At 44.8% G+C, this 70,450-nt stretch overlaps 5 protein-coding genes and 1 long non-coding RNA gene across 8 annotated transcripts; 5 read left to right on the top strand and 1 right to left on the bottom strand.

Annotated features, from left to right (window-relative positions):
- Nucleotides 1–11,406: 11,406 nt before the first annotated feature.
- LOC119322113 lies at nt 11,407–12,599 on the top strand. Its single transcript, XM_037595611.1, has 2 exons — nt 11,407–11,872; nt 12,366–12,599. The coding sequence occupies exons 1-2, from the start codon at nt 11,507–11,509 to the stop codon at nt 12,399–12,401; spliced, it is 402 nt and encodes a 133-aa protein (XP_037451508.1). The 5' UTR covers nt 11,407–11,506; the 3' UTR covers nt 12,402–12,599.
- Nucleotides 12,600–20,607: 8,008 nt separating this feature from the next.
- LOC119321935 lies at nt 20,608–23,839 on the bottom strand. Of its 2 annotated transcripts, XR_005155293.1 has the most exons (3): nt 22,340–23,839; nt 21,648–21,741; nt 20,608–21,363 (listed from the first exon to the last, which is right to left on the bottom strand). It is a non-coding gene; the product is annotated as an uncharacterized LOC119321935 (long non-coding RNA). The 2 variants fall into 2 exon arrangements; XR_005155292.1 differs by having other exon boundaries at nt 20,608–21,741.
- A 15,535-nt stretch (nt 23,840–39,374) lies between these two features.
- On the top strand, nt 39,375–48,374 carry LOC119325693. Of its 2 annotated transcripts, none has more exons than XM_037599410.1 (6): nt 39,375–39,612; nt 40,172–40,313; nt 40,562–40,743; nt 40,866–47,064; nt 47,420–47,554; nt 47,636–47,770. In XM_037599410.1, the coding sequence occupies exons 1-5, from the start codon at nt 39,391–39,393 to the stop codon at nt 47,551–47,553; spliced, it is 6,879 nt and encodes a 2,292-aa protein (XP_037455307.1). In that variant the 5' UTR covers nt 39,375–39,390; the 3' UTR covers nt 47,554; nt 47,636–47,770. The 2 variants fall into 2 exon arrangements, with proteins under 2 accessions (XP_037455307.1, XP_037455306.1); XM_037599409.1 differs by having other exon boundaries at nt 39,376–39,612; nt 47,420–47,502; nt 47,636–48,374.
- A 156-nt stretch (nt 48,375–48,530) lies between these two features.
- Nucleotides 48,531–51,858, top strand: LOC119325694 (two-component response regulator ORR3-like). The gene is made up of 4 exons (XM_037599412.1): nt 48,531–48,662; nt 49,632–49,874; nt 51,027–51,171; nt 51,276–51,858. Exons 2-4 carry the CDS (start codon nt 49,734–49,736, stop codon nt 51,575–51,577), a joined length of 588 nt encoding a protein of 195 aa, XP_037455309.1. The 5' UTR covers nt 48,531–48,662; nt 49,632–49,733; the 3' UTR covers nt 51,578–51,858.
- A 1,729-nt stretch (nt 51,859–53,587) lies between these two features.
- Nucleotides 53,588–59,282, top strand: LOC119325692 (probable cytosolic oligopeptidase A). Its single transcript, XM_037599408.1, has 17 exons — nt 53,588–53,994; nt 54,076–54,243; nt 54,717–54,840; nt 55,040–55,116; nt 55,490–55,633; nt 55,724–55,954; nt 56,040–56,130; nt 56,451–56,572; nt 56,803–56,910; nt 56,984–57,229; nt 57,385–57,530; nt 57,614–57,731; nt 58,215–58,374; nt 58,462–58,493; nt 58,594–58,659; nt 58,870–58,941; nt 59,039–59,282. The coding sequence occupies exons 1-17, from the start codon at nt 53,617–53,619 to the stop codon at nt 59,117–59,119; spliced, it is 2,364 nt and encodes a 787-aa protein (XP_037455305.1). The 5' UTR covers nt 53,588–53,616; the 3' UTR covers nt 59,120–59,282.
- Nucleotides 59,283–63,757: 4,475 nt separating this feature from the next.
- On the top strand, nt 63,758–64,669 carry LOC119325027. The gene has a single exon (XM_037598782.1). The coding sequence runs from the start codon at nt 63,824–63,826 to the stop codon at nt 64,397–64,399; it is 576 nt and encodes a 191-aa protein (XP_037454679.1). The 5' UTR covers nt 63,758–63,823; the 3' UTR covers nt 64,400–64,669.
- The last annotated feature ends 5,781 nt before the right edge of the window (nt 64,670–70,450 follow it).

The raw sequence follows: 70,450 nt of genomic DNA, 5'->3' as shown, positions 1-70,450 counted from the left end.
CCAAAACTTGTGGTGCGGCTGCCCTCCCACCCCTCCACTATTTATAGGTGGGGGGAAGAGGGGGCCGGCCCCCCTAGATCCCATCTAGGGTTGGGGGCGGCGGCCAAGGGGGGAGGAGTGCCTCCCAAGTCAAGTGGAGGCCCTCCCCCTTCCCATGCGCATGGGCCTTGGGGGGGCTGGTGCCCCTGGCCCATTAAGGCTAGGGCGCCCCTTACAGCCCATGATACTGTATTGGACGTGGTGGAACAATTTCCGGACCTCCGGACCCTTCCAGAATCCTCCGGAACCTTCTGGAAGCTTCCCGGTACAATACCGAAAAAACCCAAACTTTTTTCGGAACCCGAACAACAACTTTCCATATATAAATCTTTACCTCCGGACCATTCCAGAACTCCTCGTGACGTCCGGGATCTCATCCGGGACTCCGAACAACATTCGGTAACCACATACAAACTTCCTTTATAACCCTAGCGTCATCGAACCTTAAGTGTGTAGACCCTACGGGTTCGGGAACCATGCAGACATGACCGAGACGTTCTCCGGTCAATAACCAACAACGGGATCTGGATACCCATGTTGGCTCCCACATGTTCCACGATGATCTCATCGGATGAACCACGATGTCTAGGACTCAATCGATCCCGTATACAATTCCCTTTGTCTAGCGGTATTATACTTGCCCGAGATTCGATCGTCGGTATACCGATACCTTGTTCAATCTCGTTACCGGCAAGTCTCTTTACTCGTTCCATAACACATCATCCCGTGATCAACCCCTTGGTCACATTGTGCACATTATGATGATGTCCTACCTAGTGGGCCCAGAGATACCTCTCCGTTTACACAGAGTGACAAATCCCAGTCTCGATTCGTGCCAACCCAATAGACACTTTCGGAGATACCTGTAGTGCACCTTTATAGCCACCCAGTTACGTTGTGACGTTTGGTACACCCAAAGCATTCCTACGGTATCCGGGAGTTGCACAATCTCATGGTCTAAGGAAAAGATACTTGACATTAGAAAAGCTTTAGCATACGAACTACACGATCTTTGTGCTAGGCTTAGGATTGGGTCTTGTCCATCACATCATTCTCCTAATGATGTGATCCCGTTATCAATTGATCAATGAGCTAGTCAACTAGAGGCTTACTAGGGACGTGGTGTTGTCTATGTACCCACACATGTATCTGAGTTTCCTATCAATACAATTATAGCATGGATAATAAACGATTATCATGAACAAGGAAATATAATAATAACTTATTTATTATTGCCTCTAGGGCATATTTCCAACAGTCTCCCACTTGCACTAGAGTCAATAATCTAGTTCACATCGCCATGTGATTAACACTCACAGGTCACATCACCATGTGACCAACATCTAAAGAGTTTTACTAGTGTCACTAAACTAGTTCACATCATCATGTGATTAAGACTCAATGAGTTCTGGGGTTTGATCATGTTCTGCTTGTGAGAGAGGTTTTAGTCAACGGGTCTGCAACATTCAGATCCGTGTGTACTTCGCAAATCTCTAGGTCATATTGTAAATGCTGCTTCCACGCTCCACTTGGATCTATTCCAAATGGTTGCTCCACTATGCGTATCCGTTTTGCTACCCAGAGTCATTCGGATAGGTGTTAAAGCTTTCATCGACGTAACACTTTACATCGAACTCTTTATCACCTCCATAATCGAGAAACATATCCTTATTCCTCTAAGGATAATTTTGACCGCTATTTGGTGATCCACTCCTTGATCACCTTTGTACCCTCTTACCAGACATGTGGCAACGCACACATCAGGTGCGGTACTCAGCATAGCATACTGCAGAGCCTATGTCTAAAGCATAGGGGACGACCTTCGTCCTTTCTCTCTTTTCTGCCGTGGTCGAGCTTTAAGTCTTAACTTCATACCTTACATCTCAGGCAAGAACTCCTTCTTTGACTGATCCATCTTGAACACCTTCAAGATCATGTCAAGGTATATGCTCATTTGAAAGTACCATTAAGCGTTTTTGATCTATCCTCATAGATCTTGATGCTCAATGTTCAAGTAGCTTAATCCAGGTTTTCTATTGAAAAACACCTTTCAAATAACCCTATATGCTTTCTAGAAATTCTACATCATTTCTGATCAACAATATGTCAACAACATATACTCATCAGAAATTCTATAGCACTCCCACTCACTTCTTTGGAAATACAAGTTTCTCATAAACTTTGTATAAACCCAAAATCTTTGATCATCTTATCAAAGTGCATATTCCAACTCCGAGATGCTTACTCCAGTCCTTAGAAGGATCGCTGGAGCCAGCATACCTTTTAGCATCCTTAGGATCGACAAAACTTTTCTGATTGTATCACATACAACCTTTCCTTACGAAAACTGGTAAGGAAACTCGTCTTGACATCCATCTGCCAGATTTCATAAATGCAGCTAATGCTAACATGATTCCGACGGACTTAAGCATCGCTACAGATGAGAAAATCTCATCGTAGTCAACTCCTTGAACTTGTGAAAAACTCTTCGCCACAAGTCGAGCTTCATAGACGGTGACATTACCGTCCACGTCCGTCTTCTTCTTAAAGATCCATTTATTTCAATGGTTTGCCGATCATCGGGCAAGTCCACCAAAGTCCATGCTTTGTTATGATACATGGATCCTATCTCGGATTTCATGGCTTCTAACCATTTGTTGGAATTTGGGCCCACCATCACTTCTCCATAGCTCGTAGGTTCATTGTTGTCTAGCAACATGACCTTCAAGACAGGATTACTGTGCCACTCTGAAGTGGTATGCATCCTTGTCACCCTACGAGGTACGGCGGTGACTTGATCCAAAACTTCATGATCACTATCATAAGCTTCTACTTCAATTGGTGTAGGTGCCACAGGAACAACTTCCTGTGCCCTGATACACACTGGTTGAAGTGATGGTTCAATAACCTCATCAAGTCTCCACCATCCTCCCACTCAACTTCTCGAGACAAACTTTTGCTCTAGAAAGGACCCGATTCAAGAAACAATCCCTATTGCTTTCGGATCTAAATTAGGAGGTATACCCAACTGTTTTGGGTGTCCTATGAAGATGCATTTTTATCCGTTTTGGGTTCGAGCTTATCACGATGAAACTTTTTCACACAAGTGTCGCAGCCCCAAACTTTCAAGAAACGACAGCTTAGGTTTCTCTAAACCATAGTTCTCACGGTGTCATCTCAACGGAATTACGTGGTGCCCTATTAAAGTGAGTGCGGTTGTCTCTAATGCCTAACCCATGAATGATAGTGGTAATTCGATAAGAGACATCATGCTACGCACCATATCCAATAGGGTGCAACTATGATGTTCGGACACACCATCACACTATGGTGTTCCAGGCGGTATTAATTGTGAAACAATTTCCACAATGTCTTAATTGCGTGCCAAAGCTCGTAACTCAGATATTCATCTCTATGATCATATCATAGACATTCTATCCTCTTGTCACGAAGATCTTAAACTTCACTCTGAAATTACCTGAACCATTCGATAATTCAGACTTGTGTTTCATCAAGTAAACATACTCAACATCTACTCGAATCATCTGTGAAGTAAGAACATAACGATATTCACTGCATGCCTCAGCACTCATTGGACTGCACACATCAAAATGTGTTACTTCCAACAAGTTGCTATCTAGTTCCATCTTACTGAAACCGAGGCTTTTCAGTCATCTTATCCATGTGGTATGATTTGCATATCTCAAGTGATTCAAAATCAAGTGAGTCTAAACGATCCATCTGCATGGAGTCTAATCATGCGTATACACCAATAGACATGGTTCACATGTCTCAAACTTTTCAAAAACGAGTGAGTCCAAAGATCCATCAACATGGAGCTTCTTCATGCGTTTTATACCAGTATGACTTACATGGCAGTGCCACAAGTAAGTGGTATTATCATTACTATCTTATATCTTTTGGCATGAAAATGTGTATCACTACGATCGAGATTCAATAAACCATTCCTTTAGGTGCAAGACCATTGAAGGTATTATTCAAATAAATAGAGTAACCATTATTCTCCTTAAATGAATAACCGTATTGCGATAGACATAATCCAATCATGTCTATGCTCAACGCAAACACCAAATGACAATTATTCAGGTTTAATACTAATCTTGATGGTAGAGGGAGCGTGCGATGTTTGATCACATCAAACTTGGAAATACATATCGTCAGCTCACCTTTAGCTAGTCTCCGTTTATTCCGTAGCCTTTTATTTCGAGTTACTAACACTTAGCAACCGAACCGGTATCTTAATACCCTGGTGCTACTAGGAGTACTAGTAAAGTACACATTAACATAATGTATATCCAATATACTTCTATCGACCTTGCCAGCCTTCTCATCTACCAAGTATCTAGGGTAATTCTGCTCTAGTGACTATTCCCCTTATCACAGAAGCACTTAGTCTCGGGTTTGGGTTCAACCTTGGGTTTCTTCACTAGAGCAGCAGCTGATTTGCCGTTTCATGAAGTATCCCTTCTTGCCCTTGCCCTTCTTGAAACTAGTGGTTTCACCAACCATCAACAATTGATGCTCCTTCTTGATTTCTACTTTCGCGGTGTCAAACATCGCGAATACCTCAAGGATCATCATATCTATCCCTGATATGTTATAGTTCATCACGAAGCTCTAGCAGCTTGGTGGCAATGACTTTGGAGAAACATCACTATCTCATCTGGAAGATCAACTCCCACTTGATTCAAGTGATTGTTGCACTCAGACAATCTGAGCACAAGCTCAACGATTGAGCTTTTCTCCCTTAGTTTGCAGGCTAAGAAAATCGTCGGAGGTCTTATACCTCTTGACGTGGGCACGAGCCTGAAATCCCAATTTCAACCCTCGAAACATCTCATATGTTCCGCGACGTTTCAAAAACGTCTTTGGGGCCTCTACTCTAAACCATTTAACTGAACTATCACGTAGTTATCAAAACGTGTATGTCCGATGTTCGCAACATCCACAAACGACGTTTGGGGTTCAGCGCACTAAGTGGTGCATTAAGGACATAAGCTTTCTACTGTCCGCATAATCGCTACTGTCAACTTTCAACTATATTTTCTCTAGGAACATATCTAAACAGTGGAACTAAAGCGCGAGCTTACGACATAATTTGCAAAGATCTTTTGACTATGTTCAGGATAATGAAGTTCATCTTATGAACTCCCACTCAGATAGACATCCCTCTAGTCATCTAAGTGATTACATGATCCGAGTCAACTAGGCCGTGTCCGATCATCACGTGAGACGGACTAGTCATCATCGGTGAACATCTTTATGTTGATCGTATCTACTATACGACTCATGCTCGACCTTTCGGTCTCTGTGTTCCGAGGCCATGTCTGTACATGCTAGGCTCGTCAAGTTAACCCTAAGTGTTTTTGCATGTGTAAAACTGTCTTACACCCGTTGTATGTGAACGTAAGGATCTATCACACCCGATCATCACGTGGTGCTTCGAAACGACGAACTTTAGCAACGGTGCACAGTTAGGGGAGAACACTTCTTGAAATTGTTGTAAGGGATCATCTTATTTACTACCGTCGTTCTAAGTAAACAAGATGCATAAACATGATAAACATCACATGCAATCAAATAGTGACATGATATGGCCAATATCATTTTGCTCCTTTTGATCTCCATCTTCGGGGCTCCATGATCATCATCGTCACCGGCATGACACCATGATCTCCATCATCATGATCTCCATCATCGTGTCTTCATGAAGTTGTCTCGCCAACTATTACTTCTACTACTATGGCTACCGGTTAGCAATAAAGTAAAGTAATTACATGGCATTTTTCAATGACACGCAGGTCATACAATAAATAAAGACAACTCCTATGGCTCCTGCCGGTTGTCATACTCATTGACATGCAAGTCATGAATCCTATTACAAGAACATGATCAATCTCATACATCACATATCATTCATCACATTCTTCTTGGCCATATCACATCACAAAGCATACCCTGCAAAAACAAGTTAGACGTCCTCTAATTGTTGTTTGCATGTTTTACGTGGCTGCTATGGGTTTCTAGAAAGAACGTTTCTTACCTACGCAAAACCACAACGTGATATGCCAATTGCTATTTACTCTTCATAAGGACCCTTTTCATCGAATCCGTTCCGACTAAAGTGGGAGAGACTGGCACCCGCTAGCCACCTTATGCACCAAGTGCATGTCAGTCGGTGGAACCTGTCTCACGTAAGTGTACGTGTAAGGTCGGTCCGGGCCGCTTCATCCCACAATACCGTCGAAACAAGATTGGACTAGTAACGGTAAGCATATTGAACAAAATCAACGCCCACAACTACTTTGTGTTCTACTTGTGCAATAGAGAACTACGCATAGACCTAGCTCATGATGCCACTGTTGGGGAACGTAGCAGAAATTCAAAATTTTCCTACGTGTCACCAAGATCTATCTATGTAGAAACCAACAACGAGAGGAAGGAGAGTGCATCTACATACCCTTGTAGATCGCTAAGCGGAAGCATTCAAGAGAACGGGGTTGAAGGAGTCGTACTCGTCGTGATCCAAATCACCGGAGATCCTAGTGCCGAACGGACAGCACCTCCGCGTTCAACACACGTACAGCCCGGTGACATCTCCCATGCCTTGATCCAGCAAGGAGAGAGGGAGAGGTTGAGGAAGACTCCGTCTAGCAGCAGCACAACGGCGTGGTGGTGGTGGAGGAGCGTGGCAATCCTGCAGGGCTTCGCCAAGCACCGCGGGAGAGGAGAAGTACTTGGGAGAGGGGAAGGGCTGCGCCAAAACTTGTGGTGCGGCTGCCCTCCCACCCCTCCACTATTTATAGGTGGTGGGAAGAGGGGGCCGCCCCCCCTAGATCCCATCTAGGGTTGGGGGCGGCGGCCAAGGGGGGAGGAGTGCCTCCCAAGTCAAGTAGAGGCCCTCCCCCTTAGGGTTTCCCCCTTCCCATGCGCATGGGCCTTGGGGGGGCTGGTGCCCCTGGCCCATTAAGGCTAGGGCGCCCCCTTACAGCCCATGCTACTATATTGGACGTGGTGGAACAATTTCCGGACCTCCGGACCCTTCCGGAATCCTCCGGAACCTTCTGGAAGCTTCCCGGTACAATACCGAAAAAACCCAAACTTTTTCCGGAACCCGAACAACAACTTTCCATATATAAATCTTTACCTCCAGACCATTCCGGAACTCCTCGTGACGTCCGGGATCTCATCCGGGACTCCGAACAACATTCGGTAACCACATACAAACTTCCTTTATAACCCTAGCGTCATCGAACCTTAAGTGTGTAGACCCTACGGGTTCGGGAACCATGCAGACATGACCGAGACGTTCTCCGGTCAATAACCAACAGCGGGATCTGGATACCCATGTTGGCTCCCACATGTTCCACGATGATCTCATCGGATGAACCACGATGTCAAGGACTCAATCGACCCCGTATACAATTCCCTTTGTCTAGCGGTATTATACTTGCCCGAGATTCGATCGTCGGTATACCGATACCTTGTTCAATCTCGTTACCGGCAAGTCTCTTTACTCGTTCTGTAACACATCATCCCGTGATCAACCCCTTGGTCACATTGTGCACATTATGATGATGTCCTACCGAGTGGGCCCAGAGATACCTCTCCGTTTACACGGAGTGACAAATCCCAGTCTCGATTCGTGCCAACCCAACAGACACTTTCGGAGATACCTGTAGTGCACCTTTATAGCCACCCAGTTACGTTGTGACGTTTGGTACACCCAAAGCATTCCTACGGTATCCGGGAGTTGCACAATCTCATGGTCTAAGGAAAAGATACTTGACATTAGAAAAGCTTTAGCATACGAACTACACGATCTTTGTGCTAGGCTTAGGATTGGGTCTTATCCATGACATCATTCTCCTAATGATGTGATCCCGTTATCAATGACATCCAATGTCCATGGTCAGGAAACCGTAACCATCTATTGATCAACGAGCTAGTCAACTAGAGGCTTACTAGGGACGTGGTGTTGTCTATATACCCACACATGTATCTGAGTTTCCTATCAATACAATTATAGCATGGATAATAAACGATTATCATGAACAAGGAAATATAATAATAACTTATTTATTATTGCCTCTAGGGCATATTTCCAACACTGTTTTGTACAGAATATATTGTAATAAACCTATTTTGGTTGTTATTTGAAGATTTTCATATTCTTTTCTTCTTTCTGTTTGATATATACTGCTTAAAAAGCGATGTGGATCCACTGCCAGGAAAAATCTGACAATTGGGACCCATCTAAAAACTTGACCACAAAAAACCCTCGAAAATAAAAATGAAATGGACCGCAAAAGGCCATGCCTAGAAAATAAAAAGGCCAAATTGTTGGGCCAGGCCCATGTAGCTAGAGAAAATATACAGTAAAAAGGCCGAATTGTTGGGCTCGGCCCATGTAGAAAATCGAATTGGACCGGGCTGAATCTTGTGCCACATCAGCTTGCCACGCTGGATGCCTACGTGGCCTGGGGGAGGTTGCTAGTGACCAAAATGCCACAGTAGGAATATTTTGGTCGTAAACATTTGCGACCATTCCAGAAGAAAGGTCGCTATAGTCAGTTTACGACGCCCAGCTTTTGACCTTATGTTTTTGGTCACAAAAAGGTCATAAATGGAAATTTGTGACCATTTAGTGACCAATAGTGGTGGTCATAAGTTGACATATTTCTTGTGGTGTAGACAGGTACAAGGCAAGGTTGGTTGCAAAAGGCTTTAAGCAAAGGTTTGGTATTGATTATGATGACACCTTTAGCCCTGTGGTTAAAGCAACTACCATTCACCTTGTTTTATCTATTGCTATTTCCAGAGGCTGGAGCTTACGACGGCTAGATGTTCAGAACGCGTTTCTTCATGGTGTTCTTGAGGAAGAAGTGTTCATGCGACAACCACCAGGTTATGAAAATCACAGCACACTAAATTATGTATGTAAGTTGGATAAAGCATTATATGGACTTAAGGAGGCTCCAAGAGCATGGTATTCTAGGTTGAGCATGCAGTTACAACATCTTGGGTTCATACCATCTAAAGCAGATACATCTCTGTTCTTTTATAGCAAAGGCAATATCACTGTGCTTGTGCTTGTTTATGTTGATGATATAATTGTTGCTAGTTCAAGTCAAGCGGCCACAACCTGTTTGCTTAAGGATTTGAAACTTGAGTTTGCTCTCAAGGATCTAGGTGACCTTCACTATTTTCTTGGCATAGAAGTAAAGCAAGTCAGAGATGGCATACTTCTCTCACAGGAAAAATATACAGCTGATGTTCTTAAGAGAGTGGGATTGGAGAATTGCAAGCCAGTTAGCACACCGATTTCCACCTCAGAGAAACTTACAATTGATAGTGGAGAAGTTCTTGGTCCAGAAGATGCAACAAATTATAGAAGTGTTGTTGGTGCTTTGCAATATCTAACACTTACACGACCAGATATTTCTTACTCAGTGAATAAGGTATGTCAATATTTGCATGCGCCTAGAACTACTCATTGGACAGCAGTTAAGAGAATCTTAAGGTATCTTCAGTATTCTTAAGGGCTTGGACTTCAGATTGTCAAGTCCTCTTCCTTGCTTGTTACTGCATATTCTGATGCAGACTGGGCAGGGTGTGCTGATGACAGAAGATCTACTGGTGGTTTTGCTGTATTTCTGGGATCTAACCTTGTATCATGGAGTGCAAGGAAGCAAGCTACTGTTTCACGATCAAGTACAGAGGCTGAATATAAGTCATTAGCAAATGCCACAGCTGAAGTAATGTGGATACAAACATTACTTTATGAGCTTGGTATTAAAGCTCCGAAGGCTGCACGGTTATGGTGTGACAATATTGGTGCAACTTACCTTTCAGCAAATCCTGTCTTCCATGCACGAACCAAACACATTGAGGTGGACTTTCATTTTGTCAGAGAGAGAGTAGCTCGAAAGCTACTTGAGATACGGTTCATTCCTACAGGGGATCAACTTGCAGATGGGTTTACTAAACCATTGACTGAGAGAAGATTGGATGAGTTCAAGTACAATCTCAACCTTAGCAAGGCTTGAGGTTTAGATTGAGGGGGAGTGTTAGAATTGTTGTATAGGGATAGGAGGTGTTTAAACTTGTATCTATCTCTTCTTCTTCTTATCTCGTACATCTCATGTAACGACCTCTCCCGGTCGATCTCCTCCTCCTCTCTCGATCTCCTCTCTTATCCGATTCTCTCTGTAACTTGTCTACCAAGGCTTTGCCTCAATATATATACACGTGGCCCGAGACAAAGGGTTCTACGCTTCCCAAATCTTACATGCCTCTGCGGTAGGGCACGCGTTGGCGTTGGCCATCAATGTAGAGCTTGTTAAATTTCCCCAAGGATCGATCACATTAAAGTAGACAAACACACACGCTTAATAAATACTTATAGCCAAGGGTGTCTCGTGTACCCTCTAATTCGTCTCTTTATTTCCTTTCAATTTTCTCGATGGTACAATGTGGCACAACGTATTATACATGGCACAAGCAGCCGACCCAAGCCGAACTCCTAGACATACACGGGCATGACTTTAAATTCAAGCCGGACTCTGCACTGCTACTTTTGTTCTAACCTAATCACGGCCAAATCGATCGCTACATATATGACTCCTACACAAACTTTCGTGCACGACCAAGCCATGTACTACGTGCATGCTTGCCTAATAAATCTAGCCTAATTAGACTCAGAACTCAACCAACTAGCTAAACTAGCATGGACACCTACTTATAAGCTACTAAAGAATCAAGATTATACTCCCTTAAGCAATACAAGTATAGTGTCAAAAGCGCTCTTATATCATGAAACAGATGGAAGGGCTCGATGGGTCTCTCGTGGTTTGCCGAGGCGGTTCGTTATGACCAACACATACTAAGAAGTCTAGGCCCGTAAGGGTTTCATTTTTCTGGTTTTTTTAGACTTTTTTTTACCTCTGCTGTAAAACTGACACGTGTGCTGTTGGGTTTTAATTGTGTGCGTATTATTTTTTTAGGGGGAAAGGTCCGCACGTTTGCATTGGTTTTGGAGTCCACCGCTTTGACGGTCTCTTGCCGCTTTGACTGCTTCTAACGTGGGGACGTGTTGATTCTGGTTTTGACCATGTGTCTTCTTGTTTGCCACGTACCAGTTTTGTAGCATGTTCTGGTTTGTTTGTTTGCCACGTTAGTGGGTTTCTGGGCTCTTCCAATGGCCTGCATGTGTGTTTTTTCTCTTTCTTTTTCCTCTCCCTTCTCCGTCTGGACTCCCCTGAAGCCTCGATCTTCACCGCATATATATATACAGGCTGCAGCTCCTCCACCGCCGTACGGGCCTATAAAGAGGCTCTCTTCATCCCCTGAAGGTCCCTACCTCGCCTCCTCCCAGCCCTCCCCACTCATCTCCGCCATCCCTATACCCATCTCCTCTCCGCGTGACCCAGATGAGGAACCATCGATGATGGCGTACGGGAAGCACGCATGGAGGGCGCTGCCGAGGCGACGGCGCCGGGGACGGAAGCTACCTCTACCGACAACAGCACGAATCATCAAGGGCCGTGGCGCTGCCATCCCAGTTGTCGGCGTCCTCTTCTGCGCCCTGGCCACAGAGGAGGACTGCCACAACTGTTGTGGATCCTCATCGTTCGTGTTGTGCAAGGACGGGGGTCGTCCTCGTTGTGCGAGGGCAGCACATCGGGAGCTGCAACAACTAGGTTGCCGCACTCCTTGTCGACGCCCTTCTGAGCCTGTTGAACGCCGCGGTCAACGACTACGTGGGAAGAGCTGCGACATGCTGCTTCACCTTCAATGGCTTTTCGCGCCGGTACTTACCCTGCTTTGGTTGCATCAGCATCCCTCCCTTCCTGTTCCTGGTCTTAGAATAATCAGACTAACGCAGCAGGGTAGATACATATTGCGAACTGCTTCTACTACCTCGATAGTCTGATTTTTGGTCCCCTTTTTTTCTAGATAGAATATTGATTTTTTGGGTCCCCTTTTACCACTCAAGTACTGAATGTCTGATACTAATATGTGGTAATGTGATTTTTTTGGGGTCCCCTTTTACAACTCAAGTTCTGAATGTCTGATACTCATATGTGGTAATGTGAATATCTTCACCATCATCATCATGTACCAAAATGAACAACTATAACGCCCTCAAGTTTTGCATTCATTTTATTGACAAGATCCAATGGCTGTGAACAGAAAATTCTACAAAGAAATAATTATGTTAACTTTGATCGCTAGCAGTTGTCATTCATGAGTGTTATTTGTATTGCTTTTTTACTGTTCTTGCTATTAATTCTTTCATACAGGTCAAAAGACTGCAGGCATGCAGAATACATCTCTGAAGGACCTAGCCATGACTATTACTGTGCATGTGTGAACTCCTATGATATGGGAATTTGGAAGCCAGGAAACATGGGCACTATTTCAGCTAGATTTTGTTGTAGTAGATTGCCAGGTTAGGCTGAACAAAGGGCAATATAGTGTTTTGCCTTCTATCAAAAGTTGGTGATCTGAAATACTGAACAGAAAACTATTATGTAGGGGGACGTGTGGTGCAGAACCGAGTAGACAAAGAACATGCTCAAAGAGGGCTCTATCTATCGAATCTCAAATTTTGATGTTTAAGTGCCAAAAAGATATACAAAGCAATGGATTTTCCTACAAAGATTTGCTTCACCCAGAGAACATTGCCTATGAAAAGGCCTCAACCAGACAATTTTCCCAGATTTGTCTACAGTATGCATCCTTTTACAGTGTTGGAGAATAGAGCAAAATATACCTCTGTCAAGTAAATGTGTTGACAAGTACTTAAAATGTAGTGTACACATGCAAAAATAAAGGTCGATGCGTACATATTTTTGGAATCCATAGATATCGTTGGTTTGATAACATTGGTTAGTGAGATTCTACCCCTGGCAGGTACAAACAAGGGAGACAGATTTATATCGGTGATGGAAAGTACAATTATTTGGAAGCATTGTCTAACATACGCATAATAAAGGTTAAATGACTATAAACTGGCTAATTCCTGCAGCCAATCTGCTGTTGGAAGAATCGGTTGAGGCATTAAATGTTCAAGGCTTACGCTCGGCTTCTACCAACGAACCGACCATTGTTGTGTTTGTTGGCATGCTGGTCAGTCTATTTTCATGTGAATTAGTGTACTTGCCCAAAGAAATGCAGTTTGTCTGCATGGCAAGGACATGTAGAACTTGCAAAAATATAAACGGTATATTTTTTGAATGGTTCAATGTCATAGGGTATGCTAGCAGAAAAGTATACTTCAACTGCGGCAAGACTTTGATGACGCGGAACCGTCAACATGTTTGTCTGACCTCGTCGGCGAAATCCGCTCCATGATTACCTTCCAGCGAAAAAATCCGCTCCATGATTACCTCCCAGCGAAACCGAGCGCGCTTCACCGCCGTTTGTTAAGTCATGTAGATATGCATCATGTAGTGGTTACGTCTGAGAATTAATGATCTTGATTTACCTTGTTGTTCCAAAGGACTGATTCTACGGGATAGATAAAGAATAAAGATATGCATCATGTAGTGCTTACGCAAAAATTGCCAGGAAGGTTTTAGTTCATCTTTGGGGAGCCTATTGAAACAAAAGGTAACCAGTTGCACTAGCGAATAGTAATCTGAAAAGATACCTAGATGTTCTCATGGCAAGTCAACATAAGCTACCCTGTTATCCTTTTTCGATAATCGAAAAATGAAGTATTTTGGATAGCCCATGTCTGATTAGGTTTGCTTCTTGTGTTTTTGGAGAGCCTATGTCTGATTAGGTTGGTTTCTTCTGTTTTCGATTGGTTTACTTGTTTGCATAGGGAGGGAAAAGGAGTTAAGAGACAAAGAGAAGGCTCAGCACCTCTATTTGCATGTCAAATCTGAAGTAGAGAGCTGCATCAAGTATCTGAAGGAGAAGAGAGAGAAGGATCCCTACAGGAGTACACTGCCCGGTCTTCTATATCAGGCAGCAAATGGTTCTGATGCAGAAATACCCACATTTGAACCCGCAAGCTGAGATGATCATTTTGTCATTAGTTAAGATCCAAACTAATTGTTTATATTGTTCATGTTAAATCTTTTATGTACAATAGTTGTTTTTATTAATCTTACCTCAAATTAATTGCAGTTTATTCAAATTAGAAAAGTCAATAAATATTAAAAACTAAGTTCAGAACTGTAAATTTCTATGTGATGAACATTCAATGGGACCTAGGCAGGGACTCTCATTCCAAACGGTGACTAAGTGAAGGACCAGAAATTTTTCCAGTCACTAAATGTTCTTTTGTTAATATCTACCAGTATATTGTGCTAAAGGCCAACAAAAGAAACTAAGCACACAGTGGTTGTGCGATAGCTGTTTTTTTGCATAATATTGACAAATGGAATCTCTGTTGGCTGGAATATGCAACGTAATGGAATGGTAATAGCAGATATGATACCATCAACTCCAATAAATTTTTCATTAAGAATCATGTCTATCAACTCAAATAAATTTTGCATTAAGCATCATGTCTTCTCTGTAGCAATCTGAATTTGTCTTCTTGTGCTTATTTGCCTAAAAAACAGTAAATTTGCAATGCTAATTGAAGAAACAGACTGCCATGGAAAGTTAAACAAATTTGCCACGGTCTACATAGTAGGGTCATGGCAAAGTCACTACCTAAATATCATGGCAAATTTGCCATGGTCTACATGGTAGGGTCATGGCAAGGTCACTACCTAATATGTCATGTTTGAGTAAACAACTTTTCCAGGTCAATGTGTCAAACATGTGTCGTGTCACTTTACAAAAAATTCATGTCCGCAAATGCCAATTTCCCTAAAAGTGCAGCATTTGAGCAGACAAAAAATTCTGAATTTTTTCATAGGATTTTTCAAAAAAAAAACCCGCCCCACCTTACAAAAATTGCCACATTATTTAGAACAATTCTCTAATTTTGAGATGGCCTACTACTAACATTTTCAGAATTTTGCCATGTGTTAGATAACATGGCAAACTTGTATAAGAAAACAGGGATACACACGGCAAACTTTAACCAATTTGTCCTATAAAAAATTGCCATTCATCGGTCAAGCTCCACATCGGGCATGTATAAATGGAAACAAACAAAGTTTACTAGGATTCGTGATGGGGGATGAGTAGACACGGGAGCACATACACAATAAAAGGATTGCTAAAAAAATTGCAATCTGCGGGACACTGGATGGCAAATGAAAATAAAAGGAAGCACATAAGATGAGACGAGGAGGCAAGCCTTGTAGTGTATGGGCATCTGCCTTGTAGTGTAGGGGCATCTGGCTGTTCCCCATGCCCTTGCACTTGGTGTGGTCGCCGCGTTGGGGCCCCTGACGCTCCAGCCAGCGCGCACACGAACGAGTCGCTACCGCCACCTGAGGATATGGTGGCTGATCCCAGCGAGGACCAATAGCAGCCACAACACCAGCTGACCAACCCGCTGTGCTCGCTCAGCCCGAAATTTCCAATTACGACGACCAGGATAGCGGTTTGGCTTGCCGTGCACCCTTGGTTCCCGGCCTCGGTCGGGCCGGAGCATGGTCACCGATTCTTTGCCTCACCAGTACAAGAACCCAAAGGGTGACCATGTGCCCTTCTGTGAGTTCAAGAACAAGACGGCTCTGATATTTTCGACGGGGACCTCCTTGCGCAGGCGCACGCTGTCGGCCACTGATGCCGAGCGGCCTACATGCGCCTATCCCTGCCGCCGCGCGTCGAATCGAGACCAGCCATTGTTGTCACTGGTCCTCCGTGGCCGCCGTTGTCGCTTTGAGTGGAAGGCGGACAAGCTGCGCGTAGCTTGAGTAGGTCAAGCTCTGGGGATGTGTGCTGACGTCGGACGCCGGAAGCAGCTCCCCCGCGCCGCGAGACCCGCCATCGCCGCCGCGAGCAGATCGGTGTTGCCGCCACATCTCCTCTGACTCTCTATCACTGGAATGGAAAAGAGTAGGGGTTGGGCGAGTGGGTGAGGGGGAGCTGCATAGAAAACGGGCGTCCGCGTGGTTAGTTGTAGGTCGCAAACATTTTCACAGGCTGATGTGTCAACAAGCGAGCATCAAGATTTGTGCGTGTCATCAGACGGCGGTAGACCATCTATGCATGTACCAACTAGATGCACATTTTCCTTGTATAAACTACTTTACCATCGATCAAGTCTTAAACGACTTACCAGATATTACAAAAGAAACTAAATAGTTGATTAATCCATGTGGCGCGGCGTGCCGCCGCGCACTACCCGCTAGTATCACATATGAAAGGATAGCCCGACCGCCCTGTTTGCTACTACAAAGTTGCGAGTTGTGACTAGTGGTGGAGCTAGACGAAACTTGACTGGAGGTGAACTCTGTCCGTCCAGAGATGTTAGTGGTACCATCCCACGAAAATTCCACAAGTATAGTTTAAGTAGTTATGAAGTAAACTAACACACCACTTTTTCTCTCATGTTAGGGTTACTCCTTCCCTCTCCATGACGGCGGCATTGCGCCTTCTTCCCCAAGTTCCCAAGCCCCCCCCCCCTCTCCTCACGACGTTATTGTTAGGGCTGACTTTTAGGGACGATATGGCATCATTTCTTGCCCTTGCTGACCTCAGCGGGTAAATGGTTATGGGAAAAAGTGTCTGTTCATCTTAGGCTAGGTTTTCTAAAATGGCACCTGAGGGATGTTGTTTGAAGGCACCAAGGAAGGACTATCAGCGAAGAGTAAGGACCTGGGCCTCGCAGAGGACGATCTGGACGATGTAGTCTATGAAAGCACCTCCACCATCCAAGGTAACATGATAGATTGCCATATAAAGGGTTAGTATTGATCGAGAGTATAGCTAGTTCTGGTTCTCAAAGAATATCCGTATATGTAAATATATTTTTATAGAAACATTGAATTTTCTTTCGATTTAGGCAACAAACTAAATGTAAGTGGCAAGCAAGTTTCTTCGATTGTCTACTCATTACTCATAGTCATTCATCAATGCAGCAAATTAGGCAGACCACTGTTAAGTCTGGCCAGTAGGTCAGTTGTTGACTTGGGTTTAGTCCGACATCGACAGTAATTCGAAATGTTAGAGAGGTGTTTGTGAAAACTTTGCGCTCAAATGCCTTTTATGTATTCGAGTTATTTGTTGTTAAATTAGTTCTTTCATTTCAAAAAAATTCCAAAAATCACTAAATTTTCCATTGTTTGAAACAACAAAAATACAATTTTTTATAGGTGTTTTTTCCTTCTAAATTTTCCATGTAAATTTAAATTATATTTTCATGCCAATTTCCATGTTTTTAATACCCGATAGCAATTTTGAATAAGTGCATGACATTTTAATAATTGGTAACATGCCATTTTTATTATTAAGAAGATGTCAGTTTTATTATCAAGAGCATTGCATTTTTATTATTAGAAACATGGCATTTTTTATTTGTCAAGTGGATGGCATTTTTATGATTAAGATCATGCCATTTTTATTATTAATAACTGATATTTTATGATTAGCAGGATGGCAGTTTCATTATTAACAGGTGGCAGTTTTATTTTTGAGGGCATTTCATTTTTATTATTGTTGACATGACTTTTTTGTTAATAAAATAGGATGGCATTTTTAATGTCAAGAAAACGGCATTTTTAATGTTGAGAGGATGGCATTTTTTTATTGCATAGCAGTATTTTTGGGCTTATCTAGATAAAATATTTTATCTATAGGATGGTATTTACAAAGTAAAATGGAATTTTTCAAAAAATAAATCTGAGCATGGCATTTTTATAAATTTGTGCGTATTTTATTGTTCGTGGCATTTTTTATATAGATGATGGTAGTTTTAAAGTTTAGCATGGCAAAAAACAAATTATAGACGCTGGATATTGGTGTCCTAGTCTAGACGCAGGTTCAATCGGAAGCTATGTCCGAGTATGTTTAGACGTGGTTGTTTCGAGTAGGTTTCGGTTGGTCCAACCTGGTAATATATACGTGTATGTTATGAGTCATTGTTCTACTACTACTACGTACGCCAGAAGAAAACTACTACGTACGTACATACCGATTCTGCTTGCCTTCCCTCCAAAAAGGTGACATCAACAACGTCGATCGTAATAACTAACTCAGCGAGCGACAGCAATTAATGGCGGCTTTGCCCGACGATATCCTCACCGAGGCCTTCTCCTACCTGCCGGCCAAGTCGGTCCGCTGCTTTCGGAGCCTGTCGCGTTCGTGGCGCGCCACCCTCTCGTCCGCGTCCTTCCTCCATCTCCATCGCCGGCGAGCCAACAGGCCCGGCCAGCTCAAGGTCTTCTTCAGCCCTTCCGACAAGATGTTGCACGAAGATGGACCGTCATCATACTTGTACGCCTCGCAACCCGGTGGCGCACCTGCGACCAAGCTCACGCCCCATAGGTTCCGCTGGCCGGCTCCGCTCACCAGGCCCCTCCATGGCCTCGTCCTTGTCCGCTGCGACATCACCGGCTACCACGTCTGCAACTGCAACCCTTCTACGGGGGAAGCCGTGGCTCTCCCCGACACCGCACTACCGTTGAAGATGGCTAAATATGTACCATTCTACGTCGAGAACATCGCATACGGCCTTGGTTACTGCTCGGTGACCGACAAGCACAAGGTAGTACGCATATTCAGCGGCCCTCGCGCCCCGACCCGTTGCGAGGTCGTTGACCTTGGCGGTCGGCCGTACTGGAGGAGTATTGGCGAATGCTGGACTGTTGGCCACTCTCCTCCCACGTGCATCGTGGATGAGAAGAACCCGGGCGTCTTCCTTGACGGGCGTCTGCACTTCCTTTGCCATGGTGGTCGCATTGTCTCTTTCGATGTTAGCAGCGAGACCTTTGGCGCGCTCGAGCCACCACCACTCAATCCAAATCCGCGGGTGCATGCTTCGGCCAGAATGACCGAACTAGATGGGTGCCTATGCGTCTCCTACGTAAATATCCGTCAAGGCCTATACCATATATGGGTGCTAAGGGATTACGCGAAACCACAACGGCGGTGGGAGCAGCTTTGTCGCATTGATCCGACGTCCTGGACAAAATCTTACCGGATGCAGTTGAGGTCCCCCTGGATGGCTCCACTTGGCATGTACAATGGAGAGAATGGACAGAGGAGGATCATGTTGGCTGCGGGTGCTAGCAAGGTGTTTGCTGTGAACGTACCTAACGGTGATGCACTAGAGATCCTATTCTGCCCGGTCGAGGACGAGGCAATTGCTGGCAGCTTTGATGGCCACGGTGAGCCTAGGTTGGGGCTACTCGAGGAGAGCCTCACGACTCTGTTTCCTTTCGAATGAGGTGATGCGCAATTTAGGATACCGCTGTTAATTACCCAAGTGACTTAATTCCCCCGATCATCCTTTTCCGTTTTTGCTTGTTGTGCCTCTTGTATCTTTTGTAAATACAGACAGTTTCTTTTCCCTTGGCAATTTTAGTTGGGTTTAATTACCCCGGGTGATGTCATCAACCTTTTTATTGAAAGTGATATCGTCAACTTTCTTTTGATGGTGTGGTAAAATCTATTCCTGAGATATATATTGCAATACAACTTATCACTTATTTATTAATTTATATGAGACATACTAGCAAAAGGGCCCGTGCATTGCAACGGGATAAAATCGCATTGGGCATTCATAATCCAGTCACTGTGAATTCTCAAAAAACAATAAGTGTGGCCTAAAACATAATGATGATTTGATTTATGACCCATGTCAAATATCTGTAACATGAAGAAGGATTTTTTTTTTTGAAGTTCTTTGTAAAATATCTTAACGTAAGCGTGATTTCAAAAAAAAAGAAAAGTCTTAACATATGTGTTGTTGGACTTGTGGGCCATGCGGCGTGGCTCTCTCCTCCTTTGAGGATTGGGGCTTTCATCGCAATTTTTTGATTTTACAAATGTTGCGCTTTTAGGGCCGCTTTTTGTAAGCATTTTTTTAGGTCTCCACTCTTTTTGCATTCATCGATCGAGGGTATTTTATTATACCTGTAGCCGACCATCTCTTTCTATATGCCACTTTTGCATGTCTTCTTAAATGTGTGCGTCTTTCTTTATCACTAGTAAATGTGCACGTGCAACGCACGTATTATCATATAAAAAATCATCATTCATTCTAGAAAACAATGAACACAAATATAATAGTGTGCTAACATGAGGCAATATTTAGTGAACATATTTGTCGATCATGAGTAAACTGACAATGTTCGAGGGGAATTTTTTAAAAGTATATCACAATTTTGTGGACCAAATCCTTTTCGAATCCTTGCCGACGAACAAGTCATGTGAATATAAATTTTACATTGATATTATGATTTTTTTTAAATAGACAAAGGCACGACCATGAAGAAATTGATGCACAACAATATGTATTTTTAAAAGGACATCACCGGTTCACACACATAAATGATAAACATGTTTCAAAAACATAACCAAAAATGAACATGGGTATAATGAGTAATCATGCTTGCAGGCATGGCATAGAGGGAGTGCAAATTTCCATTCATCTCTAAAGAAAAGGGGGAATGTCCCAATCAATTCTGGAAACATAGTCATGCGGTACAAATGTTGAACCTACTCGCACAACCAGTGTAATGAGCGCATCATTCATTATACTCATCATTTACCAGGTTGCAGTAACCTCCTTTTCAAAAAAAAAAATTACCAGGTTGCAGTAAATTGAAGTCTTGCAAGAGCGGGTTTGGTCAAGTCAGCCATGTAGTACTCCCTCCGTTCGGAATTACTTGTCTCAGAAATGGATGTATCTAGATGTATTTTAGTTCTAGATACATCCGTTTCCGAGACAAGTAATTCCGAACGGAGGGAGTAGTTGCCAGTGACCTGGTTCCTAACAACATTGGCCATCTTGCGAAACTCCTTGTGCATGAGACTGGAGAACGCAAAGGTTTGGTCTGCTGCGTCTTCGTCATCTCCTCTTGTCAAGAGGACCACGGTCATCTCCTTTTCAGCAGCTAGCTGCACCATGTCTTCTTGTTTGACAGGTCAGAGACCAGTAGGAGTGGACATTGTAGAGGTAGTTGGTCCCCATGCTGAACTGAACCGTGGCACTGCTGTTGCGAATTACTACATCAGGTCAGAGTGCAATGCATGTTAGATAGTTATGGTTTATGATAACCTTTGCAGGAGTTTAACAAGACATATTAAGGTACTGAAGATCGAAGGTGGCACGTGCATAAAAGTTTCAGGCGGTATTTCCATTTCCAGCGAACTGAACAAATAAAAGGCACGTGCCGAGTTCACTGGATCTTCTCCCCGACAACTTCATTGTAGTTTCTGCACAATAACACATTTTTTGAAGAAATATATTCTGCACACGACCAACGGTTTCTCTGAAGAAATGTATTCTGCACAATAGATTAAAGTTTCTGCATGATAGTTCAAAAAAGATGGACATTAACAAACAAGCAAGCGGGCTGAAAGGAGAAACCATGTAATCCAAGTGTGCTCCCTAACCACAGATCTATCAACATATTACACAACAAATCACAAAAGTGTGTTCTTGAGTTCTCTTACAAATATAAGCTGTTGTGTACCCAAATAAGATAGACTGAACCAACCTGCGCGACGTAAACACTTGCAACAGAGCATGTATCAACATTTTCCTTTCCTCTTCCTTTCCATTGATTCTCAGGGATATCTGATGGCCCAAAACTGGAGCACAAAAAAGTGTTAGCTGATGCTGAACCATGGGCTAATCGGCGAGTGAATAGCGAAAGCTAATAACTATGACAGATTCTTGATGTCACTAAGACCACAACATTTTAACTGTGTGTGCCCCCCTCTTTGGCGCTCAATTCCATAAGGTTTTTTTCTGTTCAGCCTCTCTCTTCTTTCCACCAAATCTAAAGTGTTAGGACACAAAAAAAATTCATTTTGAAGGAAGTGGAAGTGCACTAACAGCATACTGAAGCTAGAGACATCTATTACGATTACAAAGGCAAAATAAGATAGCAGATGCATGATACTAATCTCTGAATATCGTGAACAAATATTTGAAACTGACCAAAAGTTCAATAAAAAATTTGGGCCTTAAACAATATTGACTGATAGGAGTATTTGGTACCTAAATTTACCTTCCAATTCATCACAACAATATTTAATATCACGACACAGGATATAACATACTTAAAGGGAGACGTCATGATTTAAGTTACTGCGAAAAGGGTAGTTTAGAGCTCTGTAACATTTGCATACCAATCACACTACATCATAGCCTATAAGAAAGGATAACAAGTGGGGAAAGACATACCCTTCCTTCCACTAAATCCTGTGTGCCAATGTTGACAACAATGATTAACTATTGCAGCCGCCAGCGGCCAACCCCGCCACCGTCGCCCGTGGCGGCGCCTCCTTCCTTGGCGCTCACCCTTGCTTTAGATTCAAAAACTCCTGCAGAAACACCGCACAAAATTCACCATTCAAACCAAACACCACACTGAGCTCATATTTAGTTCAGCATAATCTGAAGAATAAACATTCAAATGAAATCCCATGAGTATTCTGTGACCACTGGAACAGAAGCCAACCCAGTGTCGTGAAGCCATTTACAAAGAAAAGCCTAATTTCTGAAGTTTCCTGCACAAAACAGAGATGTAATGCCTAACAGATTATAGAATTGCCATTTGTGTTAATAAAGGAAATGTATAGGATAATCTATAGTACTTGGGCGTGTTGCCTGCTCATCCTAAACAAGAACACTTTGTTAAATCCATTGTTTTTTTATAATCTACAATATTTAATACCTCAGCAGGTTTGGCAACCTTGGAGATAACTCCTCCTCACAAAAATAAGTAAATAGAATCCCTCCAATTTCCACCATCATCAATCACAACATGCACTGTTCTAAAAATAATAACCGTTGAATGAATGCAAATTCTAGAGTCTCCAATCGTGTCCTACATACTGCATGAATATCAGCATGACAGGCATAAGTACTAAGCATATAAGCACTAACAGTCTACATTATAAGTTACAACTCTGAAGGGGCTACTATAGATGTAGGCATGAACATAAATTTGCTAGACCCAAATGATGATAGGATAAATGAAATTGAGACATTGCAGGATCTGTTAGCACTGAACCGAGAACAGCATACGCCGAACTTTGTGCATTACTATCTGAACAAACAACATTCGATTTACATGAAGTATGCATCATCGTCTAGAATTACCAACGGATAGGGGATGGAGATTGGAGAAAGAAGGGAGGGAAGAGAAGACCCACCGATTTGAGAAGCACGGGATCCGGCTTCAACGGCACCAGCGAGCACATCACAGATCGAGATGGAGATCTGAGGCGGCACACAAGTAGCAGGGAGAGAGAAGAAGAGGGGAAGCAAGAAGGATTGGTAGGGGAGAGAGAAGAAGAAAACGATCTGGAGAATCACATCTACGCACGTTTCAGTCCCCAGCAGCCGGAGTGCTGTGCGGCGAGGTTGGCGAAGGAGGCACCACCGGCGAGGATCTGGTTGCGGGGCTCGCCGAGGAGCGCGGCGACATCGGTGCGTGTGGTGGCGGAGAAGACCCGGCCCTCGAGATCCTTCCAGGAAGCCACGCGCCGCTCCTCCTCGTGCTTGATGACGCCCGCCCATCTCCTTCGCCGTCGCCGCAAACGCCATCTCTCCATTTTTCCGCCGCTTGCCGCTCCGGTTGCTTCGGGAGGTTGGTTCCTCGCGACGGGGGTAGCAGAGGAGAGGAGGAGCGGCGGCGGGCGGCGGCGATGGGAACAGGGAGGAGTTCTGTGGCGGCTGGGGGAGGTGTGGAGTCAGGAGACGTGATGTTTTTTTTCAACTGCGACGGTGATGTTGTTTCGGGGTACGACGTCGTGAGCGGATTAGTGGGCACGCGTGGGACCGTACGATTGGTGGCAGACTGGCAGAATGTTTAATCTCATCCATTCGTTTGGATGGCAGACCATCGAAGTAATGCGGGCTCTTAGATATAATTAGGTGAGATAGATCCAAGGGCACTGGTTTTCTTGTGTACACTAAGTTTGATGGGTTTAGACTAATTCATGTTTGCTTTTTTAATAGTAGTATAGATATAGATAGATATGTACTGCAGGAAATTTCTGCATCATTTTAATTAGCCGACCATATATAGATCTCTTCCTCCGCGTTATCCCTCTCTTGCCGGGCCAGAGGCTTCCTCTTTCCTTATTAACTCGTTAATTATCCAACCATATATAGGTTTGTCCTTCCATCAAATCCTCTTTAATTCCTCTTTATTTGGATAAACCGGACCAACGGCTCACTTTATCTATTCCTGAGATGCCTCCTTGAAATCCTGGAGCCTCAAAGACATATATAAATAAGGGGGGCTGCTACGCGTCGGCCGGCGGATCTTTGAAAAGATCCGCCGCCTCGCGGTTGTTGGATGTGGCACAATCTAGTGGCTTAAAGTCTTCCTCTACTTCGCAACAGAGATCTTGTTGCAGAAATATTTGCAACAAAGTTTATGTTGCGGAATTCTTTTGCAACATATGTCGTGGTGCGGTTTTTTGTTGTTGCAAAGTAGGTCGCGTTGTGGGATTTTTCTACAACAAAGCTCCTCCCCTCCGCTCTCCAACTCCTCTACTTCCCGCCGCCACCTCGGCATGCTGGCCGGGCTTTCCAGGGCGGCGGCGGCGGGGCCTCCCCTCTTCCCCTGTATGGGATGCTCGGCGTGGGCCGAGGCCGTCGGCCAAGGTGCGTCGCTTGCAAAGGGTGCGACAACGTTCACAAGGAGCTGGCGGTGGGGTCGCGTCCTTCTAGTGGCGGCGGTGCGCTTCATGCCGGTGGCAGCAGCTGCCCTCATGCGCCCAGATCCAAATCTTGACTAGGTCTGGCAGCGAGTGGGGCTTTGTCGACGGGGTCTGGGCGGGTGGTAGCAGCATCTAGGCCGGTGATGGTCGGCTGCGGGAGGCTCTGGTGGTGTGTGTTGCCGGTTCCGGTACCTATTGCCGACGGTGGTGGACGCAAGGTATTGGCGGAGGCCTTCGGGGCTGAAGCATGAGTTGAGCTGCGCCGGCGTGGTGGCGGCTCACGGCGATGTGCGGGCCGTGCGCAACGGCGGCTGGGCGTGCTTCGGCATCTGCTTGTCTGCTGACGGTCCTTGTGGATGCTTCTAGATCTCTCCCATAGTTGCAGGTGGTGACCGGTCCGGATTCTCATGTTGTTGAGCGGGTAACAGGTTGCGCTAGGTGCAGATCCAGGCAGGGAGATCCGCTTGGGCATGAGGAGTGATGTTTGGAGGGGTGGGAGAGATGGGTGGCGCTGATGTAGTCGGGCCACCTGTTACTGATAGGGGTGTCGGACGTCGATGTAGTCCGCTCCTGCCTGACCTCTTCTCCGACCTGGTTGCTCCCTGATCGATTTGGTCCGTTCCAATCGCTATTCAGCCTCTAGATCAAGCAAATCGTTCAGATTTAGCAACTTCCGTACTATTCGTCCCGAGCGAAACCCCGTGTAGTTCACAATTTCTTCCTCGGAAAAAGGTATGTTCACGGACATACCTATAGATATAGATATTTTTCTCTACTAGCAAAAGGGCCCGTGCCTTGCAACGGGAGAAAAAAATTATAATGTCCAACTATGATGACCACATTTTGTTGACATCTCATCGCATGATTTTGAAAATTTGTTCAGAAATGCATGAATTTTTTTTCTGAATTTATTCACAAATCGAAGCAATGTGCACATTTTCCAAATAATATCGTGGTTGTCAAAAAACTTGGTAATTCAAAGAATTATTCCGAATTTTCAAGAAACGTATTTAAAAAAACATACCATAATATTTCAATCCACCCCGGCAGTTAATTCTTCAAAATTCACACGGGTATACCTTTGATCATTCATGAGCATTTTTATGAATTTGGGGATATTTTTAAAAATTGTGACATTTTACTATTTACAAATGTTATTTTATTGTAAACATTATTATATATTGCGGATGGTTTTTAAGCATTTTCTTTTGAAATATTGAAATTCATGAACATTTTCTGAGTCAGCAAACACTTTATGAATCAATAAACTCTATTGTAATTCACAAACTGTTTTGCTAATCCCGTTTTATAAGCTCACTGTTTATTTCCCAAGGCGACTGATGGCAATCGTTTGAGAAAGTATATAAACTGTCGGTAATCATAACTGAGCAAGGTGGGACTATTGAAAAAAAAAGACGCATCATATACAGGCCTATGCTAGCTGAGAAGATCTGTATTCCATTGAAAGCTGAGACGTGTCTGCTGGCCCATAAGGCCCAACCGGACGACTGATATTTTGTTTAGATAACCTTGGTTGAATTTTACGATGTTTTTTTCCATTTGTGGTTTCACTTTGGACTCGCAAAATTGCAGCTTGATAGGTTATGTCACGTCCATGTACGTTCCAACTTGCATTGGCAGGCACCCCTCAAAAAAAAAAAACTTGCATTGGCAGGCTTGGTCTAGAGTCATTGATATATTATTACATCTATATATATATACTACAGTAAGTACTCCAGAAACCTGCGTACTACGTCTGGATTCTGGCGTGTGTGTTGGAGTTAAACACGTACGACAAAATTAACCTCCCAATGTCCGTACGTACGTGCCAAGGTTGGTAAACATCTATATATATCTTAAGTAGGAACAAGATTAGGTAACAACCGATCGAGTAGTATTATTTTAGGTAGCTAGCAGCTTGTCAATTGTACCGTGGATTGTGAAGCAAAACACAACGATCGTGCGATGCGGTGCATCTCAGCGTAAAAAATACCTTGATGAGATTGCAGCGTCAAGGAGCAGAACCAATGCAGCGGCATGCTTCATCCATCGTCGTTGACGGTTATCGTCGCCGGAAAGTACTCGGCGTCGGAACTGGACCTGGGCAACATGTTGTGGACTCGACCATAGATATCGCCAATACTGTAATTCAGCGAGAGATGGCAACGGCGGATTTGCCCGATGAAATCCTCACGGAGGTCTTCTCCTACCTACCGACCAAGTCGATTGGCCGCCTCCGCATCCTTTCGCGCTCGTGGTGCAACGTGCTCTCCTCGGCGTCCTTCCGAGATCTCCACCGCCGCCGAGCCAACGGGCCGGGCCAGCTCAAGGTCTTCTTCAGCGCCAACGACAAGACATTAGAAGAATATGGACCGTCGTACTTCTACGCCTGGCAGCCTGGTGGTCCACTGCCCACAAAGCTCACGCTCCACAAGTTCCACCGGCCGGCTCTTCTCACCAGGCCCCTCCATGGCCTCGTCATCATCAGCTGCCCCGGCACCGGGTACCATGTCTGCAACCCATCTACCGGTGAAGCCCTTTCTCTCCCCGACACAGCCCAGCCGGCGAAGATGACCAACTGTCTCTATGGTCGCTACGTGACATATGGCCTCGGTTACTGCTCGGTGAGTGAAGAGTACAAGGCGGTGCGCCTATTCAGCAACACCTACGAAGAAGGCTACACCTGTTGTGAGGTCTTCATCCTCGGTGGCACACCGTACTGGAGGCCTACTGCCAGAAGGCCTCCTCCGTGCATCGTGGATGATAAGAACCTGGGTGTCTTCCTCGAAGGACGTCTGCACTTCCTTTGTTTTGGTCGCATAATCTCTTTCGATCTTAGCAGTGAGACCTTTGGCACAGTGGAGCCACCGCCCAATACGGGGCATGCTTCGGTCAGGATGACTGAGCTGGATGGGTGCTTATGCGTCTACGACAAGTATATTGGTCACCTTTATTACTCGTGCCATATATGGGTGATGAGGGATTACCCGAAACGACAACGGCGGTGGGAGCAACTTTGTCGCATTGATCCAATGGCTTGGACAGAATTTGACCGGAAGCAGCTGCGGTCATCCTGGATAGCTCCACTTGGCATGTATGATGGGAACAATGGACAGAGGAGGATCATGTTCGATACGGGTACTTGCAAGGTGTTTGCTCTGGACATACCTAACTGTGATGCACCAGAAATCATATTCAGCCCAACTTCTGCCGACAGCTTTCTTGACTCCAATAAACCTAGGTTAGGACTATTCGAGGAGAGCCTTGCACCAATGGAATGAGGCGACACACAACTAAGGAGATGGATGTTCCCCAAGTGACTTAAAATCCCCTGGGTTGTCTTTTTTTTTTTGGCTTATTGGATCTTGTATCTTTTGCGAAAATAAGTTGTTAATCTCTTCGCTCGCAATTCTGCTGGAACTTAATTATCCTGAGTTATATCATCCATGTTTTTGTTTTTTCTTTATGCGAAAGATCTCATCCACTTTTTCGCTAGTGTGGTAAAGTCTTTGACTTAAGGTATGATTCATATCTGTCTGTACTAAAATATATATGATCGCATCTTTCTTACACTGAAACACATAGCTTTGGCAGGGATACATTTTTTACTTGGAGATATGAATCTCATCTTAGGTCCCCGCAAAAAAAATAAGAATCTCATTTATGTATTCCCACCCAAAAAAATCTCATCTTAGGACAACAGTAGAGAAATATGCCTCAGCTGGTGGCAACACCAATGGTACAATACTTTCATACCGCATTAGGCAATCTACAAAGCAGAGTGTTTATGGAGGTGCTTGTAAAGTTAAGTTACTTATTCTCAAGCACCACGGATTATTTCTACAACAGAGGTGCCTAATTATGCACCCATAATCTATTAAAAACACTAGTGCTTAAAAAAGTTAATTGATTTATTTATTTTCTGAATATCCTTCTTAAAGCATTGCATTACTGAAAAAGCATCAACGCCCCGCTTTATATAGATGATAAAGTCACAACCACAATACAAAGCCAACCGAGAACGAAGGTCCACAAATAAGAATTAGAGAGGCAACAATACAACAAGCCCGAAAGGGATAAAACATTGCATTATACATGAACTTATTATCTAGGCAAGTATACCTATGTTTTTTGCTCTTTGACTGAAAGGCTGCCAGTTGTCACTGGCCAGTTAGTTTTACCTTTGTGGATATCATATCATGCTTATACATGCCACCTCTTTCTTGGATGCATCTCTGTCTGGAATCTTTACATGTTAGGACGTGATCATAACACCTGTTCCTTGCATCAGATATTTATAAGTAGATGGACGGGCAAGTCCAGACTTGACTTTGATCACCCTTGCATCAGATATTTAATTAGACATTTTTAGCGCCGCTTTATTTTCTCCAGAAAAAAGAGAAACGGAGGACTGAGATGCAAAATACAGGAAATGAGACAATCTCTATTTGTAGGACAAATTTAAGAAGACATCTTGTCATCGGTTGCGCCTCCGAAAGATAAAATGAAAGAATGTATTGTGTTGCCCCAACTGACCGAGAACATTTTCCAGTGTCACTCTGCAATGCAATGAGAGGATGATCATGGCGACAACGATGATGACAACGATACATTTGTTTCGAGAGTTTTGAGAAATATGTACGCATCTCGGTAAAGAGATGATGTGTCAACCGCAGGACCACAGTGCATCCAGGGCGGTCTAGGTTCCCGCGGCGAAATATCCAAGCAAGAATCGTTGACTAGCCGAAAACATCTTCCAATATCGCTCTGCAGGCGTGTGAAGATGTCGAGGAGGAGCTCGGCCGGAATTGCGTCTGCGCTGGCGCGCATGCTGACACCATTGGGAAAGGGCTTATAGGTGAACCCAAATTAGTGGTGGGCAGGACAAGTCACCTGCCACAACTACTTTTTCAAAATAGTTGTGGCGGGTGCGTAGACGTACCCATCACAGCTTGGTGCAATGCAGTGGCGGACGACACTAAACACCCGTCGCAGGTAGGCTCTTCCAAATATACCCGTGGGACGGATATTGTAGTGGCGGGCGAATGAAGCCCGCCATTGTTTATTAGTCACCCATGAAAAAGTCACACACCCACTCTGTTGCAACTCGAACAAAAAAGGTCAGACCCTAGTTACGATTTGAGGGTGGACTTGCAATTGGGACAAAAAAGTCAGGCCTAGGTTGCGAGTTGAGGAGGGACTTACAACTGGGACAAAAAGAAGGTCGGGCCCCAGTTGCGAGTGCAGGGTGGGATTGCAATTTAGACAAAAAATGGCGGGTCCTAGTTGCGAGTTCAGTGTGGACTTGCAACTAGAAAAAAAAAGGTCGGACCCCAGTTATGAGTTGAGGGTGGACTTGCAATTGGGACAAAAGAAATCGGGCCTAAGTTGCGAGCTGAGGACGGACTTGCAACTGGGACAAAAGAAGGCTGGACTCCAGTTGCGAGTGCAGGGTGGGATTGCATCTTAGAGAAAAAAAGGTCGGGCCCTAGTAGCGAGTCGAGTGTGGACTTGCAACTGGAAAAAAAGGTTGGACCTAGTTGTGAATCGAGGCTGGACTTGCAATCTGGACAAAAAAAGGAATGGGGCCCAGTTGCGATTCAAGGGTGGACTTGCAACTGGGACAAAAAAGGTCACGCTCCAGTTCGATTCGAGGGTGGACTTGCAGCTTGGACAAAAAAATGTTAGACCAGTGGCGAGTTGAGAGTAGACTTGCAACTGGGACAAAAAAGATTGGGCCCCTGGTTGTGAGTCAAGCGTGAACTTGCAACTGGGACAAAAATGTTGGGCCCAATTGCGAGTCGATGGTACACTTGCACCTGGGAAAAAATGTTGACCCATTTGTGAGTCAAGGTTGGACTATCAACTGGGGGAAAAAGGTCGAGTACAGTTGTGAGTCGATGGTGCACTTGTAACCGGGACAAAAAAAGTCAGGCCTAGTTGTGAGTCGAAGGTGGACCTGCAATTGAGACTAAAAAAGATCAGGCTACAGTTGCGAGTCGAGGGTGGACTTCAATTGGGACTAAAAAGATCAGGCTTGGGAGCAGCAGATCGAGCCACGGCACGGGTATGGTGGTGAACACGGTGTTGCGACGGAGATGAAAGGATGGGCTTGGAGGAGCAGCAGAAGGGAGGAAGGATAAGACCAGAAACGAAGTCAGAGCGGCGGCAGCATCTGCCAAGGAAGACACGAGAAAACTAGGTGCGGTTGTCGCCTGTCGTAGTGGGCACCTGTGATGATAAGATTTTTTTTATACAAAGTACTACTCCCTCCGTTCTAAAATCAACTTTGTACTAACTTTAGTACAAAATTGAGTCATCTATTTTAAAACGGAGGGAGTATTTATGTGTCTGGTCATCAGTTGTGCACGTCACATGCAAATCCAATGGAAGACACAAACACACATAGTCACACACGCCGGCTCTTTGCAGAAGAGAACCCCTTGTCTGTTTTGTACATTTGATACATGAATTATCTGACACTAATCAGATATTTCCTCTGTTATGTAAAATTTGGTACATCAATTATTTGGCACTAAACATAGTATCTGATAGTATGTCCTAATGTTTTGAAAAATAAATGCTTCTAAGTTTCAGTAAACAAATAAGTTAGTGTATGCATGTGAAGAAAAACTCTTCCCTCTTGTGTTTGTTCAAAACAGAGAGAAAATGCAACAACAAAAAAACGATTTGCATGTTTATAAATTGATCTTTTAAAATGAAAAATGCAGTTTTTAATAATATGGATGTCTTGCTATACAATTTGCTTTGTTGTTTAAACTCGTGTTTAAATATTTGAATGTGTACTTTTGAATATATGTTATATCTCTGATTATCTGCATAACCATTCTGCCTTTTCTTCCATACATTTGATATGTACCCCTGTATTGTGTATCATGTTATGTAGGTAGACCAGACAGTCAGTTTTGAAAACTGTTTGACCATGGCCATCCTGTTAGATGCTTGGAGTATATTAGCCGCACATGTTCCTTACTTACACGCAAAATTCCCGCGATGTATGGCAAAAGGCCTTTGATTGACTAACGATGTTTAAATATATAAGAGAAGATTCATATGATGTTTTCCTACAGATCTAACTATGAACCCAGGAGTGAGTTTTTAATCATTTTCTTATTAAATAATTGAAGTGATTGCTTTTCTCTTTGATTTTATTTGTGTGAAATATATAGGGTCGTCTTATAGTTATATTTGACTTGGAACAAAATAAGGTCCATTATTCACTCCAAACATGCATATTTGTTAATGGAATTTTATGTTTGTCCGAATTGACACAAAGTCTTACTTGCATCAATTATATCATTTTTATATGAGGGTGTATGTAGCAAATAGTGTGTTGTAATTGTTATTTTACGTATAGTTAATTAGACTAAGACACATCATACGTATTTGTGGTAAAACTAGAAATTGATGTAAGTTCTTTTGATGCACTATAAATAATGAACACCATTAGCCCAAAACGAGAGGGTAGTAATCATTTCTTATTAAATAATTGAAGTGATTGCTTTTCTCTTTGAATTTCTTTGTGTGAAATATATAGGCTCGTCTTATAGTTATATTTAATCTGGAACAAAATAAGGTCCACTATTTCACTCCAAACCTGCATATTTGTTAGTGGAAGTTTATGTTTGTTCCTGCCGACACAAAGACATACTTGCATCAATTATATCATTTCTATATGAGGATGTATGTAGCAAATAGTGTGTTGTAATCATTTGTGTACATACAATTAGCACTAAGACACGCCATATGTATTTATGGTAAAAACTAGAAATTGATGTAAGTTCTTTTGATACACTATAAATATATGAACACTATTAGCAAAAATAAGAGGGTGCACTAAATTATTGGCCATTTAGATTTATGGTTTTGATGTTAATTGTTCTACCATGAACATTCTCTTCCGCTAGCATTCAACCAGTAATGTCTAAGCCGCGATTGAACCAGGGACCAACAGATTGTAGAATGAGCTAGCCACAACGCCAAAGTAAGTGTTCCGTTCTGCACGTATAGGGATCTTGTAGAGTTGGAATGTTAAGCTTCACTTTAATTACTTTGCGGAATATGTGCACTAAAAGAATTTTAATTTCTCATGTCAGGCAATTGAAAAGATCTCAAATTTTATTTACATTATTTTCTTTCACAAGTGGGGTGCATGGATGATTTTTCCCGTTGCAACGCACGGGCATTTTTTCTAGTCTAAAAAAAATGCATTGGTGTGGCTAGCCAGCTAGGTTTAGAGTTATTGTTGTATTACATGTAGTACACCAGAAAGACCTACGTACGTACGTGTCGCCCTTGTCTCAATCACATATCACATATCGATATAAGGGGTCCTCCTTGCCTCCTAAGAATTAATCGCGGTAGACAACACGTTGCACTTTGCAGATTCGATCCCCAACATTGCAATTTTTTGCTATTGAACGAGAGATTGTCCAGCGAAGACACAGCAATGGCAAGTTTGCCTGATGACATCCTCACCGAGGTCTTCTCCTACCTGCCGGCCAAGTCGGTCGGCCGCTTCCGAAGCCTGTCGCGTTCATGGCACGCCGCCCTCTCGTCAGCGTACTTCGCCGTCGAGCTCCACCACAAGCGAGCCAACAGGCCAGGCCAACTTAAGCTTTTCTTCAGCACTACCAAAGGGGTCTCGAAACAAGAAGAATCCTATTTCTATGCTTGGCTGCCCGGTTCTGCTGATGTGGAGAAGCTCATGCCCAACAATTTCTGCTTACCGTCTCCTCTCACCAGGCCTCTCCATGGCCTTGTCCTAGTCCTCTGTGGCGACACCGGGTACAACGTCTACAACCCTTGCACCGGTGCTGCCTTGGCTCTGCCTGCCACCAAACCGCCGTCCAAGATGGTCGACTGGCCTGTTTGGCAAGCCACGCTACCGTGCTACCGGCACGTGGCATACGGATTTGGTTATTGCTCAGTGATCGGCGAGTATAAGGCGGTGCATCTATTTAGTGCCTTGGAGTATGCAGATGGAGGGTTTGGCGCCAACTGTTGCGAGATCTTTGTCCTGAATAGGTTGGCATACTGGAGGCCTACTGCCCAACAACCTCCCGTGTGCGTCGTTGAGGAGGAGAACCCTGGCGTGTTCCTAAACAGGTGTTTACACTTCCTCTGCAGTGGCGGTGGCACCGTCACTTTCGATGTCAGCAGTGAGACCTTCGGCTCAGTCCTACCACCGCCCAATCTGGAGGATGCTTCAGTCAAACTGACGGAGCTAGATGGGTGCTTATGCATCTGCCATAGAGGTAACGGTTACGATGATGGTGTGTACTATGTATGGTCGTTGACAAATTATGAGCAACATCAGTGAGAGCAGATTTGTCGCGTGGATGCAACAGGTTGGACATACACTAACCAAACGCCTGCTGTAATCGTCTCTAACGATGGTGCACCAGAGACAATCTTGTATGTTCTCAGCCATGTCATGGTCTCAACGCAGGGACTAGTGGTTCTTGGAGCTTTGTGTGCAATCCTCTCATGGGATACAGTGAAAACATCGTGGTTGATGGTGTCGAGGATGACACATTTTTTGCCGGTCAAACTGGGTTGGGTTACGACTTGGAGAATGAAAAGCACGTGCTAGTGCTTGTCACCTACGAAGAGAAGAACTTGGCAACACGTGAGTACAAACTTAAGTGTGAACTGCGGTACGTGAATGACGAAGATTGCTATTCGCTAGATCCTCCTCCTAGACTAGTCGCTGACGTGCCACCAACCTATGTCAACGGCAAAATCTTCTGGTTGGTGGAGCCTAACCTTGGTCCATTGTCTCTAGACTGCGAGATCATCGCATTTGATGTCAAGACTGAGCAATTCGAGGTTCTACAAGGTCCTCCATGCGGCAGCCAAGCTAGCGGGCACATGTCCATCCTCCAGCTTAATGGTGCATTAAGTGTGTCTTGTTCGGATCCGGGTAACAATGCCATCGACATATGGACGATGAAGGACATTGGCACCTGGCTAATAGAGTATCACATAGACCTAGACGAGTTCTCGCCGGAGTATTTGGCGGAGAAAACTACACCATTGGTTGTTGATCCAACGGGTGGACGTATTTTGCTGAACACGGGTCGATCACTGGGCTACTACGACCCCGTAACGAAGACAATGGAGAGCATCTACAGCGATGTTGATAGGGCGGGGGACAACTCAAAGTTCTGCCCTATTATCTGCCATGAAAGTTTTGTCAGCACACTTGGGTCCTTTCACGAGTGACTTAATTTTCCAGCACCAACCCATTATCCATCTTTTGCGGAAACATGAAATTGTAACCTTTTTATTTACCGTGCCATTGTTTAATTACGTCTTGTGGAACTTGAGCCCTGAGGTGGAATGATTCATACACGGCTAAAATAGACTGGTTGAAAGGACCCAGTGATTGCCCCCGTTCTCGGAAAGAAGTTTTTTTTTTTTGAGGAAAAGAAGTGAAAACCTACAAAGACTTACCAGCGATACTAGTTTTTTTGTGGGGGTCCGGCGTTAATAGTTTTCCATGAACAACCCAAAGACTTGTAAAGTAGCATGACTAACCTCGAGCAGCGCTTTTCCTGCGGCAAGTGCAGTAATTGTTTCTCCGAATTGTTGCCGGTTTCCTCAGTTGCCAACACGGTACTTCCTCCATTTTTATTTACTCTGCATATTAGAGTTGACTAAAGTCAAACTTCATAAAATTTGACCAAGTTCCTAGAAAAAAAGTACAAACATTTACTATAACAAATCTATATAATGTGAAAGTACATTCAATAATAAATCTAATAGTACTGATTTGTTATTGTATATGTTAATATTTTTGTTTATAAATTTTGTCAAAGTTTAGAAAGCTTGACTTTGACTAAAGCTAATACACAGACTAAATAAAAATGAAGGGAGTATGTTGATGTCATTTAATTTGGTCACACATTATCTATGCAAACTTCAATAAAAACCCTCTGATCAGTACTATGGAGTATATGGATTTGAATTTTGAGGACATCATCTACGCACGTGGATGTTGCCTGCAGTCTTCTTACCTTGTAGTATATGTTCTCCGCCATGTCAAGGTTTCAATCCATGAAAAAAATAGCATGCTATAATAATTAGTGTGGCCCTTCTCAAGATGCTATAGAAGTAATAGCCTGCAATATTTAAAATAGCGTTTTGCCAAAAAGAATGCCAAATATATCCCAGAAATTAAAGATTTAAACATCTAATTTTCTTTCCAGGACCATTGGCCATTGACCGGAAGAGTACGAATTTTGCTGAGCACGGGCTGGTTGTTAGGTTACTACGACCCCGAGACAGCTAGTGGCAAGATGACTTGAGATTTTGCTGAGTACGGAGTTCCAACTGCTGTTCAAGGCGGTGTGTACGCAATTGGAGCGAGTGGTCGTGGAGGGTTTTTTCCAACATGGGTGGCAGCATAACCTCCGTATCGGCCCATCACATCCTTCAACATAGGCATAGTGACGGTGCCGATATGTCATCTTTTTATTTTCTTTCCGACTATTTGTGTTTGGCTGTATGCATCCTACCTATGCAGAGGACGGGTGTTACTCATCATAATTAGTATCTTCTTGATGGTACGTTTTGAGTTAATAAAGACGCCCTCTATCGGAAAAAAAAAACCCTCCATGGCCTCGTTCTCATCCACTGCACCTACACTGGCTATCATGCCTGCAACCCTTCAACTGGTGAAACCCTGGCTCTCCCCTACTTTGTCCAAGCAAACTTGAATAAAAGCCCTTAGATCGTGATGATCGTGGATACCACCTTCAGCAAGCATAGTGACCTGGGAGTGCACGTTACCAGCTATATATATTCTCGTCTTGTATCTTCTCGGCCATGTCATGGACAATTTATTCTCAAAGCTTCATGTGCAATCATGCCACGGGATGCGGTGAGAACATAGAGCTTGATAGCGCTGAGGGTGACACAATCTTGGCAGGTCAAGCTGGGTTGGGTTGCGACTGAGAGAATGACCAGCATGTGCTGGTGCTTCTGACTAAGCCCTGAATTTTACGACATTGTAGATATTTTTCTACTGCATGTAACATTGTAGATATATATAATTTTCTCTGTAATAAGCTTTGGTTGAATTTTGCGATGTTTCTCGACCTGTGTGGTTTCAGTTTGGACTTGCAAAATTGCAACATGATAGGTTATGTCACGCCCATCTTTTCAGTTATCTTTTCAGTTTTGTTATGTCGGTCCTTACGTGACTTGTACTTTAATCTTTATGATATGAATAAGACACGTATTACCATGTAAAAAAAAGGTTATGTCACGTCCATGTACGTTCCAACTTGCATTGGCAGGCTAGGTCTAGAGTCATTGATCTATTACATCTACTCGCATACACCGGAAACCTACATATGTGTGGATTCTGCTTTGCCTCCTAAAAGGTGGCGAGCAAGAGGTGTGTTGAGTCAAACACGTACGGCATAATTAGCCTTCCGATGTCGGTACATGTACGTACGTGCCTAGGTTGGTTAAAAAATAATTGAATACTAAGCAGACGGATTGATTTCGGGCACAAGCAGCGCCCTTCCTCTCCTCCCGGCGGCTCCAACCCTAGCAGCCGCCAGGAGAGCCAATCTTCCAGTGCCGTCCTTCGGCGGCTCCCCTCCGCCGGCGACCTCAGTCGTCGGTGGTGAGGGGGGTCGTTGGATTCATGCGTGTGGATTGTTTTTACTTCGTTGTAGTGTAGATTTTTAGACTGTTCATTGTCTTGGCTTCAGCGGCGACGGTTACGGTGTTGAATAAAGATTATTCGGATCCTTCCCTGACGAGGTCATCGGCTCTATGGTTGGAGATGGATTTGAAAACCAGTCTGTTCAAGTAAGGATGGCGTGGCGGATACGGCATCCTCGTGGTGGACATGTGTCCTCGGGCTCGGCCGTTGCGGACTCGATCGTGGACATCGCTATGCATGGTTCCTTGGTAACCTCTAAGTTGACTGAAAATGAATCTGCTAATGAGGGTTACAAATTTGGTCGAGAGGAAGAAACTTATAATATTGTGGCTGCTCATGGTTATTTTGGCCGATTAATCTTCCAATATGCTAGTTTCAACAACTCTCGTTCTTTTTACAATTCTTCTTGGCTGCTTGGCCTGTAGTAGGAGTCTGGTTCACTGCTTTAGGTATTAGTACTATGGCTTTCAACCTAAATGGTTTCAGTTTCAACCAATCTGTAGTTGATAGTCAAACTCCGTAGTAATTCAGCAAGAGACAGCAACAGTGACTTTGCCCGATGAAATCCTCATGGAGGTCCTCTCCTACCTGCTGAACAAAGTCAATCGGTCGCCACTAATTGAATACATTCAATGGTACACGGCCTTGTTAGCGAGTCAGATTCATCTGTTTTCTTTTCTTGGGCTGAAAGGTTGGCCGTTGGCACTAGCCAATTAGTTTTACTTTTGGATATGCTGGCATGCGTACGTAGCCAATTAGTTTTACTTTTGGGCTGAAAGGCATGCGTACGTAGTGGCATGCATGGTTGTCTGTCTCGAATCTCTCGTCTGTCATGTTAGGACGTGATCATAACACTTGTTCCTTGCATCAAATATTCAGATGGACTACCAAGTGCAGACTTGACTTGATTTCCCTTGCATCAAATAATTTGCAACTCTTTCTTTGCGAGAGAAATCATTTGCAACTTTTTATAGCACTGTTTTTCATATTTCATCCTAGGAAAGAAGATAAGTGGAGGACTGCGATGGACGATCGAGAAAATGTATCCCTCTTTGTTTGTCACGTACTCCCTCCGTCTCAAAAATTTCTGTCTTAGATTTGTCTAGATACGAATGTATTTAACTAAAATAGGACTTGATACATCCGTATGTAGACAAATTTAAAACAAGAATTTTGGGACGGAGGGAGTACAAATTTAAGAAAACATTGTGTCGCCGAACCGATTCCCTCAAAAGGAAAAAAAATTATCGTGTCACATACCTGCAACATCTTTCGGTACCACTCTGCAATGCAAGAGGAGGATGACGACGACAACGCTGCCAAACATGGTATATTCCGCCAGTCATAAAAATATGCACGTATCTCGGTGAATAGATGATGCACCAACCGTAGACCTTCACGCAGGCGGTCGGCTCTGGTCGGGTGAAATATCGGGTAAATAAAAACAGGGGGAAAATTCAAGTAATAGAGAAACAAAAACAAAAGCTAAAATCAGGTAAATTATTCAAGTAGTAGAATCCAGTGCTTCAGTGCTTGTAGTTGTCGCTAGGGGGTCTATGGACCTGGATGTAAATTTTACTTCTAGCGTTCTTTGTACTACCTTAACAGTTGATGAATAGATCGAAAGTTTTCTTGAAAAAAATAAAATGAGTAGTAGAATCAAGCTAGCTGCTCACCTTGTGTTTCAGCTAATAATTTTGCCAGCTAAAAGAAGAAAAGCAAAAGAAAAAAAAGGCAGAAAAGAAAGAGGAAGGTGGCGTAGTGCAGCCGTGGTGGTGGGCGACGACGTCTCCGATTGGTCACAAGCCAGCCAAAATTCCACTCCAGATTCCCACCCTCGGCCCTAGACCAACTCCATGGCCGCCGCCGGCGACGACGCGCCCGCGGGGCTCTTCTCCGGCGTCTGGTCCCGCCTCCACGCCGCGGCCTCCCTCTGGCGCCGCCGGGGCCAGGCCTCCCGCGACGGCGAGCGGGAGGAGGAGGACGGGGAGGCCACCGTGCGGTCGCGCCTGGCGAGGCGGGCGGCGGCGGCGCGGCGGGTCGGCCGGAAGCTCGCCTTCGTCTCCTTCAACCTCGAGGTGAGCTAGCTCGTGCTCTGGCTCTCTCCCAAGAGAGGTTGCTTCGGGAGGTAGGGGCGCGCTTCAGGTGGTTGCTTGTATGCGCAAGCCAAGTCAAGCAGTCAGCCGGCTCGCCGTCGCTAGTACTACCCACGATCACGGATGAGCTCCTAGTTCTTACTTTGCCTGGAGAAATCCGGCGGTACCTACCGGTGAAATATGCTGGAGTAATTCACCTCCAGTTCTTTGGACAAATTTAATTACAAACCAGAGTTATTCAGTGATCTTTAGTTCACTATTTGTCGGCTCTTTCGGCATGTAGATGTAGCGACGATGCACGCACAACTGGACTGCACAATCTGTGATGTTCTTGCTTGTTTCAAACTAGTAGTAACTACTACTGTTCAGAAACAATTTACGCCTGTTCAGCTAGAATGGACAGTCTGTTCTGTTTTTGTTATTTCACAAACAATTTATGCCTGCTTGTGACAGTGATAGTAGGCGGCAGGATGTTACCTGTTCGCTGTTTCCGTGCTGGGGTTGCTACACGGATTGTTCATTTGTCTTTCGCATTGAGCAGGTGCTGGTATTCATCTACGCGTTCTGGAGGGCGAGGAGACGGAGTCTGACCTGGAGGCAGCCCATCCAGGTGCTGCCCGTGCTTGCCGTCCCTGCTCTCGCCACGCTCATCTATGCCGCCTTTGTCCGCTTCACCAGAATGCGTAAGAATTTTCGCTTCCCATTTCATGTCTGCACACACCCAAACATATGAATAATGCTGCTAGTTCTAAAGCAGTTGTCCTCCCTGGTCACAACTCACAAGTCACCCAATGTGGAGTTATAAACTTGTTTTTGTTTAAGTTCCAGTAGCAAAATCTTCCCAAACTGCTAAAATGAGTGCCTTGTAAATTCTGATAATGCATTGGTGACAAGTATCTCCTGATTGACCCCAGCTAATCTTGCTCTGCAGTTGACCTAAAGGACAAAAGAACACTTGAAAGACTTCAAGAGGACAAGCCGCAAAATGAGTGTGAACCAAGGGAGTCAGTTGACCTCAAGGACAAGGAAACACTTGAAGGACTTCAAGAGGACAAGCAGCAAACTGAGTGTGGACCAAGGGAGTTTGACCGGAACAACCAAAACAATGTCCAGGTCTGTCTGTTTGTTTCAACATAATGTTCTGCAGATAGTTTTAATCCACCAGTGCCTTTTAGTCCTGTTCTTCTGACATCGTCCTTCTAGTGAACATATTTGGTGTTTATTTGCTGGTGCAGAACTGTGATGATGTGGAAGATGCTAGTAATTCTCTGGTTGGAACTGATTCAGCAGCACAAACTGCTAAGCTTATGAAACATCGCCAGTCGAGCATTAAGCATAGAGATGATGGTGGAGCAGATATGGCTTGGGGTCATAGCAAGGATTTCCAATCAGCACCCTCAGGTGGACTAAGGATGAGAAGACTGTCAAGTTCAAAAACATACATGACCAGCAGCAGTTTTATAGAAAGAAGTGTGGAAAAGACACAGGAAACGCCATCTGTCTCTGCACATTCAGATCAGCATGTCCATGTCCCTGTTTCCACTGAAGATACTATTTCGTATCCTTTCGATGATTGCCGCAGCATGCATGTTCAACCTGCAGATACCCCTCAAGAATTGTCTGAAGGAGATGCTGACGAAGAAGGGTTTGATGGATTATGGGACATTGTGGAAACTCGTTCCAATTCCAGCAAGGAGAATCCCATATCTCCCGTTGGTTCTCATAATATTTTTTATGACGGAGACGATTCACGCTCCCCTGCATCTCCACCAGACGACCTTGTTGCTCATAATAGCTTAAATGACTTCAGCGGCAGCCCTGACTTGTCTGGTCCGGTATTACCTGCATCAGAAACCTTGAAAATGTTGCCTCCAGAAAGTGTCAGGGAGGAAGCATTGCTTGATCTGCAAAAGTCAGAAGTGTTGCATATGTATTCTTTGACTCCAAAGGAAAACCCTACTCCGAATGCAGTCAATGATAAGGAGCTGCCAATCACTCCTGACATGGGGACCTATTCAGAGTTGCTTGGCGAGGGAGTCGAGGAGACAGAATCGTCCATGTTCCATATACCAGAGGAAAGTATGCGGCCCTTCATCTCAGAGGAGGTTTTACTGGGCCCAGTTGCAGCCAATAGTATTGAACATTGCTTGGGAACTCCAGAGTTCTCTTTGTGCGGTCAAGAGACTGAAAAATTGGAAGTTGTTGGAAGTGCCAAGTTTACTAATGGCAGTCCTGAGTCAAGCTTCTTATCTTCTCCGGAGTTAGTTGTGGAGAGTGCTGAGGATGCCGCTGAGAAAGAATTATGTGAATTAAACACAAAGGAGGAGAATGCTATGCTCATCAGTATGGAGGAGCCTTTGCAAGATCCACTTATAGTGAGTACTAGTACTAGTGAACAATGCCTGGAAAGTTCAGATGTCTCTTTGTGCATTCAAGATGCCAAGGCGGGGGAAGTTTCTGGAACTATAAACTTCGTTACAGCCAATCATGAATTAATGTACACAGCGTCTCCAGTGTTACTTGCAGAAGGCGACGAGGACTTGAAGGAGGATAAAACATGTGGCTTGCATTTACTGGAGCAGAACGGCCTTCCTATAAACTTTGAAAAGGAACCTATTTTGGATTCAGCTGACACTGCTGAGGATGTCGAGATAACAGAAGTTCATGATGTTGTCAAGGAGGGTTTGTTTGAGTCAGAAGGCGAGGAAACATTTACTCATGGGAAGCTTGGTGCCGCTTCTTCGAATGCTGATAGTAACACTGAAAATTTGATAACTGACTCAATTGGTGTTCAAATTATTCCAAACCCCGACATAAATGAAGCACTTGAAGGTGGCTGGGAAGCATTTTCTGAGCCGCTACACCATGGCACTCGCCATTCTGCAGGAATGTTCTTATCTTCAGGGGAGATCAATAATGACGTCTATTCTTTGGCTCCAATGGAGATCCCTACTTCATATGCAGTCAATGGCAAGGAACTGCCAATCACCCCTGATATGGAGAGCTATCCAAAGTTCTTTGGCGAGGGAGTCGAAGAGATAGTATCGTCCAAGTTCCATATACCAGAGGAGAAACATTGCTCCGGGGCTCCAGAGGTCTCTGTATGCGGTCCAGAGACTGAGAAAATGGAAGTTGGTGGAAGTGTCAGCTTTATCAATGTCAGTCCTGACTCGAGCTTCTTATCTTCTCCAGAGTTAGTTGTGGAAGGTGCTGAGGATACCACCATCGGGAAAGGATTATGTGAATTAAACACAAAGGAGGACAATGCTATACTCATCAATATGGAGGAGCAAGCTTTGCAAGATCCACTTATAGTCAGTACCAGTACTGTTGAACAATGCTTGGAAACTTCAGATTTCTCTTTATGCATTCAAGATGCCAATGCGAGGGAAGTTCCTGGAATTACAGACTTTGTTACAGCCAATCCTGAATTAATGTACCCAGCATCTCCAGAGTTACCTGGAGAATATGATGAAGACTTCAAGGAGGATAAAATGTCTGACTCGCACTTACCGGAGCAGAATGGACTACCTTTTAATTTTGAAAAGAAACCTATTCTGGACTCACCTGTAGCCTATACTGCCGAGGATATTGTCAAGGAAGATTTGTTTGAATCAGAAGGCAAGGAAATATTTAGTTATCAAAAGCTTGTTGTCGCTTCTTCAGATGGTGATAGTAACACCCAAAAATTGATAACTGACTCAATTTGTGTTCAATTTATTCCAAACTCCGACATAAATGAAGATCTTGAAGGTGGCCATGAAGCATTTTCCGAGCCGCTACACCATGTCACTCGCCATTCTGAAGAAATTTTTTTATCTCCAGGGGAGATCAATGATGAAGAAGTCTATTCTTTGACTCCAATGGAGAGCCCTACTTTGTATGCAGTCAATGAAAAGGAACTGCCAATCACTCCTGACGTGGAGAGCTACCCAGAGTTATTTGGTGAGGGAGTTGAGGAGATAGTATTGTCCAAGTTCCATATGCCAGAGGAGAGTTTGACACCCTTCAACTTGGAGGAGGTTCTACCGTGCTCGCTTGCAGTCAGTAATATAGAAAATTGCCCCGGGGCTCCAGAGTTCTCTGTATGTGGTGAAGAGACTGATAAAATGGAAGTTGCTGGAAGTGTCAGCTTTATCAATGTCAGTCCTGAGTTGAGCTTCTTATCTTCTCCAGAGTTAGTTGTGGTGAGTGCTGAGGATGCCACCGAGAAAGAATTATGTGAATTAAATACAAAGGAGGACAATGCTATACTCATCAATATGGAGGAGGAAGCTTTACAAGATCCACTTATGGTCAGTACCAGTACTGTTGAACAATGCTTGGAAACTTCAGATGTGTCTTTACACATTCAAGATGCCAATCCTAAATTGATGTACCCATCATCTCCAGAGGTACTTGGAGAATATAATGAAGAATTCAAGGAGGATCAAAAGTCTGACTCGCACATACTGGAGCAGAATGGCCTACCTTTTAATTTTGAAAAGGAACCTATTCTGGATTCACCTGTAGCTGATACTGCCGAGGACGTCGAGATAACAGAGGTTCATTATGTTGTCAAGGAAGGTTTTTCTGAGTCAGAAGGCGAGGAAGCATTTAACTATCAAAAGCTTGCTGTCACAGATTCGGAGGATGATAGTGACACTCAAAATTTGATTATTGATTCAATGCCAGTGAAATTCCTTCGAAACAGCGACCTAAATGAAGTTCTTGAAGGTGGCCAGGAAGCATTTTCTCAGCCACTACGTCAAAGCACTCGCTATTCTGAAGGAATGTTCTTATCTTCAGCGGAGATCAATAATGATGAAGTCTATTCAAGCAACTCAAATTCATATGCCAATGTGGTGGAAGATGCTGCACCCTCTGAAGGACTTTCTAAGTTTGAAGATGAAATGTCTATTGCTTCTTTAGATACTTCCATCTGCCTGGATGAGGTTAAAAGTGCAGCTATTGTTGACATTGATATAGTCAGTCCTAAACTGAGCCTTCAAGCAGAGCTGCGTGGTGGGGGAGTTGAGGAGAATGAACAGTCCAAGTTCCATCTAACAGAGGAAATCACAACACCCTTCAATTTGGAGGCGGAAGTTTTGCTATCCCCAGTTGCAGTCAATAATAGTGAATACTATGCGGAGACTCCAGAGTTCTCTTTATACAATGAAGAGAGTGAGGAAATGGAAGTTGTTGAAAGTGTCAGCTTTGTTAAGGCCAGTCATGAGTCGAGCTTCTTATCCTCTCCAGAGTTAGTTGCAGAGGGTGATGATGATGCTAGGGAGAAAGAAACACGCGAAGTAAGCACAAATGAGGAGAATGAGACACTCATCAATTTGGAGGAGAAACCTTTGCAAGCTGCGCCTGTGGTCAGTACTACTGATCAGTGCTTGGAAACACCAGTGTTTTCTTCATCTAGTGAAGAGACGACGGATGTTCCAGAGATTGTCAGCTTTGTTACAGTCAGTCCTGAATTAAACTACTCTGTATCTCCTGAGTTACTTGCAGAGAGTGAAGATGGCATCAAGGAGTATGAAACGTCTGACTTGCACTTACATGAGCAGAAAGCCCTACCTTTTAATTTGGAGGATCCTTTTCTGGATCCACTTGTAGTTGATAGTGCTGAAGATGCATTAGCCAAGTCTGAAGTGGGCAAGATAACTGAAGTTCAAGGAGTCGTCGAGGGAGTTTTGCCTGAATCAGAAGATGAGGAAGTAGTTGACCATCTAAAGCCTGTTCTCGCCTCTCCAGATGATGATACTGCTGCTCAAAATTTGATAAGTAATTCAACATTTGCCCAGTTCATTCCAGACAGCAGTGTAAAGGAAGGTTCTCAAGCTGGTCAGCAAGCATTGCTTGAGTCTCCGCATGAAAGCACTTGTCATTCTGAAGGAACATTCTTATCTTCAGGCATGAAGATAACACCATTTGCTGGTCAGGAAGGACTTTCTAAATCTGAAGATGAAATAGCTTCGACTTCTCTGGAGGTTAGAACTGCAGAAAATTTGACAGCCAACTCTGGACCTTCTCAGTCTATCCCAGACAGCAACGGATCTCAATCTCTTCACGACCAGGAACAAGCTCCATCTGAAACACTACAGGACGTTAATTTTCTTATCGAGGGAAGTCACACATCCTCAGATGAGGGCATAAACTCTGAAATATTTTCGCTCTATTCCAGGTCATCTTCATGTGTTTCAGAGATCAATATGCTGGAATCTCTCAGAAGTGGAACATCTTCTGAACCAGAAAATGATCGTGGTTTAAGCTTTGATGAGAGGAACCGTGTGATATTTCACAACCTGGACAGTACAGAAAATTACACAAACAATCCAGCGACTGCTGAATCTATGACCAACATGATTGAAACTCTTAATATTGCTGATGAAACAACTGCTGGTTCACCGCATGAAGTTTCTTCAAACTTTGTGGACTCTTTTGTAGCTCCAGATGTAATCAATGGCATGACACAATCAGATCAACACTTGGACTTATCATCCTCTTCATTTGCTCCAGTGGTTGATGCATTTGAAACATTGCAAAGTGGTCATGTTTTTTCCGAGCCTCAACTTGAAAATGATGTTACGTTTGAGGAGACCCAAATGTCCCCTAAGGAGGCTGATGATGCTGAAAACTATTTCATCAATACAATTGATGATCCTCAAGATAGTGAGAGAACATCAACTGTAGCTTTGGAAGATGAAGATGATTTAACTCTTCATAAGGCTTACATGTCTCCTGAAGATATCAGTGAAGTCGAAAATTCTTTGGCTGATGATTATGCTTCAGATCTTCCTCACATGCCAGAGAACCACTGCTTCAGCGAAAAAGTATCACCTGAATCTCAGGACCCCTTAAGTTCTGAGGAGATTTTGGTTCATCCAGAGGGTTTGAAAACTGAAAATGATTTAGACGGTGCAAAGTCATCCTTGTTTTCTACAGAGGTCAACTTGGCTGAACTTTGGGGCATTGCTCACGAAGGAACTCTGCAACAAGATGAAACCATGTTGGGTTTTGAGGAAGCCAATTCTGAAGATCACTATGACAATTCAAGGTCCCTAGATATTCCAGATGTCACTGTGGCGGAGAGTCTCCAAGCAGCAGAGAGATCATCATCTGAGATACTTTACGATGGCATGTTCAGTTTCGAGGGGACATTAATATCTCTAGATGGTGATGACAATGCTGAGGATTTTACTAACAATTCAGGTTCTGATATGCATACTGCACAGACCGACACTACAAGTCTCCCTGGTCTTCAAGAAGGGTCTTTCAAGCCAGAAGATGAGAATGCAGTTAATTCTATCACCCCATATGAGGTTGATACTGAAGAATCAAGTAGCTCAAATCGTGGTAATTCCAGCTCCGCTTCATCTCGTCATGACATCAGCTTCATGGAGGCTCCTCGGCCCCGGGAACTGCCTATAGACGCTGGAAGAGGAAAAGGTGAATGCCTGTGTTAATAACTTTCTGAAAATAGATCCCTGTTATTGCTGTTATGCGATGTGCCGCCTTGCTTAGAAAATATTTAGATCTGAAATGAGTGGTGTTACATAGAACAACCTGCACTCACTCATAGTGCATTTATAACAAATAATGTGGCTAAGATAGTGTCCTATATGTTTTACATAATCTAAAATCAGAAATAGAAAAGAGTGCTATGAAAAAAAAAACAGTTCAATGACCTTTTTTATTGATTATTAGCATTGCAGCTATATATATGTTCATCGAATCTGTACTGTCACTTCATTGGAGAAAATGAAATTGGATCCTTATTAATTGATGCCTTCTTATTCTTCAGTTCTCATCAAGGATAAGGAACCAAAAGACGGTGAATCTGAGGTGATGAAAGAGACTGTCGAAGATTTGGATGATGACCATGAGGTGAGTAGCACTCCCTCAGATGCTGCTTTGAATTTGTATCTTCTTTGTTGAGGTGAGTTATATTTTTTCTATTTGAATTATGATTGAACAATGTAACTGAACTCTGCTTACTGGCTTGATATGATTTCTGCAGACGAAACAAGTTGTCACAATCAGTCATAGCACTGGGAGCAGTAATGTATCTGAGCTAGCTGACTTGCAGTACACCGAGTCGGTTGATGATGATACTGAAACTCTTAGTGCTCCTCTACCTTCATCTGCTGCTACAGATATTTGAAGCAGGTTAAATGATAAAGCTGCACGTGTTTCAGTAGAATGGTCAACTGCTGAATAACCTCCCACAAGAGCATCTAAAAGCTTGCAACTGGAGCTGGTTCTGTTGTGCTTTTTTTAAAGCTTCTAATACTGGAGAAGTACAGATTGGAGATTGTTCTTGTTAGTTTTGTGTGCTCAGAGGATGAGGGAAAGAAGTCCAATACATGGGGGTTTTGTACAAAGTAATACGAGAGTTCTCAAAAATCATCTTGAGGTGAAAAATTGGAATCGCCTCTGGATAGGGTTGCTTGCGCTTGGAGTGGAAATGCCCTAGTTCTTGCCTTTTGCCATCAAGAATCTAGGATTTGTTGAAAGATAAGGCTATCTTTCATAGTTTTCACTCTCTCTTTTGTTTTTTTAGTTCGGGTTGAAGTTGTATAGTTCTGTATATCTGGGTAAATATACTGCCATCAGTAGCCCATGTATAATATGTCATAGTGTGATATTCTTTAGGCAGTGGTACTTTGCATGAGTGCCTCATTTGGTGCCTTTTTTTTGTATGAGTTGAAGGGTATTAAAGCATTGCAATTTTACAACAGAAGTTTCTGTTTTGATTTTGGTAATGAGTAAAAGCGAGAGATTCTTCTAGTGCACTTCAAGTTGGTACATCATATATCTTGTCACATATTTTTCCTAGTTTTTTCATATACTCATATGCATTCTAAGTTATTTTTTCTTCAATAGTTGTTGCTATTTTTTGTGGCTTGTGAATTACCGAGGCTTTCATTATAAATTTGTCCTGCAGCTATTGTACATAAGTATTGTGTTGCAGTTCTTTATCAGTCAAACAATGGCTCTCTGTGAAGACCATCCCATCCATGTCCTGAGACAACCCCATCGGAGAGGTATTACATTTGGTAACTCAAAATTGTTGCATCTCATGTTACAAGATGTGTGATACTCCCTCCGTCCTAAAATAAGTGACTCAACTTTGTACTAACTTTAGTCCATAGTGAGTACAAAGTTGAGTCACTTATTTTAGGACGGAGGGAGTACTATTTTGATTCTGATAAGATCCAGTACTAGTAAACTATAGTTCGGTCCAAACTAGTTTGTCCACTTGTCATATATATGAAATTTGGGTGTATTTCTGTGATTTGTGTGATTGATAGGATATCCTGAGAACTGTCAGCCTGTCACCACTCACCCTAGATGAACCATGTTTAATGAGGCTTGTCTGGTTTGTCAGTACTTGTCTGATACAATGCACTTTGATTGATTAACCTCTCAGTTGTGCATCATTGCATTCATGCCGCCAGCTGTCAGTGAACTGTTACAATCTCGTGGGTTTTGGTCGGCGGATCATGGTAGATGCTTCAGATCACAGTGACATGGTTGACTTGCATAGAGTATCGATCCCAAACTTTAATTTTTTTGTCAATCTCACGTAGTGCTGTGGTTAACTGTATGTCAACCCATTAAATCTTTTGGATGATAATGCTTGATGTGAACAGCCTGAAATCAGGGACCTCATGTGCTCCATGATGCCATCTGTCTGATGAAAGATGTGTCTTGTCATGCAGGCAGTCTAGTCTGAGTTCGTATATTTTTCTAATGCAAACCCACAATAGGTGCCCTCGGAGTTGAAGGACTCTGATAGTAAGCAATGTGCCACAAACTCGGTATATTGCGTCAGTTTTCCTGTAGATTATATTTTTCAGGTCCTAAATTTGTACCATCTTCATTTGAGTGCATGTACCACATCACATGGTTGACATTTAGCCTTGTAGTTCATATGTTTACCAGAAGCAACAGCTGAATTGCGTTTCTCTTGAGTTGACCTTATTGCTTCTGTTCTTTTGATGTTTACGCAGGAGCAGCGGCTCGTGCATGGACAGCTAACGCCTGTACGCTTCTGAATATGAGCCAGTAAAATACCCCGGAAAGAAATAAAAGTTGTGCAGCTCCCAAGATCGATGAGCAGTACCAATCCCCCTTCCGCGACCAGCCATGTTGTCCTCACACGCCATCCGCTGGAGCATGGATGCGGGCTCTCTGAATGGCAGTCCAGATGCAGAGGAACCGACTCCATGAGTTTTAAAAAGGGGCTTCTTCAGGTCAGACATCATGTTTCAGAATCTCTGGGCTCTTATATATATCTTTGGTTGCCCTGCGAATTATTGCACGCTTCTGCCAGTTCAATATTGGGGCAGGATCAGGGTGGGGGGAGTAGTAGTTGCCGCGCACAAATACTAATGATCCGAAAGATGCTCTGTTTCTTAATTATATGCTGAATGTGCACAGTTCGTGCGTGATCAAAAGCATTATTCTGTGGTGCTCCAGAATTAGCTACTCTTCGCGACGTGGATGGTTTAGTGCACCTGCTGTTGGGTGAGCAACATAGGCTGTGGTCGGGGTAGATACACCTTCTCTTCAATGTTATTTTGAACTCGGCTCCAATTTCAGCGCCTTACATTGCATACCTTAACCCTTCCTTCCTCGGCCTGAAACCGTCGACAGGTTCAGTGTTCTGGCCATAGTTTTTGTTGGCCGAAACAAGAGACAGTGCACCTAGCAAAGTTGCCCGGCTCCTTGAGATGTATCCGAATTAGGCAACCAACTAACGCGATTCGAAATCATGAGAGTGAAGCAAGCATGCATGCCCATTGTCTAGAGATCAGCCTACCAAATCAGTATACTAGTCAGTATCTGGATCTCGTTTAGGTCTCAGCATAACAAAACCAAGCGATAACCGGTGAGTCATCAGGAACGGAGCGGATGAGATCGAGCGGGGTTGTTTAATTAGCCCCCCTAATCCTCCTAATCACTCACACCTGCGTTTGACTTGCCTGATGCTCAGCATTTTTAATCAGATGAGGGTGCCGATCATCATCATCATCATCATCATCTGCCCTGGCCCTGGGGTCACAGTGCTCGGCCCAATTGCGGCATGTGCAACATGGACTAGTATAATCTAGGGACCCGGGGAACCGAATTACAAAACTTGGGGATTGATTATTGATTGGTTTGGATAGTAGTATTATGTTCTGCTTCGCGTAGGCCAGCGCGGCGCCACCGGCTCTCCAGATTTGGTTAGATCTCATCCATTTCTTTTTCTTGCTGTATTTTGTACTTTGCCTCTTTTTTTGGGTTTTATTCTACTCCGTGGGACGGCCCCTCGCTAACCACCCTGTATGTATATATAAAACCGCTGCTTCCTGTTGCCACCTTGCCCAGCTAAGCCACTTACTTGTCAACCAAATCAGCAGGCATCAGCTTCTCCATCCATCCCCTTCTGCCGCCGCTGCCCGATGTCGACGACGGCCCAGGAGCCGCCGCACGTCCTGGCGGTGGACGACAGCCTCGTCGACCGCGTCGTCATCTCCAGGCTCCTCCGCAGCTCCAAGTACAGAGGTACTGTTCCATCCCATCCCATCCCATGACTGAATCTGAACTGAGAGCTGAGCCTTGGATGAACTGAACTCAACTGAACTGAAACCTCTTCTTAATTTGTGCAGTGACGACGGTGGACAGCGGGAAGAAGGCGCTGGAGGTGCTGAGCCTGGGCCACGAGAGCGTGCAGCTGATCATCACGGACTACTGCATGCCGGAGATGACCGGCTACGACCTGCTGAAGCGGGTCAAGGAGTCGGCGGAGCTGCGCGGCATCCCGGTGGTGATCATGTCGTCGGAGAACTCCCCCGCCAGGATCCGCCGGTGCCTCGACGAGGGCGCGGAGGAGTTCCTCATCAAGCCCGTGCGCCCCTCCGACGTCTCCCGCCTCTGCACCCGGGCCATCGCCGCCATGCCCATGCGGTAGCAACGGCCGGTCGGTGCCGTGCTGCTGATCGGTGCTAGTCTGCTAGATTGCTAATCCAATCCTCCCTCCCTCCCTCCTCTGTTGAGTTCTCACTGACGAGATAATCCCATGTACATGCGTCTGCTGCAGGGTTGCATTCCAATTCCATGGTGAAATCGAAACTGAATGAATTCCATGGCAACCCACGGAATGTATGTATGTATTCATTTACTTGCCAATGTATGAAATCCACCAATAACTGCGAAACAGTAAAGCGGCAGGCCAGCAATCAATTCAAAGAATCTGGTTGAGCAATTTTTGGAATTGGTTTACAAAGTATTTTTAAATTTGGAAGAGCTAGAATGAAAAAACAAGTACACACATACTCCCTCCGTTCCAAAATAGATGACCCAACTTTGTACTAACTTTGCACTAAAGTTGAGTCATCTATTTTAGAACGGAGGGAGTAGCATTTTGATATTATTACCATCCAAAACCACTTTTTTTTTCCTTTTTCTTTTTGCGGGCATGCTCTAAAACCACTTGAATGCAATTCAGGAACTAAATTTGCTTTAGGCTTCGTTCGGTTACACCCCCTCACAGGGGATTGGGGTGGATTGGAGGGGATTTTGACTTGTAGAGGGTGCAATCCCTGCCAATCCCTGCCAAACCCCTCCATTTTCCCTGTCAACCGAACAAGCCCTTAGGAGGGATGACCCTATGCCAAGCCTAACCTACAATTAAGGGGTGTAATTAAGCCCTAGGCAGGTTTGATGCCGCGCTTCCGTCCATAGCGAGGCTTTTGTGGTGACTTTGTTAATCTTCAAGTTTTGGAACTTGAGGTTGCGATGTGTGGCTATGTCTATATCTGTACTCCGGTTCCTCAAAAGCTAAATAAAGCACGTACTAGCTCTTTGCTTTATAGGAAAAAATTCTAACATTCACAATACGAAATCAATATCATTAATATGTGCCATTAATTTGATTTCAATAGATATGATCAAATTTTACGAAGTTTGACTTTAGACAAATCTTATATGCGGAGTAAAAATAACAGTAAATCCAAGGAAATCAAAAGACAATATTAGAGGCTCAGAGTAATCCAATAACAATAACAACGGTTTGGTTATTTCTCTTTTTTTTAATGGTTTGGTTGTTTCTTGTGTGACCGAGAAATACTTATCTCCATGTCACTGTTAATAGCCGTCGGATCTAAATATAGGATTCGTGCAAGTATATATATAACCAACCGATCTAAACACGGGATTCGTGCAAGTGTAGAAAATTTGAAGTGCATTTCCATAAGGACAACTTTTTTATTGGAGGGAGTAAAAACGCAGTTTGAGGCTCAGCAACGGAGTAAAAGAACACAACTACGTATTTACCACTCCCTCTGTTCCTAAATATTTGTATTTCTAATGATTTCAACAAGTGACTACATAGGAAGCAAAATGAGTGAATCTGCACTTTAAATATGTCTATATACATCCGTATGTAGTAGTTTATTTAAATTTAAAATCTCTAAAAAGACAAATATTTAGGAATGGAGGGAGTAGTGGATTGAGCTATGAATGTTTGTGTTTTCTAAAAAAAGAGAAGAAGAAGAGAGAGCTATGAACATTTGCAGTTACAGTAAACAAGTGGTGGCCTCCTCCCCTAAAAATCTGGGGTTCTTCCGCCTCCCGCCGGTCCGCCTCATCTCCGGCGGCCTTATGGCCATGGAAGCGATGATGGATCCCAGGCTTTGCCGATGGGAGGGCTCCGCTTTTAGATGTGTTTTTGAGTTTTTGTTATGGTTTGTGTCCTGCTCAGGAAGACGAGATGGAGGCACGCCTTCGGCTCGCTGCATAGTCGCCGAAGTTATTTGTTTCGGCTCGCTTCGACCCTTGCCCGTGGGAGGGCTCCGCTTTGTTATGTCTTTTTTCTTTTGTTTTGAGCAAAAGTTATTTGTTTTTTTTTTGACAGAAACGGCGTGGCGTGCCGTGCGCCGTCGAAAAACCCCGAGAGGATTATCTCCCCGCGGCGGCCCATCCAAAGCCCACACGTGGTGTGACCGAGCGATGGGCCCGGCACGTCAGCGCACCACCCTCGTGTTCCTCGTCCTCCTCCTGGCGGTGGCGGCGGCCATGACTCCCACGCTCCTCACTTCCGCCTCCCACCTCCTCCGCCTCTCCCACTCCGCCCGCCGCCTCGCCCGCAACCCCAGCAGCTCACTCCGCCTCCTCTCCCTCCTCCCCGCCTCCTCCCCGCTCCGCGCCTTCTGCCCCCGCGCCCGCCCCTCCCCAATCGCCTGCTCCGCCTACTCCACCGCCATGGCGGACGCCGCCGCGGATGACACCAGCAGCAACCCGCTGCTCGCCGACTTCGACTTCCCGCCCTTCGACCGCGTCGAGCCGTCCCACGTCCGCCCCGGGATCCGCGCGCTCCTCGCCCGCCTCGTACGCCCATTCTTATCCCCTTCCCCGTTCGCTCGCTCGTCGCCCGTTCAGATCTGACCGTCGGTTTGGGTGTGGTCGCAGGAGGGCGAGCTGGAGCAGCTGGAGAAGGGCGTGGAGCCGGCGTGGGAGAAGCTGGTCCACCCGCTCGAGCGCATCGTCGACAGGCTCGACGTCGTCTGGAACGTCGTCGACCACCTCAAGGCCGTCAAGGACTCCGCCGACCTCCGCGCCGCCGTAGAGGACGTCCAGGTCACACTCCCCTTTCTCGGTCCGTCGCGCCGCCTGTGATCTGGACGACATAGCCGTCGTCGATTAGTTAGCGCATCGTCAGATCCTGTGTCTGTACTTTGCCTTGCTCCACGAGTTATCCAGCAATAGCGCATAGCTAGAAATTTATCATAGATCCTGGCTGCATGGTTTTCGAGACGCGCGACTAGTAGTCGATGAGTCGATCCTGTGTCTGTGTTTCGTTGTCCTCAACGAGTTATCCAGCAATAGTAGCGCCTAGATAGAAATTCATCGCACATCTTGGCTGTAACCTGTTTTAGTGCTTATTACGACTTTGGTCCGCATGAACTCTTTTTGTGGGGATATGGTACCAGACTAGAGGGTGGATGATTTGTTGCTGTTTCAGTCAAGTGTTTTATACTTAGCTATCTCAGATGCTACGCCCCGTGTTGCTTCAACTGATTAACTCGATCCGTCTTCTTGAATTTAAACAGCCCGAGAAAGTGAAATTCTACCTGAGGCTGGGGCAGAGCAAGCCAATCTACGAGGCCTTCAATGCCATCAGGAACTCTTCGGACTGGGACAGCCTCAGCGACGCCCGCAAGCGTGTCGTCGAAGGTAACAACCTTCTCTACACCCACTGTGACACACCAAGTCAATTGTGCTGCTGCCAATAAGAAGCAAGCAACGTCGCTGTCTCTCAATACTTGCTAAGAGCCGGCTCGTGTCAGTTTCGTCGCTTTTCTTTTCCTGCTTCGCTGCACATGTTGCATCTGCATTTTCCGTTCCTAATGGCGTTTTTTCTCTTCCTCGCCAGGCCAAATAAAGGATGCTGTTCTCGGTGGAGTTGCGCTTGAGGATGAGCAGAGGGAGAAATTCAATCAAATCCAACAGGTAGGCTATTTGTTCTTATCAGATGTTGACAGATTGTATTTATTGTACATATGCGCTAAGTGTACCAACCTGACTGGAAACGTTACCGTACATATATATTAATTGTCTTGCAAGCGAGTCATTCCCTGTCGTATATGAGTCTCTGCATCTTAAATAATTACATCTATGTTTTTATCTTTGAACCATTGTGGTGGTGACTGCCCATGCATACCTTTGTTGTCACTTATTACGGTGTGCGTAGTTTGTTTTTAGTCTTGTTGCTGATCGCATGTTGTTAGGTACTTCCAATGCCTGACATAGTACTGTGTTATCGATTATTTTTCATATTTCTGCTTCTTGTTGATGTATGTTAGTTAATGGATTTTTTTTTCAGGAACTTGAAAAGCTGTCAGAGAAGTTCAGTGAAAACATGCTGGATGCAACAAAGAAATTTGAGAAATTGATTACTGATAAGAAAGAAGTCGACGGTTTACCTGCCTCAGCTCTTGGCTTAGCAGCACAGACTGCTGTTTCAAAGGTGAGTGTTATGAAGTGTAAACAAAAATATGGTAGCTTAGGAGTTTGCTCCCCCTGCATGATTTTTTATGCTGACAAATTATTTTGTTAGGGTCATGAAAATGCTTCAGCTGAAAATGGACCTTGGATGATCACACTAGATGCACCAAGCTTCATGGCTGTCATGCAACATGCTAAGAACAGGGCTCTCCGTGAAGAAGTATATCGCGCTTATCTAACCCGTGCATCAGGCGGTGATCTTGATAACACCGATATCATAAGTCAGATTCTAAAGTTGAGACTAGAGAAGGCTAAACTACTTGGCTACAAGAACTTCGCTGAGGTGCGCAAGCTTACCATTGCCCAATCCACATTTAAAACAGTGCCCAGTACTATCAAATTTTAGCTAACTGATGACAATCATGAAGGTAAGCATGGCTCGGAAAATGGCAACTGTTGACCGGGTGCAAGAGCTTCTTGAGAAAATCCGTGCTGCTTCCTGGGATCATGCTGTTCAAGGTAAAACCAGCCAAGTTATTCTCTTTAATATTCTTCACATCAGATTAATAAGATCCTTGTTTCTAGCCGGAGTTCCAGATTCTTTTTGCCTATTTTATTAAGATATTCTGGAGTTGTAGCAGCATAAGATGCATTTTGGAGTTTGGACTTCTCTTTTGTCATTTATGTTTGATGGTGAAATATCTTAAAAGGGCAGCCCCAGTGCATGTAGCTCCCGCTTGCGCAGGGTCTGGGGAAGGGTCCGACCACTTTGGGTCTATTGTACGCAGCCTTGATCTTAACTGCTGAAATATCTTAACTGCTGCTTTTTCTTAATGCAGATATGGAAGACCTAAAAGCCTTTGTGAAAGATTCTGGTTCTGCAGAAGCCAATGATCTAGCACACTGGGACCTTAACTTCTGGAGTGAACGACTGCGGGAATCTAAATATGACATCGATGAGGTTCTTTCTTTACAGAAGTATATTTCAATGTTTTTTTTGCTGCAGTTTGATAGGTTTCTCGTTAGTCTGCTTTTGGAACTGTTTCGACTACATTTCCTTGCATTTCTGTTGCTGAGACTTATCCAATATATATTTGCTGAACAAAATTGCTCTGCTTGAAACAAAGTGCTGACATACTGCACATCATAATGATATGTGCCATTGAGCTGACTTGAGCGTTGTCATTGCAGGAAGGACTGCGTCCTTACTTTGCACTGCCCAAGGTTATGGATGGCCTCTTCAGTCTTGCGAATAAGCTCTTTGGAATAACCGTTGAAGCTGCAGATGGATTGGCTCCTGTAAGTATATCCATTTACTTCTCTTAACACAAGTAAATATTCTGCAAATGTTGACCAGTGACCACTCTTTCAGGTTTGGAACAGTGACGTCAAATTTTATTGTGTCAAAGATTCTTCCAATAGCCCCGTTGCTTATTTTTACTTCGACCCATACTCAAGACCATCTGAAAAGCGTGGTGGGGCTTGGATGAATGTCGTCTTTTCTCGTAGCAGTGTCCTAGCTCGCCATGGGTCTTCTGTAAGGCTGCCTGTTGCCCATATGGTGTGTAATCAGATGCCACCAGTTGGCGATAAGCCCAGTCTTATGACCTTCCGTGAGGTAAGCAGTGTACTTGTTATGGTATATTATTCTGGGTATTTTTTTTATACATATAAAAAAAGTTATGATATGTATGCATGCTGTAAATATATAGGAAGATCATCTATCCATATTATGGTTTGCGAGAAAAAATTCATTGCACATGGCTTCTGTAGGTTGAAACCGTGTTCCATGAATTTGGTCACGCGCTGCAGCATATGCTTACCAGACAAGATGAAGCCTTTGTTGCTGGTATCAGTGGAATAGAATGGGATGCCGTAGAGTTACCCTCTCAGTTCATGGAAAACTGGTGCTATCACAAGTATGATGGCTCTGTTTTGTTTGGTTTAGCTTGATTCTTGCCTGATTCTGGTAAATTAATGGCTTGTTTTATTGGTGTAACAGGAATACACTTTTGAGCATTGCAAAGCATTATGAAACCGGTGAACCTCTTCCAGAGGAAATCTATGCTAAGCTTGTGGCTGCAAAGAATTTCCGTGCTGGCACCTTCAGTCTCCGTCAGGTATGTTGGCTTGGGCTCTCATGCTTTCCTTGTTGTTATCATTATTTGGTATTGTTTTGTAATGGTTACATTGCATATCGCATATTTCACCGTACGTCCTTAAACTTGCGTTTTTAGGTCAAGGGTCGATGAACTTGATAACTAGACATATATGCAATCAGACCATTATAACTGATTTAAATTTTAGAAACAGTTACTTGAAATGGCATGTTATGGCTTGAAAACTGTTGTTTGTAAGATAGGTGGGATGTTGTATGCACATGTTTTTGAAACTATTTACTTTAATTCACCACCCATCTGCAACTGTTTCTAGGTGACATTCACCATTTTGACATATTTTTAACCACTTCTACATGTTTGAGGAACCTGTCACATGATTGAGTGAATGCTGCGATCTTATGTGTTTTTTCTGACTATTTGCTGTTATTGATCTGTGTTGTTTTCATCGTCTTTTTATTTAAATAATCAAATGTTTGTCTGCAGATACGTTTCGCGAGTGTAGATATGGAACTGCATACAACTTATGATCCAAGTGGACCAGTGTCCGTGTATGATGTTGACCGAAGGGTTGCAGAGAAAACCCAGGTTCTCGCTCCTCTGCCGGAGGACAGATTCCTGTGTGGATTCAGCCACATTTTTGCAGGTTTCCACGCTTTAACTAACATGTAAATTCATCCGATTCATCATGGATTCCGCTTCTCATTCACATCATGGACTATGTGCTGTGCAGGTGGCTATGCAGCTGGATACTACAGTTACAAGGTAGATTGTCATGGCACATCTGAAAATTTCTGTTTTTCCTGACCACGGATGGTGAACATGACTAAAGCTTGTATCTTTCCATGTCCTCCTTTCCTTGCAGTGGGCTGAAGTGCTATCAGCCGATGCATTCTCAGCATTTGAAGATGTTGGTCTGGATAACGAGAAGGTATGTTGTTCACTCACTCATAATCATAAGAAATAGAGACTAGCCTGTGACTGAATCATGTCCTTTTTTGTTACTTGTTCGCTTAACTTCATTTGATTGTCTTGCCAAATGTATGTATCTCCATACTGCGTCCAGCCTTGCATGATTGCAAAATAAAAAACGCGATGAGTTTTCAAACTTGCTGATGAATGCTCTGTTCATTGTTTGCAGGCCATTGAGGAGACGGGCAGACGATTCAGAGAAACGGTTCTTGCACTTGGAGGCGGGAAATCTCCGCTCGAGGTTAGTCGACGAGCTACTTTTGAAGTAGTATATCTCTTTCTGTGATGGAGTTGTTTGAAGACCGCTACCGATGCCGGAAAATCTTTTTGTTTTGCAGGTTTTCGTTGCTTTCCGAGGACGGGAGCCTTCGCCGGAGCCACTGCTGAGGCACAACGGCCTGCTACCTGTTGCTGCATAGCGTGTCGATCGCTCTTTTTCTTAAAAAAAAATTGCCGCACCAACTTTTAGGAGTTATTATTTCCATGTGAAGCCGATGAAACAGTACTGTTGTTGTAACTAAATTAAAAGTAGTAATTTTCAAAAAGTGAATACCAATCACCATTAGTTTGTGTATGAGCTTATTTTAGATGTGTTTTATTCGTTGTGGAATAAGGCATCTGAGGACCCAGGTCCCACAAAGACGCAATAAACATTGCCAATTTTTTTAAATAAAAACTGTATTGTGCAACAATGGATGAGGATTACAGCTGCATGTTTTTGCAAAAGATGTCGAATCGGTTGGTGCTGGGACCAAAGGAATAGGAGATACAAGCAAGAAAGATGACGCGAGAGGTTTAGTGATAGAGGCCGTGCGAATCAAATCAATTTTGGAGGTTACACAAGAGGTTTCTTCCAGAAGGAAGAATGAAATGTTGAACATGGTCTGGAGATGGTTAAAAAAGGATCATTTTGCGGGTTGGGGACGGTGCACTGATACGTCAAGATTTCTGATTTCTTCGCCTGGTACCCGGAGAAGAATGGCAGGCTCTTTCTCATTGAAGAGTGCGTACTACTTGGCGACGGCTGAACACGATGAGAAGTTCTCTGTCTATGAAACATTGTAGACGTGGTACCCGGTGTCGGCGCGGAGAAGTAGCTAGGACGAGGCCATGGAGAGGCCTGGCGAGAAGAGAGAAATTGTTGGGCATGAGCTTCTCCGCATCAGCAGAACCGGGCAGCCAAGCATAGAAATAGGATTCCTTTTTTTTTACGAGGCCCCTTTTTGGTAGTGCTGAAGAAAAAAAGCTTGAGTGCTGGCTCGCCGGTGGTGGAGCTCGACGACGAGAGGGCAGCGCGCCATGAACTTCGCAAGCGGCCGACCGACTTGGCCGGCAGGTAGGAGAAGGCGTCGGTGAGGATGTCATCGGGCAAGGCCGCCATGCATCGTCGTGTGCTGTTTGCTGGGCTCGATCTCTTGCTCTGGGTTGCAATGCCGGCGATCGAATCTTCTACATAGTTCATGGAGAACCCGTACGTTTTTTTTTTTTGAGAAGAACCCGTACGTATGTGATTGAGGAGACAAGGGTGAAGCGTGCGTACGTACGTAGGTCTTTCTGGTGTACCACATGTGATACAACAATACCTCTAAACCTAGCTAGCCAGCCACACCAATGCATTTTTTTTTTGAGATTTTACACCAATGCAAATTGGAAAGGTTCATGGCCACGTGTGAACAAAAAAGCAAAACATTGGCCAACGGCAAAATTAATACTCAGAGGACGTATCCCCTCGAGGAGCTGTCCAACTCTTGTAGGGTTAGAGTCCGCTTCCGTCTCAGGTAGCACAACGTGTAGTGTTCTGCCTCTCTTTTTCTTAACGTGTAGGTACAACAATTTTCACCAGTTCCAGACTCCCATGACCAGACCTCTTCACGGCCTCGTCCTGATCCGATGCGCCGGCGACGGCTACTATGTCTGCAACCCTAGCACCGGCGAGGTCTTGCCTCTCCCCGACACCAAACTCCCGTCCAAGATGATTTTCCGGTATCTGCCCGAGATACCATACTATCCGTTTGTGGTGTACGGCCTTGGTTACTGCTCGGTGTCCCACGAGTATAAGGTGGTGCGTGTGTTTAGCACCGCCTACGAGGGCGATGAGTACAGCCCGGTCCTCTGCGAGGTCTTTGTCCTCGATGCACCGTCGTACTGGAGGCCTACCGCGCAACAGCCCCACGCATGCATCGTGGACGATGAGAACCCGGCCGTGTTCCTCAACGGGTGTCTGCACTTTCTTTGTTGTGATGGCGGCATTATTACTTTCAATGTGACAGGAGAGACCTTCGACTCGGTGCTAGCACCGCCCTATTTGGTTGATATTCCGGTCAAAATGATGACGGAGCTAGATGGTTGCTTATGTGTCTGCTATGGTGGTAAGGGTTACGCTGATGGCATGTACCATGTGTGGGTGTTGAGAAATTACGGGCAACAAAAGTGGGAACAACTCTGTCGCGTTGACCCATTGCAACTGAAGTCATGCTACATCGCTCCACTTGGCATATATACTGGCGACAATGGACGGATGAAGGTTATGTTTGGTACAGGCACTTGCAACGTGTTTTCCCTAGACGTCCCTAACTCCGGGGCACCGGAGATCCTGTTTTGCCCCGAGGAGGCAATTGGCTGCAGCTTTGAGGACTACCGTGAGCCCGTGTTAGGCCTGTATGAGGAGAGCGTCGTGCGCGTGGGGCGCACGATTGAGGATATGGTCTGGTCGTCACCGACGACCAAAGCATGGTTTGACATCCTCAAGTGGACTACCGTGAGCCCGTGTTATGCAGCTTTGAGGACTACCGTGAGCCCATGTTAGGCCTGTATGAGGAGAGCGTCGTGCGCGTGGGGCGCACGATTGAGGATATGGTCTGGTCGTCACCGACGACCAAAGCATGGTTTGACATCCTCAAGTGGACTACCGTGAGCCCGTGTTATGCAGCTTTGAGGACTACCGTGAGCCCGTGTTAGGCCTGTATGAGGAGAGCGTCGTGCGCGTGGGGCGCACGATTGAGGATATGGTCTGGTCGTCACCGACGACCAAAGCATGGTTTGACATCCTCAAGTGGACTACCGTGAGCCCGTGTTAGGCCTGTATGAGGAGAGCGTCGTGCGCGTGGGGCGCACGATTGAGGATATGGTCTGGTCGTCACCGACGACCAAAGCATGGTTTGACATCCTCAAGTGGATGCCGGCACAATCGGTTGCTGAGTTGCGCCTGGTTTGCAGGGAGTGGCGCGCAATGGTTGAGTGCGATCGTTTTATTCGCTCACATGCCGTCCATGCAAACTTGAATAAAAGCCCTTGTGTCATGATCATCACAGATTACTACACTGGACAATATATGGATTTGAAGGACTTCACTGGTAGAGGCTTAATATGTGCGGATGTTCCTGATCTAGTATGTTCCCAGCCTTGTCGGGGACTCAATGTGGGGAGCTGCCATTCTCGGAGTTTCGTGTGCAATCCTGCCATGGGATACATTGAGAGAATGGAGTTTCAAGATCTCAACGATGACACTTTCTATGCGGGCCGCATCGGGTTGGGCTACGACTGCGAGCATGATGAGCATGTCTAGTGCGTATGACCTACAAAGAGAAGAACTTCACGACGCGGGAATACCAACTTGAATGCAGCTTGCGGTATGTGGAAGAACAAGAATGGCATTCATTAGATGCTCCTCCTAGACCAGTAGCTAACATCCAACCCACCTACATCGATGGCAAGATTTTCTGGATGGTGGAGCCTAACCTCGGGCCAATTTCTCTACATTGTGAAATCATCGCATTCGATGTCGAGAAGGAGGAATTTGAGGTTCTTGCAGGCCCTCCATGCGGCAGCCATGGCAACGGGCATGTGTCCATCCTCGAGCTCCAAGGCGCGCTTTGTGTGGCTTGTTCCGACAAGACCATCAATGTGATCTCCATATGGATGATGAAGGAGGTTGGCTTCTGGTCAAAGGAATGTCATATAGATTTGGAAGAGTTCTCGCCTGAGTATTCGTGTGAGTGGACTACACCTTTGGCCATTGATCGGAATGATGGACGGATTTTGCTCAACACGGGCTGGTCACTGGGATACTATGACCCCAAGACGGCGTCGATGGAGACCATATGCAGGGCGGGCATGCCTGGGGATAACTTCAAGTTTTGCCCTGTTGTCTGCCATGAAAGTTTAGTCAGTAGGTTCGGGTCACAACCCTAGATTATGTAGTCCTTATATTTTGCCCTTGAGTGAATTTAGTTTTCCAAGACCCTTTTTCCGGTCATTCTATCTGGCTCGTATGGTGCAAAAAGTGGGTGCTGCACATCGCTTTCATTTGGTTTCAGTTATTCCATTGTTGAGTAGTGCATTATTACTTCCGCCACACTTGCGCGATATCTCCCCTTCATGGACATATAATTTTAATTTAGGGTCAAGGCACGATGGCTTGCTCCCTGTTGTTACGTAGCTCGTCAGTCAATGATTTGATAATTTTCATTTCCCATGTTCCTAGGAGTTTTATGCGATGTCAATGAAACACTACTACAACTTTTCCAACTAATTATTATTATTAGTTTCCAACCAAGTAGCCAAGTGGCCAACTAGCCAACTACTCCCTCCGCCCCACGATAGAAGATGTTTTTTGACACTACAATAATGTCAAAAACCGTCTTACATTGTGGGACGGAGGGAGTAGTTATTTTTGTTTTTAGTTTCCAACCTACTAGCCAACTAGTTATTTTTTTCTACGAATATGCATCTTAGCTAATTGTAGTCTAGAACACGTAAGTTCGAGTTTGACCACCCGTTAGTGCCTGCCACGTGCTAGCTAGCTAGTGGTTTACAGTTTGTGGCATGCATGCATCTGTGTGGCTCGGTTGCCTCACCTCTATGGATTCGATTGACCATGGCCACCGCCTCTCTGACCCCTATTTTCCATACGATCTCAGGAAAAACATAGCTCACACATATACCTCCTCCACCTCCGGCGATCCATTGGTTCGTCGTCCCCTACCCTGCGGTTGGCATGTCTATCTATATATAGCACCACCCCCAACATTTGGCTATATATCAATGGAGAAGGGTAAACCAATTAAGAAGCAAATAGTCTAGGCCTCCAACGTACGATTGGACAGTTTGTGCATCGGCTGGCCATGGCGAGGCTCTTCACCACCGTCTCCTCCTCCTTCTTCTTCTTCGTCGTCGTCGTCCTCCTCCTCCTCAGTGAAGTCTCACTTGCCGCCGCCGACGCCGATGGGGACAACCCCAAGGTCAAGACGTTGTGCGCCGGCACGCCCTTCCCGGAGCTCTGCGCCTCCATGATCACGCGCGACAACGAGAACGTAAGCGCAAACGACGAGAGCCTTGTGGGGATGGCGGCCCTCACCTCCGCCAAGCTCCTTCTTAACGCGACGGCCACCGCGAGCCCGGCGGTCCAGAGGGACAGCCACCCGGGCATGAGCAAGGCCGACGAGATCTGCTTCGAGACCTGTTTCAAGGAGCTGACCAACGCCGCCCAGACACTCGACAAGTTGTGCATGAGCAAGGTGCAGCTCCCCCAAATCGACAACTTCATCAAGTTCAACAAGGAGTCGCATGTCGAGTGGAATTGCGAGAGGTGTCGCCAAGGGGAAGCCAAGAACATCGCCGACGATGTCTCCAAGGACAACGAGGCCGGGAAGGCCATGGCTGTCCTGGAGGCGCTCGTCAACAAAGTACTAACCAAATAAAAGAAAAGAATAACTCATTGAGTACTAGCTGTTGTTACGTTTTTGGTTAGTTTCCTTTTCTGTCTTCTGGGCATCTTATTAGTTTCCTTGGTTATGTAATAGTAAATTCATACGTGCAATGCACACTGCTATTAGGGCGCAAATTAATCGCACGTAGATATTATGTAAGATATAAATTACGTTTTAATTATGTGAGTAGCACAAATGTTTTTTTTCTTGAAAGAAATAGACTATGATATCTGGTTTAATATTAATTGCACGCTAAACTTCTTGAGCGCTCGGCATTGGAGTAATATGGTCATGGGATTGCCATGATTTGATTGTTAAGATTGATTGAATTTGCCCCTTGGGTCTTTTTATATTGGTATAGATATAGTTGTATCATTTGGTTTTGTTTTCTCCGTCGGCTATCGAAATAAAATGAACTAATTATGTGTTTATATTAATTTTTCATAAAAGACATTTTAACTCAATCCTACGTTTAGTGAATATCCTGACTCTACATAACAAGATGCATAGCTAACACGTTTAAAAACGGAAAGTAAAAAGCATCAACTTACAGGAAAAAAGAAAGAAAAACTAAGATGGAGGAGGTTCTATTTGAAGAGTCAAAGACTACTCCGCCATCCATGGTTGGAGAAAACTTCCCTAGCCGTAAGCTCATGGCTGAAGCATTAGCACATGATAGACCAAGCATGGAGCCGGTGTGTACATAGTACACACATGAATACCCAGCACATCAGTTGAAACACATTTTTTTGTTGAAAGCAACGTCACTCCTACAAAGCCACATGGCCCTACATAGGATTGCCGCCAAAGCGAGAATATGTAAATGGAAATATTTATCAAGACATCTCAACCAGTTGCCAAACATATTACGAACGCTCCGGGGTGGGTAGAAGCTTCAAGCTATCTGGAATATATAAGGATGACTTGCAGTGTTAATAGAATATATAATAACAAAAAAAAAGGAAGTCTCAATGCCATCTCTTAAATTTATAACCTTACACCATTGATAATTTCTCTAAAGGAGAGGGTAGAACATCTTGCAGCCACTGTACCATACTATAACTTCTCTAAATCACGATATAACCTAAGGATGAAAAGATAAAAGAGAATAAAGAACTATTTAAAAGATAATGCGGCACCTCCCCAAGCTTGGAACAGAGCCCGGGAGGGTGTCTTTACCCATATAATTAAGCTTGGTCCTTTATCCATATATATAATTATGCGTATAGCTGATGAAGGAAGCGAGAATATCTTGAGAGAGACGAGTGGGTGTAGCCTGCACAGGGTTAGAGCATCTACAGCTAGACATTGCTAATTTGATCCCGAAACGTCCATGGACGCGCTCGAGCAGTGACCGGACGTGTCCGTTTTGACCCCTCATATTTTCTTCCAAACAAGCACGTATCTCAAATTTTTCTTCCCACTTTTGAGTCATTTCGACAAGCACATTGTGCTCGACCGTGCTGCCCGGCAGTGAGCCACGTAGCAGCTAGAGTATTTAACCAAAAACTACCACAATTCATGGAACCGTGACGAAAAACTATCACTTTACGATTTTATGCGAAAAACTAGCGCTTTTTTCCTAAACCGTGGCAAAAAACTACCAAGTCTGAAAAGAGCCCGATTTGGCTCTTTTAAGTGCGTTTCTGACAGAGTTGGCCCACACATAAGCAGGCTAAAAAAGCAACCGGGTCCCTAGTTTTTTCTTAAAAAGCAATCCAGTCCTCGGCGAGGCCCAGCACGCTCGCGGCGACGGCGGCGGCTGCTGCGCACGCAAGCCAGCCGGCCAGCAAGCGGCGAGCGTCGTGGCGGCGGTGCTCGTGCTCCTCTACTTCTCCTTGCTGCAGCAGCTTGCTGAGCAGCAGCAACCCAGTCCCTCTTCTCCTTCTCCACTGTCTCCTCTCTGTCTCCTTCTCCTCTGCCTCCTCTCCTTCTCTTGCAGCAGCAGCACGGGCACGAGCTCCTCCTCTCGCGCAGCCCCGCCGCACTGCACAGCCGCACCTCGTCGCAGCCCCACTGCCGCACGCGCACACGCAGCCGTGCGCAACCGCTCGAGCAGCCGCCCCGCCGGCTTGCCGCAGCAGCGCGTGCAGGATCCTCCCCTTGCCTGACGCAGCCGGGCCCCATGGCACGCGCAGCTCGCAGGGCCGCCGCGAGCTCGCCACGCCGCCGCCGTCGCGCATCCCAGTGCCTCCTCGGACGCGTGCACGCAGCCGCCCGCCCCCTCCAGTCGCTGGAGGACTGGATTGCTTTTAAAAAAAAACTAGGGACCCGATTGCTTTTTTAGCCTGCTTATGTGTGGGCCAACTCTGTCAGAAACGCACTTAAAAGGGCCAAATCGGGCTCTTTTCAGACTTGGTAGTTTTTTGCCACGGTTTAGAAAAAAAGCGGTAGTTTTTCGCACAAAATCGTAAAGTGATAGTTTTTCGTCACGGTTCCGTGAATTGTGGTAGTTTTTGGTTAAATACTCTAGCAGCTAGGAGCGCGGTGGCCGGACCTCCAGCGCAAGCAGCAGCGGCAAGCTCCGCGGGTGGAAGCACCTCGATCGGCCAGCATGCGCGCCAGCTCGTGGCCAGCGCGCGGCTGCGCATGCAGCAACTCGCCAGCATGGAGAGCAGCAGCGGCAGCACGCCAGCAAGCACGGCCAGCACGCGCAGCCGGGCGGCACTGTTGGCATAAGCCATGCCATGTGCGGTGGCGACCGGCGTCGGGTGCGCCAGGTGCGTGTCCGTCCTGCGTGTGGATCGCGCGGGCTGCAGCGGATGCGTGTGTGCATGGAGATTAGCTAGTATAGTTAGTTGGTGCATGCACGTACGGATTAGTTGTGCAAAAATGCTAGACATACAAAGACTTGCATGCATGTAGGGATCCATGTAGTAGTTAGGTTAGTGGTTAGATTAGTGTGTGCGTGCGCGGTGGTCGTGTGTGTGCGCACCAGGTATAAATACCTTCCATGTGTACTGGTTGGGTGCGCCGGTTTGTTGCCGCGCCATAGTGCCGGTATGTGGCGAGCCGAGGTGGAGGGGCCTAAGGAAGATGTAGTCTCCGTCGGAATCGTGGTATGCGTCCGGTCAATGTGAGAGTTCTTCCGGAATTATGCTGCGTGTGTGCGTGTGTACCTTCATGTATATGTGTTTGAGGGAGTTGAGATGAATAGATGCCAACATACAGGTTGTTTGTCGGACGGGGCGTTCGTTGCCGGAAGTGTGTTTTGTTCATCGTCTTCAACCTCCGTCTGGCGTTCGCCTCCGGAGGGCTTCTAGGCACTCGTCGTCGGTGGGTTTGTCCCAACAGGCACACCAGCACGCATGGCTAGTGGCTCGCCAGCACGCACGGCTAGCTACCGGCCAGCAGCGCGCGGCCGGGCGCACGTACCACACGGCCAGCCAGCACGTGGCTCACTGCCGGGCAGCACGCAGCGCGGCCGAGCAACTCGAGGCTGCGGCGGCTCCGGCGGTGAGCCCGCGAGCTCCGAGCATGCATGCACACGGCTCCGGTTGGGCACACCCGCCCGCGGCACGCGGCTACGGCTATGCACGCCCGCATCCGCGTCCAGTGCGTTGTGCGCACGGCGGCCAGCACGGCCACACGCCCGCACGCGCGCTGAGTGCGCAGGCCGGCCAGCGCGCCCGCGACTCCCGTGAGGCTACGGCCAGCACGCCGGCGAGCCACATGGCTGCTGCTGCGGCAAGCTAGTGATGCACGGGGTAGCTGGCCTCCTCTGCCCACGCCGGTGCATCCTTTCCGCGATGCAGAGATGAGGAAGAAAGAGGCTGCAGGTGGGGCCGTTGTTGTAGAAGTGCATGTTCTAGCTAATGCAATTAAAAGACCAATGTTATGGAAAAGACTAGGTAATACATTTACGCTCTCCCTCACTTGTGTCTCTTTCGGGTCTAAACGTGGACCGAAAGTGGGCTGCAATTTAATTGTATGATCTTGAACTCAAGACCTCTTGGCTCCGATACCATGTAGAAATGCATGTTCTAGTCAATGCAACCAAAAGACCGATCTTATAAAAGAAATTAGGTAATACATTTATACATCAACAGTTGTGACCTTGGGCGGGGTGCCCGGGCATGTCCGGACGCCCTCATACTGTCCTCAGATTTGAGATGGGTTTGAGGTACGCCGGTCAGTCCGGATGCTAGGGAGGAAATGAAGGGTCTGATTGGATCACCATTTTCTGACCGGACACTGACCGGGCAGATGTTTCAGGCGTTTGAGGAGGATATAAGGGGTCCAGTTGTAGATGCTCTTAAGATTAGGAGGTTGTACAGTTATCGAGCCCACAAGTATAGGATGCTTGTCGGAAGGTTTCAACATGTAAATATTTAGGTTCGGGAAGTGGAACTTCTTCATCTTGTTCTTCGTCTGCTACTACATGTTCTCCCGGGTTGGCGGCGATCTCGTCATCTGTCGTCCACCCGTCGGCTTCATGATAAAAGTTACCCTCATCATCTGACACAGTGGTCCTACTATGTACTCTGAAATGATCCGTGATGAAGTTCCCCCATAACTCTCCATACTTTTCCTCGAGATAAGCTTGCCATGCATGACATGCTTGTCGTGCAACATAATTCATCTTACTTGATCAATGAAATGAAGACATGCTCTAGATACTAGAAATTCGTGGCAGAAACAACTCAAAATGAAAAAAGGACGAAAAGTATGGAACACAGATCAGAAAAACCCGTGAAATTTATATATATGTAAAAAAACCATGCAGGAGAAGACATCAGGTGAAAGGCGGAGCCGAGGCGGCATCCGAGGTTGTCTTCTGGGAGGGCGGCTGCATAGGACACCCACGTGGGGTCCACAAGAACATCCTCGGTTGCCTCTTTTGCCTGATATTTTTTATTTGACTAAACTTTCAAATACGATTTTTATGATTTCTTCAGAGATCGTTTCCATACCTGATCACATACTTATTATTTTTCAGGGTTCTGGAACTTTCTAGAATTTATTTCAATGAAGTCTTCTAGAGTAATTACTTGTATAACATCAGTTTCTACCTCGAGAGGGTAACCGACAATACATTGCCTAAGTATTTTCCCATTCACTACTATCGGCTTGGCCCCCTTGGCATTGTTGTCCTTAATTTCCCAAAACCGATAAACTTCCTCGATGATGAATGATCCTTCTCATTTGAAGACAAGCTTACCTGAAAAATATCTAAAACGAGACTTGTACAAGAAAACTTTATCACTTATTTTAAATTCATATTTTTCTATTCCCCTATCATATGCCACGTTTTTTTTTCTTTATCATGTTCGCATTTTCATAAGCTTCATTCCTCCAATCAAACACTTATATCCACCATAAACCATCTTACACAGTGATATTCCCATATTATTTTTATTAGGACCTCTATAAGCCCATAGTGCATCATTCAATTTTAGACCAATATGTCCTCGATCTATTGATAGTCTTTTGAAAATTAATTTGATCTCTGTATTAGTTAATTGAACCCGCCCATTAGACTAATTATGATATGGTAATGCTACTGTGTGATCTACGTCATACCCAGAATAAAATCTGAACAATCATCAGTCATGAGATATGTAGGGACCCCAAACCTTGGAAAGATAACATCTTTAAGATTTAAATAGGAATCTTATGATCAACACTTTCAGTTGAAATAATCTCTATCTATTTAGTGAGATAATCAACAGTAACTAAAATAGAAATGTTACCATTGAAGTTGGAAAAGATCTATATAGTTAAAACCTCATGTCCAAATAAGAGAATAATTCATAGATATTTCTTGGTGTGTACTAATATTATCAATTTTTTGACATTCATCACCAGACAATATAAACTTACGGCATCTTTAAAAGAGTAGGCCAATAAAACTAAATTATAATACCTTATGTGCAGTTCTGTCTTCAGCCAACATGGTGTCATCGGTGTGGACTGGAGTGACACTTCCCCAAGATACGATAATCCATATCCAGTGATATGTTTCAGTGATATATGTGTCGTGCAAGCTCTTGCCTATGCCAGTTAACATGATGAAAACATCCCACATATATCATGTTCAAA

The sequence above is a fragment of the Triticum dicoccoides genome, chromosome 6B, assembly GCF_002162155.2.
Source record: "Triticum dicoccoides isolate Atlit2015 ecotype Zavitan chromosome 6B, WEW_v2.0, whole genome shotgun sequence".
Taxonomy (NCBI): Eukaryota; Viridiplantae; Streptophyta; class Magnoliopsida; order Poales; family Poaceae; genus Triticum; species Triticum dicoccoides.
The sequence above is the reverse complement of the archived record's forward strand: the minus strand, read 5'-3'. Positions and strand labels throughout refer to the sequence as shown.

Coding starts and splice junctions, on each gene's coding strand:
- LOC119325027 (XM_037598782.1), top strand. CDS start 63,824: ATGGCGAGGCTCTTCACCACCGTCTCCTCCTCCTTCTTCTTCTTCGTC.
- LOC119325694 (XM_037599412.1), top strand. CDS start 49,734: ATGAGCAGTACCAATCCCCCTTCCGCGACCAGCCATGTTGTCCTCACA. Junction 49,875..51,026: donor TTAAAAAGGGGCTTCTTCAG/GTCAGACATCAT, acceptor CCAAATCAGCAG/GCATCAGCTTCTCCATCCAT. Junction 51,172..51,275: donor CCGCAGCTCCAAGTACAGAG/GTACTGTTCCAT, acceptor TAATTTGTGCAG/TGACGACGGTGGACAGCGGG.
- LOC119325693 (XM_037599409.1), top strand. CDS start 39,391: ATGGCCGCCGCCGGCGACGACGCGCCCGCGGGGCTCTTCTCCGGCGTC. Junction 40,314..40,561: donor TGTCCGCTTCACCAGAATGC/GTAAGAATTTTC, acceptor CTTGCTCTGCAG/TTGACCTAAAGGACAAAAGA. Junction 40,744..40,865: donor ACAACCAAAACAATGTCCAG/GTCTGTCTGTTT, acceptor TTGCTGGTGCAG/AACTGTGATGATGTGGAAGA.
- LOC119325692 (XM_037599408.1), top strand. CDS start 53,617: ATGGGCCCGGCACGTCAGCGCACCACCCTCGTGTTCCTCGTCCTCCTC. Junction 53,995..54,075: donor GCGCGCTCCTCGCCCGCCTC/GTACGCCCATTC, acceptor GTGTGGTCGCAG/GAGGGCGAGCTGGAGCAGCT. Junction 55,634..55,723: donor CACAGACTGCTGTTTCAAAG/GTGAGTGTTATG, acceptor TTATTTTGTTAG/GGTCATGAAAATGCTTCAGC.
- LOC119322113 (XM_037595611.1), top strand. CDS start 11,507: ATGATGGCGTACGGGAAGCACGCATGGAGGGCGCTGCCGAGGCGACGG. Junction 11,873..12,365: donor TTCAATGGCTTTTCGCGCCG/GTACTTACCCTG, acceptor TCTTTCATACAG/GTCAAAAGACTGCAGGCATG.